This window comes from Triturus cristatus, chromosome 4_1 (genome assembly GCF_964204655.1).
Source record: "Triturus cristatus chromosome 4_1, aTriCri1.1, whole genome shotgun sequence".
Lineage (NCBI taxonomy): Eukaryota > Metazoa > Chordata > Amphibia > Caudata > Salamandridae > Triturus > Triturus cristatus.
In genome coordinates this window covers 1201064746-1201136661 of record NC_140585.1, presented here as the reverse complement: position 1 = coordinate 1201136661, position 71916 = coordinate 1201064746, and the positions used below count along the sequence as shown (strand labels likewise).

Here is a 71916-nt window from a genome sequence, read left to right as displayed (position 1 = left end):
AACTTGCTCAGTCTCTATTTCCCTGGGACAAAAAGGAAATACTCAGCAGATTGGCATAATGAATGGCGGAGGATAGGATGTGGTTAAGGTCACAAGGCTGCATATACCTTTTCCCACCCATAGCTCCTGTGGTAAGTAAATTAGAGCTACAGGAGGAGACAAGATAAGGCTTAGTGAAGCTGTCTCTCTCTTCAGAAGCAAGTTCAATAACTTTTATGGAGAGGAAAGGAAGAAAAAAAAACTCTTTGTAAGGTGTTCTATAGAATCTTTATGACCTTGAAAAGAAAAGTAGCCTCACGCGTGTCAATCTTCACCAAATTTACGCATCAGAACAATGGAATATACAATCAAGGCACAGACCGCCACTTACAGCTACAGCAGATTCACAGGCCACAGAACTAGGATCAGATTTCATCATGTTTTACCTGCAATCGCAAAATTACCACCCACAGCAGTAATAGTCTACTTGTGATGTGCCGAATCGGTAAAAGCACGGTGCGTTGCCCACTTGCGGGCATTCCTAATGTTAACTAATGCATCTTGAAATGGAAGTGTTTGACCTAAAAATACCATCTGTAAGTTGTCTGCTACCCAGGCTTACAAATACCACGAACTATTTAGAAGAGATATCAGAGAGAAGCACCTACCTAAGGCTGTTTTGTGAGTGTTGAGCTACAAACTGGAATAGTGTGAACATGCTAAGACCCAATAGAAACTGGTCAATGCCCAACTATCTCACTACCTGGATCAAGCAGGTCTTTTGCATGCCTCACAATCGGGTTTTAGGCTGTTGCACAGCACCAAATCAGCCTTGCTGAAAGACTCGAATCACATCAAAATCACCCTTGATGAGGGGGAGGATGCAGCCCTAATCCTTTAGATTTGTTGACTGCTATCAACACTGTTTTCCATCCTCTACTTCTTCATCGCCTGTCTGAGTTAGGTATTTGTGGGCTAGCACACTGATGGTTTCAGTCTCTATTGTCAATCAGACAATAAGCAGTTTAGCCACTTTTTCTTCAAGTAATAAACATCTCACTTGTGGCATCCCCCAGGGGATCTTCATTGAGTCCCACCCTGTTCAAAGTTGATATGTCCCTCTAAGCTGCACTAATTGAGTTGCTTGATATTAACCCCTTCCACGAGCGCCAAATTCCGCCGAAATGTGAGGGGGGCGTGGCACTCAGGTACCCAGGACGGGTCCCGGCCGTCATAAAGCACGGTGGGCATGTGCTCATGACGGCCGGGAGCCGTCCGAACTCCGCTCACCAATGAATATGCCCACACAGGCAGGGAATTAGCCGCGCGTGGGCGGAGCAGCAACAGTTGGACGGCTCCCGGCCGTCATGAGCACACGACTACCGTGACTCATGACGGCCGGGAGCCGTCCTGAGCATCGATGAGGTTAAGGTAATTTTGTATGCTGATGATACCCATCTGATTTTCTCGCTGGACCACACTACTAATGACTTGCCAGCTTCTTTCAAAACATCCCTAACAATGGTAGTTGAGTGGATGCATAACATCATGCCTAAATGCAACTCTGATAACACAGGGATTCTACTCTTTGGCCACATATAGAATTGATCGAACTTTTCAGTCGCTGATGAGTGGCCTGGAGATCTGCCTACTCCACCTGCTACTGTATCCATTGCCAGAAACAAAGGTTTTAAGTTTGACAACGAGTTATCTATTCGTCCCCCGAGTGCTGGCAGTCCCTGGTCATGTTTTTCTATACTGAATGCCAAAAAAGATCTTGGATATTCATCCTTTCAAGTTCATAAATCAGTGGTACATGCTTTAATTGCCTCCAGACTCTATTTCGCTAATATCTTGTACATAGGTTTCCCCACATTCTTGTTAAATCACGCACATATCACCCAAAAGAACGGAAGCACATCTAGTTCTTGGATTACCCCGGCACTGATCGATGTAGCATCATATCTGATAGCTGCGCTGGCTACAAATAGTGAAACGCATCCAGTTCAAGGCTTTAGTTTTGGCTCAAAGAACCTTTTATGGCATCGGTGTAGGAAGTTAGCTCTGTATATAGGCCAGTGGATCCCCAAAGGCTTACAGAGGTAAAGTAGATTATACCTTACTCTCTATGTGTGGTAATGTGAGCGAGCAGTAAGGCTTTATCGGAGGGTAGTGTTAAGCATATATTATACACATTCAGGCAAGAAATTATGTTACACACTCAAAGACTGAACTCAGACCAATTGTTTGTATCAAAAATATTTCTTTGTTGTATTTTATTTTTAGAACCAAGCCAGACTTGGTGCAGGTAAGTAAAAATATTGTTCTGATAATTCAGTTTATATGCAGTTGAATATGGATAGAGGTAGGTCAAATGTTCAGAAACAGTTGAAATTAATTTTCAGTTACTTTGCAATTACTTTGTGATTAATTTTTAAATTACTTTTCAGATTACCCTTTTCTACTCAGTGTGATATGCCTAGATATCACTGTGGAATATTTCCTGGATAAAAGGTGAATAAAACAGTTTTTATCAAAACGTAGGTTCTTAGGTTTCTATACAAAACACCCTCAACACAGAAGTTTTTCAGAGGAAAACCGGCAATGCAATCCTATGGAGAAAAATGGGGTTATTGTTTTGCAAGTAAGTGAACGATCTTGAGGGTTGAGTTTCTGTGGTTAGAACAAGAGTTCCCCAAGGGTCAGGGATACACTCAAAAAGAACCCTCAGTGGCACTAGGACGGCCAGGTGCAGAATGTCGAGGACCAAGGTTATCCAATGGGGGATAGGGGGCCTTCGGTTTGTGGCTGCTCATGACCAGGCCACAAGGGTGAGGGAGCAAAGCTCCATGGGTTAAGCTAAGGGTAAAAGGGGGGGGGGGTCAAGTTAGCACACAAGGTTCACCCACAGCAGCACAGGGGTGGCCACGTGCAGGGTGCTGATTTGGCATCGGGTGTCTTGTTGTTTTCAATGGGGATTGCCGTTTTTAGTTTTTAGCTGCATGCTCGGTCCAGGAAGTCTTCCGGGAGGAACCAACATCTGGGCAGGTAAGTTGGAGGGCTCGGGGACATAGGTGCACCTCAGGTCCTCTTCTCCAGGGGGTTCAGGGCGGCCGAATGCTGAAGTGCCTTTTGAGGTCGGATTTCACCTTACCAGGCCACTCACGGTTGGGGGAGTCTCCGTGCAGAGGCTGCAGGCGACGTCGGGGAGTCTTGGAGGGGACTTCCCATGGTGGACTCGGACTCTGGAGTGCTGGGGGTCCTCACTGGGACTGCTGGACCACTCAGACTCGAGCCGTAGGCATCAGGTGTAGTGGTGTTTCAAGGCATTGGGTTTCTTTGTCCTCAGCTGGTGGCTCGGAGTCTTTCTTTGGTGATTCTTTTGAACAGAGCTGCTGTCCACAGGAGATCCGGTCTTTGTTGAAGGCAGCCAGTCCTCCCAGGGGTTCTGGAGGTCCCTGGCTGAGAGAAATGGTGACTTTTGGCGCAGGAGCCCTGGAAACTGAAGACGGGGCAGGAGGGCTGGGCACAAGTCAGCTCTTCTCTGTAGTCTCCTCTTCCGTGTGTCTTCTTTCATCCTTCTTTTCTTCTTCGTAGGTTGTGGGAATCTGCCTTCTTGGTTCAGGGCTGCCCCCTAAATAGTGTACTTAGGGGTTGTTTTAGGGATCTTGAGGCCAATGGGCTACTGACCTTAGGGTGACTACACACTTGGTGTGCTCACCCCACGTGGGGGAGTGGCCACAATCCCTAATACTGATTGGAGAATGCCTGCCATCTGCAAGATGGCATCCACTGAGGAGTGGGCTTCACCTTACCTCTCCCACCTAAGGGGTGGGGTTTGCAGAGGTGGGCACACCTACTGGGCTGCTCTATTTTTTCCCGCCTGTCTTCCCGCTGTAAAGGGTGTGAGACAGGAAGGGGGCCTGCTCCTGATAGCAGGAGAGGGTGGGGGTCATGTTGCAAAGACAGCAAGGCCTTTAAAGCTCCCCTACCACAGATGGCTCTTCCTGACTTGGGGAGGTGTGAACACCTCCGCCCAGGAAAGGATTTGTTTCTGGGCCAAGGGCGCAAAGGCTACCAACCCAGGGCTCCAGAAACATGTCTCGTGGTGGCAGGCTGATGTTTACCAGTCAGGGAACCCACCAGAGGCTGATTGTTTTTCAGGGGGCATCTCTAAGATGCCCTTTGCGTGCATTGTGTAATACATCCCACACTGGCATCGGTGTGGGTTTATTATACTGAGAAGTTTGCTTCCAAACTTCCAGAGTGCAGTAAGGCCATTATGGTGCTGTGGAGTTCCTAATGACAAACTCCCAGACATTATACTCTCTTATGGCTTTACTGCACTTACAATGTCTAATAATGAACTTAGACACTGTAGGGGTACAGTGCTCATGCAACTGTACCCTCACCACTGGTATAGTGCACCCAGCTAGAGGGATGTCTTACCTATACCATAGGCAGTGGGTAGCAGGCATGGAGCACAAGTATGTGTGCCATGTCAACTCTGCACTTTTCTCTGCACCAAAACATGCAGACGCAATGGCAGTGTGTGTGCGAAGGTACCGGACCTCTAAGGGTGGCACAATATGTGATGCAGCTCTTAGAGGCCTTCTCTGGTTACAGTTACCTTGGTACCCATGATACCTTTCGTAAGGGACTTATATTTGGCCAGAGACGTGCCAATCGTGAGTACCAATGTACAGTTTGGGGAAAGAACACAGGCCCTGGGAACATCATTGGCAGGGACCAACGGCAAATCAAGTCAAATTGCATCAGAAATATGGCAAAAAGTGGGGGGTTACTGCAACACAAACCCAGTTTTCTACAATCGGTCCTACCTATCTCAAGGAATGGATTTCTCTGTATACTCCATGCAGACTTCTGAGATCAAGTAAAGCTATATTATTTTAAGCCCCAATATTCAAACGGCAAAGAAGGGAAGGAAAGTCTTTCACCATCCTAGTGGCTAAAGCTTAGAATAAAACCCCTCTTGCCATTAGGTCCATCAAGTCGGAGAGCCAATTCGGGGCACACTTGAAGCCTGGTTGTTCACCATAGTTTAATTGTGTTGCTCTCAAAGTCCCAAAAGCTATCAGTTCCGTGCTGGGTCACCCTTGAGGGACACCTATTTGCTCTCTAAAAATCAGCCTGCTCATTCATTCATGCTAGCACAGTCAGTCTTGTTTGAGCACCCGCTCAAAGGGTGCTCAAGGTGGTTTGCAGCTGTGGTTAAACCAGGTGTGGCAGGCACCTCCTCCTCCTGAACTAGTTACATCTCATCTCATAGAACGGTCAACTTCCCACTACTGCTGTAGTGTAGTTCAAGTTTAAGTTCAAGTTTAATTTATTTGATTTAGTTCTCTGCTGAGAACAACAAATTTCACACAAAAAATTGCTATTACTATACACATAAAACAATCAATACAAATTTAAAAAAGATTTAAAAAATGTAAACAAGTTATAACATACGAATTCATCTGGGGGAAGAGTTAAAAAGCGTGATCAGATTTTGCACAGATGCGCTGTTATATCTAAATTGTATTGGTTTTAAATAGCGCCTTCTAGCCTCAACCACTATCAGGTTTTGGCAATATGTGCTTCATACCTTGCACACCACCATTGCAAAGATCACAATTGCTGGTAACCTGTTCTTTGTAAGTCCATTTAGAAGTCAGTGAATTAAAAGGGAGTAACCCAAACCGCAATAAAATTATACAGCGCCAAATTCCATGCCTTAAGGAAAAACTAATATATTGTTGAGCCTGTTTGTATGTAATGGCTTCTGCATAATGTTCATAATGGTGTAATTTGGAACACTGCAAGATGTCCAGATCGTAACTAATCCTTGGTGTAAAATGTTTCAAAAAGAGCTTCATTTGGGTATGAGTCCATGATTTCAAAAGTGCAATTGTGCAATTAGATAATTTAAAAGCAATAATCAAGTTCCGGCTTAGAGTATATTTTGTAGATTCAGTCTCGAATGTCTCTTTTTTTAGTGAGAATCTTAAAGTGCCTTGGTCTGCGTGTTGAGATTGTACGCCCATCTTAGTAAATTAGTGATCGTTCTGGCGAAAGAACTGACTAAGGAGAATTCTAAACGCAGAGCTTGTGCAGGGATAGCTTGTTGGACCTTAGCCAGTTTACGGAGAATTTTCCCTTCTTTCATTTGTATTTGATGCCACTGGGTAATTGGGATATATTCCAGAGCATACGATAAAATTGGGGGAATCTTAGAGCTGTAAACCTGTAGTAAGGAATGGAAGTGTCTTTGCTCGGAAGAAGAGTATAATCATTGGAGTGTTCCCACATGAATATCTGCTTTACGATTTAAATGCTGCAGGTGGGTAGAGTTTCCTAGTGATTGATTTAAGATCCCCCCTCCAAGTAGGTATATTCTTTTACCACTTCTAACGTTTCTCCTCCCAGTGTCCAGTTGTAATTTGTGTAATGCTTTCTCCCTCTAAATGGGACTATTCTTGTTTTAGTTGTATTTGGAACCAGGACATTTTTCTTTGTATATCTTGTTAGTACATCTAGGTTCCTTTGTAATCCGAAAGGGGTAAGATCAAAAATTACAACGTCGTCGGCGTACATCATGGTGTGTATGTTACATGATGCTATCTTCGGGGGGACATTTATAACCTGTAGAAAGCTGCCCGGGAGATCACTGACGTATAATGAAAAAAGGAGGGGAGCCAGAAGGCAGCCTTGCCCAAGACCGTTTGGTGTAGCGATTGGGCTGGTAAGTCCCTTTTCTTGTCCCAGTTGTACCTGGCACAACGTTTCAGAGTGTAGTGAAATAATAAAATAAAGAAGAGTTTCTGGGATTTCCAGGTTTCTGACTTTCTTCCAGAGTGTTGGTCTATCCACTCTATCAAATGCAGTTGAAAAATCAACAAAGACCGCATAGACGTCGTGCGATTTCAGGACTACATATTTGTCGATAATAGTCTGTAGAACCGCTATGTTGTCCATTACTGAATGTTTCTGTCTACACCCGGCCTGATTAAGAGGGATCACTCCAGAGGAAAAGGCCCAATCTTTAAGATGGTCCAGGACACTTGCCGCAAAGATCTTCCCTTTTGCGTCCAACAGTGCAATCTGTCGGTACTTGCCTGGATGCAGCCGGGATCCTTTCTTATAGATTGGTATAACTATACTCCCCTTCCATGATTTGGGTATTTTCCGGGTATTGTAGCAATGTAAAAATAATTGTACAAGGAATTTGCTTCATTCCACGGGATTACTTTGTAGTGCCTTCATCGGAATTTGATCCGGGCCCATTGCAGCTGGTGATCTTGCTTTCTTTATGTGATACTCTATTTGACGGGCCACAGGAGAAGAAATATTTTGTTTATTTTCCGTCTGCGTACATAGTGTATAATTCAGATTTTCATGATTCCCATTTGATTTATATAAATTATGTAGGAATTTATCCATTCCTTAGGGGGAACTGGTGATGCTTGCAAGGAATTCTTTGTTCCTGTTTGTTTGGCTATTAAGCTCCAATACACACAAGTATTGTTTTGTTTTGCTGCAGTTTGCATTTCAACCCAGTTTTTGTCCTGCTGAGATTTTCGCAATTTTTCTTTTTCCCTCCTCCCGCATTTTTTTAGATGTTTGATTTCCAATTCTCTTGTCTTAGAAGGGTTTTGAAATTGCATGCAAATTAATTTATTTAATGCGGTGGCTCTTATGTCTGGAATCTTTCTTATTTGAGATATGGCTCCGTTATCCCGATGTTTTAGATTTGCCTGTAGAGCTTGCATTATTTTATTGAGCACTATTTTGAAATTTACTATTGGGTCAGAGGAATGCGTGAATTATAATATTTTTGCCTTGTCAATTGCGTAGTTGATTTTGATAAAAGCAGTGGATGCCCATAATATTCTCCCTTGGGCCTAATTGACGAGTACTGAACTTTGTACATGCATAATAAGTCCCGGAGATGTGCGTTGCAATGTTATTTCAGTTTCGAGTCTTAATATGGCGTGATCACTTCCATGATAACATTTTGTACTTATGACTCTGTCGAGCAGAACTAGACTGCAGATCATATAGTCTAATATAGAAGAGGTGAAGTTGCCTTTTCTTGTGAAGGATGCCGTAATGTCTCCTTCTGTACGTCCATTTAGGATGAAACCATTTATTATGGGGAGGGAAGATAGTAGGATTATCCCTTGTTTGTCTGCATTGATCCCAGGTGGAAATAATGGAGTTGGGATTGATAGAGCTTCTGCTTGTTCTTCGTATTCCCATTTGTCTATGAGATCGTTGGATATTTTTCAGTTGAAGTCTACTATAAGGAAAACAGGAGGGAAACCTCTCTCTTCCACCACCCTTTCTATTTCTTCGAATATTTTGACCAAAAAAGCATCATTCAAAGGAACCTGGTGGAATGTAAGCATTAAAAATTATTAGGTCAGTTGGAGAGTCCTTGGCGGCAAGCCAGCATTTAACCTTTAGGCATTGGATATTGTTGTGGTCCATGGGAATTACTTGATCCCAAAAGAAGTCCTCGTGAACCAAAATTGCTAAACCTCCTTTAGCATGACCCCGAGCACCTGTTCTGCTGCTTTATCATCGACAAAGTAATCATTTTGATCGAATGGCTTTGTTGCCCAAGTTTCCTGGAGAATGACCAACGCCGCGGATTCTTCCCAAATTCACGCCACAATGCTATGGACAACCTGCTGTTAAAAGGGGAGTTTGATTTCCCTTACCTGCTTGTGGCTGTTTAGGGTCTCCGGTATCCAGGACCAATGATGTTCGATTGAGGGTCTCTCCTGCTTGACTTTGTTTTTATGCCTGATCACTCTCTCTCCGTTTTCTATTGAAATGGTCAAATTTTCGTTAGAGATACTAGTGGAATTTTTGATGCTGCGGATGTTATCGTCAGAGAGCTGTATTTTTATAGTGTTCTTTTCCTCTAGTTTCCCCTTTGGTTGGGTTCCCCTATTGTTTGCTGCTGCAAAGTTGTATCCATTTTTATGAAGGATCTCACATTTTCTTTTATGATTATTGATGGGATAACACACGACCTGAATTCCACAATAGCCACCGTGCTTTTAGACATTGACGGGAACACTACTAATTTTATTTCAGCACTTGTTAGTGACTGTAATTGTGGGATCTTGCGAATTAGATTCACTATTCTCCCTCGGTTTAGTGGATCATTTCCTGATGGAAATAAATCAGAAAATTCCAGAAACCATGATTGACTCGGCTGTGCTAAGGAACTTGTTACCTCCGAGGACTGTTCTTTGCTTTTGGCACAGGGTGACACTGGATGCTCTATGTCATATCCAGGCATAGAGAATTTCGCAGTGAAAGGATTTAGTTGTTTTTTAATTACTTTCTCCTTAAGATCTTGGTCACTGTGTCCGATCTCATGAAGTCTGTTGTCTGATCTTGGAGATTGTACCTTTTCTAAGGTTTTGCATTACTGAGTTAAATGTGCCGAAAATTTTAGTTTTTGTGCTTTCTTTTTGGTGATTCTTCTTCTAGGTCTTTTTTTTGTATCTTGTGGCAGATCTTTTTCTGTACTTTTTTCATTTTTAGGTAAGACTCAGTCCAGAGGATCAGTTATTAAGGATTCACTCTTTGTTGTGAGTTTTTTGTTTGTATCAGTTTTTGGAGACTGGAATGGGTCCTTTGGTCCGCATCGGTAAAAAATTGGATAGAAAGGAATTGCTTTGTTACAGACTTTTTCCTTATTTGGCTCTTTAAATAGCTTTCTAAGGGAAAAGATTGTTCCATTTTCCGTTTTTTTGGTCTTTTCTGTTTTTTGAATTCCAGTTGGTTTGGGTCGCTTTTTCTTTCTTTAGTTGGGTAGGAGTTTCTCTTAGAGGGTTATCTTTTGGAGTGTCCACTATTCCTTTCTCCTCTCCATAGGATTTCAAAGGTAAGACTTGCTGGACCGCTTCCTGGTGTTTCTTTTTCCTATTAACGAGGTATTGGAGCATTCCGATTTCGGTATCCAACATCTGATCGGAATTTTCCATCATATTCCCTAAGAGATGTAGCACTGACTTCAAGATCTTTTGAAGAGTCAATAATGAGTCAGAAACTGGGTTTTGGCCATTAGACGAGAACATATTATTAAGGAAAGGTAATTCCGAGAGATGGGAGTATTTCTCATCTGAGGCGAAAAATCTCTGTGGAGTACTGTTTAACGGTTCCGGGGACTCTGCTATTGTTGTAAGTTTATCAAACCTTTGGAATAATGATTAGTTGATTTTTATATCTGGTAAGGTAAAGTCTGTCTCGGCAATTTGACGAGACTTTTGATCGTTGAGACAAAAAAAAGGTCAGCGCATCCTTGACAATCCTCATCTTTTACAGTTGTTAGAGTTAAAGATGTTAAAGTAGTGGTGTCCTTGGTCGGCTTTCCATCACAGGCTTTGACGTTTTGTAGTGAAAAGTTAATTTTCTCTATATTATCTTTTCCTTTGTCCTGGGCTTCGCTCTGGTCGATTTTGAGAAGACCCTTGGTCTGACTTAGCAGGTTTGGCTGGTTTTATAAAGAATTTTGAGATATCTGCCTTCCCAGAGAGGAATCCGATATGTGCGGCTTTGCCCGGACGATTTCATGAGGTCTGCTGAGTGCCCAATCTTTTCATATGAATTGTCCGTGAATGCAATTTTTTATATGCCATAATGAGGGAGAGAACAAAAGACTGGTAGTAGAAGCTACTCATTAGTCTGCTCGGGCAGGTTACGCTTTCTACCAACTGATGGTAATAGCACTCAGTCTGGGTGCCTCCTCTGGCTAGTATTTATCTTACTCTCTTTTTCTTTCTTTTTCTTCTGATCGTGAGATCTTGCAGAAGTAACAAAGGGAGGCGAGATTGCGGGGGCCGGCGCGGGTTGAATGGCCGGTTGTGATCTCATGGTCCCAAGTTCCATCTCTGATCACTGGCTCTCAGATCTCCACTCCCTTCTGCTTCTGCCGTAGTACGCACTGTTGGCACAGTGCAGGATGACACTGGAGCTATTGGACTGCTGGCACAGCTCCGGCACGGCTCCGAAGGCTCAGGGGTGCTCGGTGGGGGGCTCAGGACGGGCCTTGGTAGTCTTTGGCTCCCCCCCCCATCCCTCTGCTCACCTCTCTCAACCTGCTCCGGCTCCGGCTTCACTCTACGCCAATGCTAGATGCTGACAGAGCATCCCTGATGACGGCTCTCAGTTGGAATCCTTTTTCACTAAGCTCAGTACCTCAGAGCCTCAGAACTTTCAACACCTTTCCAGCTGCCTCCGGCCGCCTCTGGTCGTTCCTCTGCGGCAGCCTCACACACGCCGAGCTCGGAACGAGACCAACCGTGGAGCCGACACCTCCGCCCGGGGGTCCACACCGGGACTGGCACGACAACACGCAAGGCTGCGGGCAGTGGGCAGCGGGTATGTTGCCCTGTCATTTTTCTTCCGCTTTACTCTGCAACGGCTGCACGCGGGTCTCGACGAACGCGGCACTCCACACTCGGTGCACAGCAGCCTTGCAGCCTCGGACTTCTGGCCTCAAACTCTATCAATCGACTCCACACTCTGCCTCCTCTTCTGTTTTCCTCTGAGTATCCTGGGGTGTGCCCATCTCCGGTCCCGGAACCTTGCTCCAGATAGAAATCTCCCCTTGAGTTTGTTCTTTTTCTTAATTCCTATTTTAGCCACTGAATTAGACTTTCAGGTGTACTGATGCACGACCGGAACAGACAACACCCGCTCCCTTACACGGAACTGGACTACACTGTAGTGTAGTTCCTATTGTACCCTTCATGCAGGACCTACGCATTTGTGGATAACATAAACTATGGGTCTGGTGGTAGACTGACTCTATACACCCCCACCAAATATGTTAGCCTGTTTTCGCATTAGCTAGCTTGCAGTGCCACTAGAATCTCCTTCTATCAGAGAAATTAGTTTTTGGCAACCTCAGAACACAACAAACCCTGATTCCTCAGACTTGTGTAAACAATTTACGACTTTTCACCCAGTCATTCGTGCTTTGTTGTTTTGCTCATTTTGCTCTCAGAGAGATACACAGAAGAAACAGTTGGGCGTGTTTACAATAAGAATTTATTGTACCGTTCTTCTCATGTAAAACAAATGTGCTGCTACAACTGTAACACAGTAGCAGAGATTTAGAACCAGCAGTACAGTGAATAAAAATGAATAGTATTGTTCTACCATTTTTTTCAATAGTCATGAACATATACATGAATATAAAATGCAGTTATACAATAAAGTGCGCACTCCTAAGATGCCTGTCTAGATGTACCTTAGTATATCTAGCATGTGAGTAGGCGCGAAGGAGCTAATGAGCCTAATAGCCTAGAATCTAAGAGCCAAGAATCCAGCTAGGATTTAGTTGAACCCCCATTCCTGAATAGTGAGGGTGTGGGACTTTGTCCTGGACTTGAGTTGGACACCCTGTCAGGGATAGTTAGACCACTGTCAGCTAGAGCGATGGCATGCCGGAGCCTCAGCGTCTTTGGTCAGTGTGTCGACCTTGAAGTCTCGATTCCCTCCTGACTACTGATAGCAAGAGGTGCTGTATTTATACAGTCTATGAGCGTATGTTACCCATTGTTCAGATTGAGGATGACGTTGGGGATTAAACCTTTGTGCGTAGATAGGAGAGGTGAAGTATGCCCCCCTGGAGAGTGTACTTATTCATATGTGCTAAGGAAGACATCTTAGCAATATCGATCGGGCAGAACCCACCCTCGTCATAGAACTAGGTGAAAGGTTTTGTCCTTAAAAGGCGTCAGTCCTTATAAGGCATTCAGTCCCTATAAGGCATTCTGCCTTTATTTGGAGTTATGTCCTTATAAGGCTCATTCATATGAAATGAAGGAGAGATGATGTAGGGAAAGAGTACGATGTTCTCTACACCTATATTAGGGTACCGATAAGAAATATAACACTGCTTTGATGGCTATTTCAGAGAAAGACACAAGTGACAAATAGGTCTTGCATTAGTGCCTTTGAGCCATTTGCGTTGCAGATGCTAAGATTTGCTTAATGGACTATTTTGATCCGTGGTGCATTAGTTGGCTTAGTGTGCCTTTGGGAATCACTTCTGTCTGGGCAATGTTTGGTGCTTAGTTTTGCTTGATGGAGAGTATGAGGGTTTGCACTGCATTTAGCATTTTACGTCTGTCTTTGGGGATTAATTTTTCTTTCTGAAATGTTTGATGCTCATTGTTGCTTGATTTATTGTATTAGAGTTTGTACTGCTTTTAGCACGTTTGGTCTATCTTTGCCGACCACTTTTGCTTTGGTCAGTATTTAGGTGTCGCTATTGTTTTAGAAAGAATGTATGAGGCCTCTGCTGGTTTAGTCATGTTTTGGGAGCAGCAGTGCAACTCAGCCATGGTTATGGCAGTCAGTTCTTGGATTTAAAGGTGAGACGGGCACTGCTGTTTGGTTAAGACAGGGGTTTTCTTGTGAGAATTTGGATTCTCTTTAGATTAAGGGCTATTTTAAGTTTTGAATCAACCTTTCCCTTGGTCCAAGGAAAGACGCTTCATATATGGTGGTCAGCTGGCTAGTAATGCAAAAAGGGCTGCCTTGATCCCAGACAAGCATGACCAAGAACAAACTCTACTAACGTCACACAGGAACCATACACGTTAGAACCTAGTTCTGGCTGGCCCGTGAAGAGCCTGGAGTGCTGCGCTTGGCTTTAGTGTTGCCAGGCCTTCACACCAATGCCCTGCAAGGATGTACAGAGAGGGCAGCCATTGCCTAAGAGCACCCATAACTGTGCGCTGGTGAATGATTGACTGCACAAGGTGAGCCGGCCAGGCACAAATATTTGCTTGGCACTTCCTCCACGGGCAGGGTTTGCGTGTTGCAATTTTGTGCACACCTCTGCTGTCAGAACTGCAAGGTTACTGGCCTGGGCACAGATGCCCAAGATTAAAGAAACAGGACTAGGACCTGCATCATGCAGCTGTGCTGTTAGTCCTGATCGCTACAGCTTTACTGGTAATCACCCCGCAGCATCCATGCTGTGCTGTCGGTCTGTGCTACAGCACGCCTGCTGGCGGTGAGCTTTGTGGCCCACAACACTGCGGTGCTGTTTACTGTCCATGCGATGCCTCCTCTACTGCATACCCAGGGCCTCAGCGACATGCATGCTGTCGCCGCTCTACTGCAGCATGCCTACTGTGCCGCTGATTGGCTCTGCAGACTGCTGCTGTGCTGTTTGTTAGCACTGCAAAACGCCCCCCATAAGAAATAGTGAAAACAAATATAGCTTCATTGCTGAGTGCGCCGCCCTTCAAAATGTGAACACCTTCCAACTCACAAATTGCTCTTGGGCAGCATCCTCACCCCACCCTTTAATTCCCTGAACACGACCATAGTCCTATTAAAGCTATCAATTATGTCTTTACACTGTGCTGTCACTGCCACCCTCAAGTAACTCTATAAATTCAATGATTCTGGCCAAAACCTTGGAGGGACGGAAACGTTCTTCTTTGTAGTTTTTTACGAGGCATTACATTTTGTTTTAAAATAAAAACCACCTAAGCAGCTACATTGCATGTTTCTAGGAGCTACACATGCTAAGATGGCAGGGCGTATGGACGAGTATTCAGCCGCTGCCATGCTGCGTCCTTTTGCCTAATTTCAATGAAAAGCTGCCTGGCGCCGCTTCAGCCAGAGCCCAGTCTGGCACCATGCTCAAGGAGTTGAACACCGAGACCAAACATTGACATTTTCAGTTCATCCATCGAGGTATTGTGTTTACAGCACTCCCACAGAATCTGAGCAATGCGGCTGCCCACGGCCCACGCAGTGGGCAACCTAAAAGGGCAGCCCCTTAGTGCCACTTAGGCACACCATCACCCCTCTAGTCTGGGGACCCGGGGGAGGAGAGACTCATCCTGGCATCAGGGCTGTGTCATTTCTGGTGCACAGAGGGTTGGAGAAGGTACTTATACCTCCCCCTGCCTTTCTGGTACCCTCTTTGCGCCGGACACGCCGTCTTGTTGGTTGTGCTGCTGAGCTGCTGCAGGACTCGTTGTCCTGAAGTCATGTGGTTGGTCGGGTTGGAAAGCGAGGTGAGTGCTGTCACCCAAACCCCCCTTACCCCCTGGGTCCCACCATGTAGGCCATGGCTCGTGTGGGACCCCGCCCCAGTTGCAAGTTCTTTGGTCTGGCTCTCGCAGGAGGTCCGCTGTTGCCGGTACCTGCAGGTGGGGTTGTGGTGAGGGATTGGAACGGGGGCAGGGTAAAGGGGGTTCTGACTTCCCGACCTCATGCCGCGCAGGCCTGCCTGGTCAGCCGCAGGCAGAGGAACGTTGTTGGCTTGTCTCACTATCCTCCATGCATGGCCCTTTCCGCATCTGCGCCCTGAGGGCTCCAGAGGTGATGCTGTGGGGTGGTGTGGCTCCCTGCTCTCCGTGATGTGCGTGAGTGGGCCAGAGATTGGCGCGCTGGATTCCTTGCCGGAGTCCCTGGGTTCTTGCTCCCACCACCTCCGGGTGATTCTTCGTGCGGGGTGGGAGAGGGGATTTGTAATTTTTGGGCGCAGGGGCCGAGGTTGCAGGGTTGTGGTCCCCGAGTGTTTGCATATGACTGGTCGGTTGGCTCAGTTGGCTGGATCGTGATCCCAGTGGCGCCCGGGTCGCGGGTCCTCCTCCCACACAGGACACATTTTGGCAGATCAGCTGTTCGCCAGGGGTCTAGTGGCATGGTCCTGGAGGGGGGTCCTAGTCAGGGGGCCAGTTGGGGAGGGGCGGGGGCCTGCTGCCTGAGAGCTCCAAAGCTCAGGGAAGGCCGGTTACTTGGCCCTCCCTGGATGGCCTGCTGTGCTTCTCGTTCGGGCGGGTACCAGGTGGGGTGCTGTGCACCACAGCTCAGAATTCGACGGTGAGTTGCCATGGGTGGCTCCATGTGCATCTCCCCTCCCCACCCCGGCCTTCTCCATCCCGGGAGGCACCATCGATCAACCAGGGGGCGTTGCGGCCTGGTCTTTTTGTGGGGATGGAGTGGCACCGCACGCGGCATGGTGTGTGGTGCGCGAGTGTCCGGAACCATCGGATGAGTCATTGGGACATGGCAGGTAGTTATTGGTTGGCTGTTTGCAGTCTTGGGTAGTCTGCATGGGGGGCTCGGTGAGTTGTGAGCATTGGGACATGGCGGGGAGGGGACTGCTGCCTAGCCGGGCCGCATTGTTGGGATTAGTGCTGCCTCCCTGCCGGAGCTGTGGCCGCAACATAGAGGAGGGGGGCCAGGCCCAGCACCTTCGGCGTGCTCTAATACTGGGGGGACTCCCTACCCACCCCCGCCCCCCACCCCCGCAGGACATCGTGAGCCCCTGTCACCCCCCTGCTCCTCCCTCGCAGTGAGTTACAACTTTGTGCTGGCTGAGCACGTGGCGGAGAAAGGCCGGCTTCTGTGGGCACAGCTAGAACGAGGCCCCGGTTCCGGCCTCCGGTGTCCACAGACTGATGGGTATCTTCGTGTTGCTTTGGGGGGGGGGGGGGGGGGACATGCCCTACCGCTCACCTGGCGTGTGGCTGGGTAGCATGGGTAGGTAGAACCTTGTAATGTTCTCTTTCTGTGTTGCAGGAGGAGTTACAGGGTGATCCGGAGGCAGAAGGGTACATCTTCAGGAGCACAATAGGGGTGCCAGTGCCAAATCCCAGGAGTCCTCATGGCAGGTCCCTGCAAGAAAATAGTCGGCGCCCCGCTAGTCCTTAGGGCGGTTGCAAGCCTGAACAACCAGGGGCTTGCATTGCAACGCTCTGCCCTGAAAGGGACGTGAGTAAGATGGTGGTCTAGTGTCCACGTGATACTAGGGAGGGGGATCACACCATAATTCGTAGAACTGATTGGGTTGGCCACAGTGCAATTTGGCTCATCAGGCGGGTAGGGCAGCATAGGTTAATCACCGCTGCCTGCCCTTGGATCGCCCATAAGATAACCCACCATGTTTCATACTTTTGCATAGAATAAACCTGCAGCAATATTTTCCTAACCAAAAAATTGTGTTGTGTATTTAGTTATTCCATCATGTATGCTGTTGGCATTGGGTGGGGAGTGTTGTCTATATAGGCACTATTACCCTCTGTGACGGGCGGGTGCTCGCAGAAACAACGGACCCCAAAGCCTAACAGAGAAAGAACCCCCTGTAGCCCGGGCCTTTATTGTTAGTAAATACCATAAATGCCTATCTTTAGAGGCAATCAACCCTGAGCTGTGACCCCGGTGGATCATAATGAAAGATATAGTGTCCCAGGCAAACCATGCTGGAAGTGGTGTGTCTCATTGAGTGGGTCCTGCCTGCAACAGGGTTTGGCAAAGTCAGTGCTTTAAATGGGAAAAAAATAGTGCAGGTACGCATTTAAATGGGGCAGTGGGTGGGGCTAGGGGCAGGCCTAAGAGCAAGACATACTGCTACTTATTGACTTCAATACTAGTTGCAGCACATACCAAACCACATGAGAAATGCGTTTCTATAAACAAAACAGGTTAACTGGATTACAAAAAACGAAAGCCAAACACGGTGTTGTTCTAACATTTACTTGTTTTATAATATTTGCAACTTCCATACTGTTATTTGCTGTTGCTTGGCACAATACTATATATTCTCGAGCGTGCACACACACAGAGAATGAAACAAGCAGACGTGCACACACAACGCATTCCACACATTTCCTTTAATATACCTCCCAAGAGTGTCTCGATTCTCTCCCTCTTTCTTTTTTCCTCACACAAAAACATGCACAGGCAAACAGACAAACATAAGTAGACACTCACACAGAAGAATCAGGTAGGATTAAAGCCATTTTAACCTTGTTACCTTCCTTGGCTTTCTTAATTGCGCTGTCACCGGGCTGCCTCGATTCCTGTGTTTGCAACACAGCATGATGGTGAACAACGGGACATTATGCAAATGAGTCCACACTGAATAGTTCAGCGGAGAATCAACTCACCAGTCACAGCTACAGAATTTCCTTGGCTGCCAGAGACAGGTCACCAGCATTAGCAGCCAATGTGCCTACCGTTTCATGAGTACCGGCACTCTCCTTGGCAGTAGAAAAGTGCCTATACTCAGAGTAATAAAAAAGGGAAGTGCCGGTACTCAGTGCCTGTGAGTACCGGCCCATTTAAAGTACTGAAGTGAAAGTCACCCTGAGAGCTGTGCGGCCCCCATAATGAACGAAAAAGGGCCTCGGGCATGCCCTGCTCTGTGTGCCACTGAGCCTATCCTACCTGCTTAAAACCATTTAAGAAAATAGTTCTCAGAGGTTGTAATTAAAACCAGCATTAGCAGCCAATGTGCCTACCGTTTCATGAGTACCGGTACTCTCCTTGGCAGTAGAAAAGTGCCTATACTCAGAGTAATAAAAAAGGGAAGTGCCGGTACTCAGTGCCTGTGAGTACCGGCCCATTTAAAGTACTGAAGTGAAAGTCACCCTGAGAGCTGTGCAGCCCCCATAATGAACGAAAAAGGGCCTCGGGCATGCCCTGCTCTGTGTGCCACTGAGCCTATCCTGCCTGCTTAAAACCATTTAAGAAAATAGTTCTCAGAGGTTGTAATTAAAACCTACTGAGTAACAACAAATGTAACAGGGTGTGTTCTCATGGGAGGTTACAAAATAGAGAAAGGCAGTACTAAGGAGGGACTACTAAGCCTATTGGCCAATAAAGAGCCATCATTTACAATGGACAATGACAAGAGCCAATTAAAAAGATGGGTGCAAAATAGGCGGAGCTTCATGCCCATATCCTGAATAGTGCATGTCTTGATAAGACAGCGGAGGCGCTACCTAGGTGAGACCTAAAAATGGACGCTTTTCAAGCAATTCTGGTGTCAGGAAAAGGTCAATGATACAACGCGAGGGAAAGAAAAATGGCACTAATGCAAAGCTATATTTTTGGAGCTGATCCACCTTCAAAGACTGTTGCTTCCACATCATAAACTCATCTCAGGCGGACCAGGCACAAAGTGGGTTGATGTAAAAGTGTAATCAATCAGCACCACAACGCAGGTGATTGAGGACAAAGCAGAAAACCACAAAAAAAACATGAACTGTTCACAACTGTGTAATCTGCATTTGAATGGTTTTTTAACCAATTGATTTTGTTTTGTTTACCTTGGACATATTCCTGGGTTACCTTTAAACAACTGACCTACGCATTTTTTTTTATCATTAATCCATTCCAGCCACTCAGTCGCCTTGGTCTGGAACCCAGCTCATAACCAAACGTTTTTGTCCATTTATCCCACCTGCAGGGAGATTGTAAGGGTCCTTAATATTATATATATAATATTTGGAGGCCACAATGTTACTGTATGTGGCAGCACTGCTGTGCCTGTGCTACCTCTTCCGCTGGTACCGGGAGAAGAAAACTCTCCCGAACCTCCAGGAGAAGTATGTCCTGATCACCGGCTGCGACACAGGCTTTGGGAATCTCCTGGCGCAGCAGCTGGACCGTCGTGGGATGCGCGTGCTGGCGGCATGTCTGACGCAGAAAGGGGCAGAGCAGCTGAAAAGTTCGTCCTCTGAGAGGCTGCAGACAGTTATCCTTGACGTCGCCAATGGCCAGAGCGTGGCTGCTGCGGCTGACTGGGTGAAACGTGTGGTGGGAAACAGAGGTGAGAGGGAGAACTCTATACACGTTTGAGTGTTTCTAACAACTTATATTTTTTCATTCCCACTCAAGCCTTGTATTTTTCCTCAGTCTCCTCCTCCAGCGACAGATCAAGACTTTATTAATTGTCCTGAATTCTATTTGTTCTTCTTTACCACATCTACACCATTTGCTCCCATCTCTCTGTCTCACTCACACAGAGGTACCTTTTACCCTCAAACTCCTCTCTTGTTTCCATCACACATCAAGTCTTTCTCGTCCTCCTTTACGCAGTACTGCCAAGTTCCACGCATCAGGCTCCAGACTAAATCATTTCAGTGTGGTGCTTCGCATCACTGCACTGAAACGCATTGCCACGCTTAATGCATAACGCCTCAGCCGTCAAGACAAGTTCTCTATAGCTCTGCCTAAATAAAACTGTGGAGTGGCAGCTGGCAGCGTGCGCAGTGACGTGCGCATACTGCTCCTCAGGCTTGGGGCTAGCTCTGCTGGCATACTGCTATGCTTAACGCTACAATGTTACATACCATGATGCGCCCTGGGCGTCACGTCCTGCTTCCAGAGTTAACTTGTGAGAGGCTGGCAGGCACTGGACTACTACGCGCAAAATTATCATAGCATCTGCCGCAGCCTCTGTTGGCGAGAGGGGTACTGGTTAGACTGTCACTAACTGGAGTGACCGGCGTTGAAGCGCAGCCAGAGTCGCGCTTCAAGTGAAGTTGGTGAGAGAGTGCACTGCAGCCTAAATAACTAATTTTCTTCAGGCTCGGAAATGTGGGGCTTTGACTGTTCTCCATGAGCCACTTACTCTCACCATTAAGAAGAACCAAGCAGTGAGGCGGAAGGTAGGTGAACAGTAAGTGAACAGTAAGTGCGCCAACGGTATCACCTTTCACTGCGATAGCCGCTTCAAAAGCCAGTCCTGTGAGGAAGACAGGTCCATCATCGTCGTTTCCCCATCACATACACGCTTGAGGCTTTCCTCGGTCTACCTTCTATCTCGCCACACAAGCACGAACTTGTGGCAACGGGAAGAGGTCCCACTGTAGGCCGCAGTGACTACATGCCAGCCATTGGCAACCCTGTGCCTGCCCAGGTCTCTAGTCAGTCGTTGCTGCTGGTACTGTTTAGCTGTAGGTTTGTTGGATGGGTACCCTGTACCCAGCAGAAGCCAGCAGGTCTCAAGAAGGTGTGAAGGGTGGGTGGGGCATAGGGGAGGATCACCCTCCTTTCTGATTTGAACCCTATTGTTGAGTGCATCTGGCATTAGCTGGTCTCTCTGGCCCTGTAATATGTACTGTAGTGGTTCAACTTTATGGAGACCATCCGAGAGATCTATCCTCAGTGGGAGGACGTTGGTTTTGAACTGCCATTAGCGTGTGGGTGCTTGAGAACCAGGACTGCCAAACACAGAGCTGGGGTTCAAGGAGGGGGGCCTTTTTGAAAATGCACCATCCATCTATACGCTCTTGTGGCTGGGTGATGTCACTTGCAGGCATCAGTTTTGTTCCCAACATCCTAACAAGGTGATTCACCACATTCTGCTATTAAACCAGGCTGTCATCAGTGGTACTGGTGTGAGATTTGGAGCAGGTACAGCAAGGAGGACTTCATGTCAAAGGGTACAGCGAGAAGCCAAGTCAATAATGGTTAACCTATTAAACCAAATCTCCAGAGATAACAACGTTTAACCTCCAAGTAATCAAGCCTAAAGCATTAACCCACATCATAAGAAATGATGAAACACATAACCTAGACCCTCTGCAGAAAGACATATTCAAATTAACAATTTTCTCTTTTTTACAGATAAACTCGTACCGATTCTATTTTTATAGAACCCTTCAGTTTGTCATTATTTTGTGAGTTGTTTAAGGACTTTGAATCCTTTGAAACAAAACTTAATTGAAGCTTTGTTCCTAGCACCTTAGAGAATGATTGTGGACGACCTGTCTCTAAAGGGCTCCTACTTGAGACAGCACCTTTGTTTACATCCCCCCAGTATGCGTCTGCCTGCCTCGAACTATAAACCGCTCTGCGGTACCTGGCTTGCAGAGAAGGCAGTTTGTGACAGATCTTTTTTCTCTCTGCAGCTCAATCTATGTGCCATGCATTTATCTCCTCTCCTCTACCGTGGGGGCGATGCACATCAGAAAAAAATTCTTCTCTGTGCTTCCAGGGCTCTGGGGCTTAGTGAACAATGCAGGGATTCTTATCCCTGTTGCCCCCAACGAATGGCTGACCAAGGAGGACTTCCTGCGCGTGCTGAATGTGAACCTGGTTGGGATGATTGATGTGACACTGAGCCTGCTGCCCCAAATAAGGGAGGCCCAAGGCAGAATCGTCAATGTGGCCAGCATCGCAGGGAGGCTGGGCCTCTGCGGAGGGGGATACTGCATTTCCAAATTTGGTGTGGAGGCGTTCTCAGACTCCCTGAGGTAATAATTGCTGATAGGATTCCTTCTTAACGTGAAGTAGAAAAAAGATGCATCTTTACCCAATCAGAAGGCAGCTTCTCAAGTAGAACATTGACCACAAAGGTTTAAAATGTCCATTACCTCCTCGTTAGTCTTCCTCGCCACATGACTAACAAAGTGAGCTTCAGCTTCACACCAGAACACTCCGGAGCAAAAAGAGCCCGTCTCCCATGCCTCCCATCCCTTCCCAATATGGCCGACCCATTACACCCATGACCTCTATAAGAGGCGGGCCGGCCCAACCCATCAGCCTATTTTATTCGTGCTGCGCTGCAGATTCTCCAGAGCGTGTTTCAACAGGTAAGTTGGGGCCAGGGCCTGCTCTAGCAGGTCTTAAACGGCCCGGGGGACGAGGCCCTGCTCTAGCGGGCTCCTGCTCTGGGTCCCCCCCCACCTTGTACCCTCACCTTGCCCCCTTGGTTTCTCCTGCTGTGCTCAAGCGAGCTCTGAAGTTGGGGGCTCTGGGTGTTTGTCCAGCCCTGCTCTAGCGGGCTCTCCTTGCTGGGTCTCCCCGGGCCTGACGGCTTCTGGGTGTCGCTGGCCTCAACATCCGTCCCCACCCCCCACCTTTGTTACTTTCTAGTGCACCGGACTCTGATTGGGTTGTATGTGTGTTTGCCTTTCAGCCTGCTCTGTTGGTTACAGCGTCCACTCGAAGTGCGGAGTAGTTTTGTTTCCCCCGGGATACCCCACGGTTGGCGATCCTGCTGCAATGCGCTGTGTGTTGAAGGTCTACGGTGCTATGGCTCATGGGTTCGTCTTGTGTCTGGTGGCTCTGACTCACTCAGGTCAGGGTTTCGGTTTCTGCCTTGCTCTGCGCCGTTCTGGTTTGGTTTTCTGTGTCCCTCCCACCGTTTCGGTGGTCTCGCTCGTGGTAGCGCATTGGGGTGTTGCAGTGTGACCATCTGGCTAGAGCATTCGCTCGTCATCCTGGCAGCTTTGGCCCTTCATGGGTTTCTGTGAGGGGTCCCTTGGGGTATTGTTCCGACCTAGGAGCTCTTGCTCTCTGGTTCGTCTTGTGCCTCTGGTGGATCAAGCTCACACAGGACGATGGTTTGTTTTCCTGCCAAGGTTTTCAATATTGCCCCATGGTGGGTTTTGTTCTTAACCCCTTCAATGCTGCGCAGATTCCGCCGCTGTGCTGACGGAATCTTGCGCGGGCGTGGTCATGACGGAATGGTTCCGTCATGAGCACAGCTCAACCGTGGGTCATGACGGAACCATTCCATCATGAGCACCGAAGGGGTTAAGGGCCTTACACTGATTTGGCTGTGATGTCTGTTTGGCCATCTTGGTACGTACGTGCGATACTTGGTTTCGGCCATTTGCCCTGGGGGTTGTGTATCATGTCCCGGGGCCTTGGATTCATGTTGTTTCCTGTGCTGTCCCAGGCTTTTTCTTCCTTTCCATGCTTTGTGCCTGTGGGCTCCTGCTCTCGCCTGCTCGCCATTGTCTGTCGGTGTCTGTTCTGGTGGGTTCCTGGTTGGGCGGCATCCTGCGCCATGCTGTTGGGTGCTGCGTGTCTGAGGACGGGCGGCTGATGGCACCTGTCCGCTCTTCGCTAGGCTATTTCCATGGTCTCCATAACGGCTCTTGCCTCTACTCCTGCTCCTGGGGGGCTTGCCCTTTTTCTTCCTGTCTGGGGCCCAGTCCGTGGCATCCCCGTCGTTTCCTGCTCCCTGGCTCGTCAGGCAGCTGCACCGCCTCCTGTCCGGGTCGTACTTTTCCTCGGATCCAGGCGGCTGTCTCTGTTGGGGGCCGTCTGTTGCCTCTCCTTCCATCCTGGTTGGACTCACTCTAGGTTCCATGGGCCCGGCCCGCTCCCGGGCCGCTCCGGTCATTGCCGGTTGTTGGTTGTGCTATGGGCCTCTGGGGAGTGTCGGCTTGGTCGGGCCTGGGGTTGGTCACACGCCTCTGCAGGGGTGTGCGTTGTGTGATCTGGTTTTGTGTGGCCCCCCGGCTGTTCGTGTTGAGTTGGTCTGCCATGGTTGAGGCCTTCCTTGGGGAGTGTTTCAGGTGTCTTTTGGACCTTGTGGTCGGGGGAAGTTTGCCCAGTTCTGCCAGTTGGGGGTCTGCCCCATCCTGTTGGTCTCTGGGTTTTTGCGCCTTCCTTTGTCCCTGTGCGCTCCCGGCTTCGCCTGTGCCAGTGGGTGTTCCGTCTCTTGCCCCGGTGCCTCCCTTATCGTCCGGTCTCCCTGTGCGGCCAGTGGTCTTCTGTTCTGGTTTCCCCTTTCCGGGTGTTGGCGGCCTTTGTCGTCCTGTGCGGCGTACTTGGGTTTCCGGTCTTTACTGGATCGGTTGGTGCGCCTGATGGCGGTTTTTCTTGTCTGTCTTCCGTTCCCCATGCCATCTTCTTCCGTTCCCCGTGCCATCTCTTTCTGGGGTTTGCCCCTGCCTTGCGGGGGCCTCTTGTAGCTCTTCTGGGCAGTTTGTCCCCTGCCTCGTTCTCCGCGGGGGGAGGGTTGCAGGGTTTTACCCCCTTGTCTTGTTGGCTCAGTTGTGCTGTCCTTGACTGGGTCACTCTTTTCTCCCCGGCATTGGATTCTCAGCTTTCTTGTCCCTGCTTTGCGCTTTCCTCTGGTCCCTTTGCTTGCGGGTGTCGGGGCTTGTCTGGCCTGGTCTGGGCATTTGTCTTGGTGTGTGCCCCGGGTTGCTTTGCTCACATTGCCCTCAGCCGCCTTTGTGCGCACGCAGTTCCCCACCCAGTCTGGTGCTCTATAGGGGTGTTGGGTGAAGTACCAGCTCACTGCAAAGGTAATATGCTGGAAGTCCCTGCTGTGATACCTACATCTGCTTTGGTGTACTCTTCTCCCTTGCACTGTTATAAAATCTGGGGTCCGGTCTTGCTCGGGGCGGGGGTTGTCTCCTGCCGCTCCTTTCGTGTTCTCCCACGTTGGTGTGTGTTCGTCCGGTGCCTTCCTTGTCTGGGGTGGCTGGGTTCCCCGGTTCCCCTTCCCCAGGCGGGGCCCTTTGGTTCCTGTGCGGAGTTTGCATCTTTCTTCTTTGCCCCTGGTTTTGATTGAGGCACTGTGGCTTGGTGGTTGTGGTCTCGGCCTCTTTCCCTTGGGGTTCGGTGTTCTCCCCCTGGTGTTTCACTGGTGGTGGCTCCTGGGGCGTACTTTTCGGTACTGTGGCCTGCTGGCTCGGGGTTGCTCCCTGGTTTTGCTGAGGTTGCTCGGGCTCGTCTCGCCCATCTCTGTTGTCATTCTCGCCTTGCGGCCTGTGGCTTTCCCTCCCTGTCCGTTCCTGTGTCTTTCAGCTTTTCCTTGTTCGGCTAGGTCGGGCCTGGTTGTTGTCTAGCTGTCTCGCCTCCTGGGTGCTCGCTTCGGCAGCTTGCTTACTACTTGTGGTATGTTCCTGGGTCGTTTTGCTTGACCCCTATAAGGGGCGCTCTCGCTCCGTGCTCCTCCCTGCCGGGTTTTTTTTAGCTTTTTTAGACATGGTGGCCCCGGGTGGGCCTTTGTATCCTTTCGGGTGGCTGGGCCATGGGCCTGGTCCCTTCTACTCTTCGAGCTCCGTGGGCGGACTTCGGGGCTTTCCATTTTTTTTTGCTGTTGGTCAGTTGGGTTCCCTTGGGGACTGGGTCATTCCGGCAGCTTTCTGAGTTTCTTGCCTTGTGCCTGCCTGGGTTTTCCCCTTGGTGTCGCTCTCGGTTCCGGGGGATCCTTTGTGCGACTGGGGTCCGTGTCCCACCTGTTTCTCTGCTTGCTGGTGGGGTTTTGGGGACCTTATTTTTGTTGTTCGGTTGGCGTAATGGGTTCCCTTCTGCGCCTCGTTCCGTTCTTGTGGCTGCGGCCTGTCTGTTTTGTTTGCATCTGGTCGGCTCTCTCACTGTTGGTGGTCTTCAGTAGGGTGTTGCTGTGTTTCGGTCGGTCTGCGTCTCTTCCGGCTGTGGCTCTTTGCTGGGTCACCGTGGTAGGGTTGCCCTCTGTTCTGGGTTCCGACACCTGGGCTTTTGCTCCCCTCTCGCTTTTGGCTGTCCGTTGGGCGGTCTTGGGGTGTATGGGCCGGCTTGCAGCTTTCTGTAGTCCTCCGTCGAATGGAATTTTTTTTTCAGGCTTCCCTGCGGGTCTTGGGGACCGGGTCCTCGGCCCTTCCGGTGTCTTTCTGCACCAGGCTGATTCTTCTGCTCATGATTGCCTCTCTCTTGGGTGGTTCTTCCACTCGTCTGGTCGGTTGGGTTTGCCCTGCTTCGTGGGCGTCCCGTTCTGGTACGTTGGTTTCTTGTGAGTTTCCATGAAGCTGCTTGGCTTTTGTATGTGCTCACTTTGTTAGTCATGTGGCGAGGAAGACTAACGAGGAGGTAATGCCCCGGTTACTTACCGGTAATCTTCATTACTCCGAGTATAGTCTTCCTCGTCACATGAGTTCCCATTCTTCCCTCCCTGTCTAGCTATCGGCTTCATGTTTGTGCTTGGTAGTTTCAGGCTGATGGGTTGGGTCGGCCCGCCTCTTATAGAGGTCATGGGTGTAATGGATCAGCCATATTGGGAAGAGATGGGAGGCATGGGAGGCTGACTCTTTTTGCTTTGAAGGGTTCTGGTGTGGAGCTGAAGCTCACTTTGTTAGTCATGTGGCGAGGAAGACTATACTCTGAGTAATGAAGATTACCGTTAAGTAACCGGGGCATTACTTAGCATTTTTTCTTTTTGGCATGACACAAACCCGTAAAATCCTGCTGTGGTTATTTTTCAAATTTGAAAAGCTGTTTCTGTCAGTATTCATTTTGGAGCAGTTTGCCGTAATGCAAGCAGGATGTAACCTAGCAGCAGGCATTTTCTGAACAGATTTGAATTTGTGACAAGTTGTTGTGGTGCCTTAGTAAAAAGACAAGATTTCTGAAAAGTAGTTTGTATGTACTTTAGTTGCAGTAAAAGGGTGCCTCCCTCCACTTATTACATGAGGCGTTCCTTTGAAAAGCAGAGTAGAAGGTGATGGTCCCTCACACATTTTTAATCTCAGTGACAGGTTTTAAAAATTCAACTTGGTTAATTAGTCCCTGAATTCCCCAAAGCATCTTATAATAATGGTATCCAAAACGATAATATTTTGTCTCCGTTGATGATGGGCCGAGATAAAGTATATTTTCAGGAATCGCAGTCACAAAAGACTTTACACCTTAAGCCTTCTCTTTAGTACAGACAGAACCAGGTGGTTTGAAAAATATACTACTTAGTCTTTGAACAATGGAATGTTGAGAGCTCCATGGAAGTCAATGGAGTGCTCCGGGCTTCTAATGCCTGGTAGAAGCCCGGAGCATAAACATGCAAAGAGCTCACGAAGAGGGGATTCCAACTCCCTCAGGCTCCGTGAGACCATTGTTTTACACATTAAAACATTCTGCTCTCTAAGGGCGGAATGTTCTAATAGTCTTAGAGCTCTCCGTAGTGGGCTCTACCGGCCATTAAAGGCACTCTCCCTTGTTAAAGGACTGAGCAGAAGTGGGCCTTTAATGAACGGTAGAGACTACTACAGCGGGCTCTAAGGATATAATATAACAAAAAACACATTCACAAACTATTAAGAGCATAGTCAGAAGTTTATGTTTCCAAAAGATACAAATGGAAAATGCCTGCATTCACTACCAAGTACAAGTCCACTTTTTCAAATGTGTATGACTTTCCAAGCTCTATAGTCCAATAAACAGCCAGTCAATTTTAAGGGTCATCCATGGACGTCAATTCACCAAAATGCCAGGGGTAGCGGAAGTAACATTGCACGCAGTTTGACCTTTACTTTGACTCACACACACATGCTTACACATACTAACACATTCACACTCTCGTGCACATAAACACACTCTCACCCACAAGCATGCACACAACATACATTTAACACCATTTTTACTTACCTTCGCCTACAGATAGAGTCATATTCCAGCTAATGTACTCCATTTTTATTCACTATTTGTATAATAAAACAAGCATTTGCAATGCAATAGGTCTCGCATTATTAAAGTTTGAGCTATTGGTGTTCCATTATTTAGCAATGCCAATAGCTCAAACTCTAATAATGCGAGATCTATTGCATTGCAAATGCCTGTTTAACTGGAGTGTGGGTTTCTCTTTCAAGAAGCCTTTTTATTGGTAATTGTACATTTTATCACTCACTGGACAGGACGAGATGCGGTTTAAAGCAAATATATATATTTTTTATTGGCATGTGGGGTTCTCTTTCAAGAAGCTTTTTTTGGTAATTGTACATTTTATCACTCACTGGGCTGCACGAGATGCGGTTTAAAGACAACTTTACAGAAAGGAAGACAGGTGGAATTTCTATCCCATAGAAATGTGGAGGCCCGTCTTTTCGCATCTCTTTCACGGACTTCTGGTGCTTCGCTGCCTGAGCACTATAGAGGTCAAAGGTTGAAGTTATGTCAGGCCTGCTTGAGACTTGCACCATTCAACACCCCCCCTGCTCCTCACAACCAACCGTGGCCACAGCTATGAACATCAGCGGGAATCGTGCAAAGACTTAAGCTGTGGGTGTGAGTACCTGTCTGTGTATTGACAACCTACAGGCACCTCGACCCTGATTATACAAGCACCGGGTCGGGAGCGCAATAAACAGCCCTCTCTGGCGAATTACTTTAGGGAAGCATGACTGACAGATGAGGACAGAGAAACCGTGGAGGAAAGAAAAATGGCGATGAAGTTTGCAAAGTCGAATGAAAAAGATGGCAAAAGGAATGTGAAAGATCAACGAGGAAGGAAATAGGAGAAGAGTAACTGACAAGTGAATGTGTCACGGCTGCAATATACAGTACGTTTTCTCTTGGAGAATTATCAAAAATTAGTCTTTCTAGCAAGTTATTCCACCCATATCGTCTTTTAAAAATAAACTGTCACAAGTATTTCAAAGATAGTTACACAGACCTTTTCCAACTTATACAGCTCTGCGACGATCTACCAGGGAAAGTTCTCCTCCTCCTACAAACAGGCCCGCAAGTGGTGCGCGCGCCACAGCGAGCGATCTGCTTTCAATTATCGCGCCCGTGTCTGGGCACGATAATTGAAAACAGATGTCGGCCGTGCGGGCAACAGACACCAATAGGCCATGGGCGGAGCAAAGCGACCGCCTTTGGCCTATTACGTGCTGTCTTTCTGAAAAAGATGACCGCAATCGCCAATAACATGGACCAAAAGGAATCGCACACGCACGAGCGTGTGTGATTCCAGGCTCCGTTTTGGAACCCTCCACAAAAGGACTCTCGCTGCGCAAGCAGTGCTGCACAGTGCATCGCTAGGCGCGAGACCTAAAAATGGACAGAAACCAAGCAAGTTGAGCTCCAACCAGCCTCCATTAGGAAGAGCTGCCTCTGTGTTCCAGGCACTGATTTTGCCACCACTGAGGCCAGGGGGTCGCAAAAGCAGTGCCAGGGGTAGCAAGGGCCAAGCCAGCTGCGACCCCTAAATGACGTCCATGCGGGTGATCCTAAAAATCTAACACTTAATAAAAAAACAAGGATATCGTGCAACGTTATTTGTGTAGTTCGAATTCCATTTTCTAAATTCAATAGTAACAGTAGAAAGACCCAGCTTAAAGTATGGCAACAGGGAGTCCATCTATGATTTCTCCCGTCAGCGGGAGAGACATCAAGGAATAGGTCAGGACAGTAAAAGTGTCAATGTAATTATAGCGGGGATCGAAGAAGTAGTACAGGATGGGGGTTTACCGGAAAGGAAGTGCACAGCAAGGTAAACTGCAAAGATGACGAGATCGGGATGAACAGGAAGAAGGGAGTTGCAAAGTGTGGCTTGCGGTATGGAACGTCGAAAGTGACATGTTAGGAACTCGAGTTAGAACTCGGCATAGCAGCAGCAGCAGGGGACAGAGGTCGTCCTGGAAAAGAAGTAGCTGGAGGAATGAGAGATGAGAGGGGGAGTGCAGCAGACAGGGATGCACAGAGACAAGCAAAGCGTAGTAGACAAGGGGTGCAGGGCCTGACTGGGGGAACAAAAACAGCCCTGGCAAAAATGCTCCAACAAGGCCCACTCTCTTCTTTTCTTCCCTTTATCTCTTTCTCTCCATCAATTAACTCTTTCCCCACTCCTTCTCTGATCTCTTGCTCTCATCCATTTGTCCATCTTTTCATCCCTTTCTCTGTCTTTCGCTGTGCCAGCTGCAGATATTCTCCGGAAGCTGGGTGGCAGAGGCACCAACAGCGGCCCTTGGCCTTCAAAACCAGCCTCCACCAGCTCCAGCCCACTGGGGAAATGATCAATGGAATAAAAGGCCAGTCCAGCATGGGGGAGACCAGGAGCAGAGAGGACAGGTAGTGGATTGAGCAAATAAGTATTACCTCTGAGTCCTTCTCACTTATCTCCATTAAGCAATGAGTTCCCTGTGCCTCTTAGTCACACCCCCTACCAATATACAAGGCCTGCCCCGTCACAACTCCTGCTCTTTTGTGTCTGTAGACACTAACAGGTGGGTGTGGTACGCTCACTCCAGCGTATATTGCATTTCTTCTTTTGGAAATGTGGCCGGTTCGGGTTTGTTTCTTTGGGCTGCTGCAAGAGTTTAAGTTCCACCAGTTGAGCCACAGTGTTGTATGGTTGATCCTTTTGTGTCAGAAGGTTCCTGTTATGTCCTGCTGTGGCCTGCCCCTGCATTACCGCATGGGCATGTTGGCCTTCATCTTGGTGTGCTGTCGGCACTTCTTGTGTCGGTCCGTTTTTTTGGGCCTGTGGGATGTCTGCACCGGGTCTGGCAGATGTTTCATTTTTTTACAGGGATGCTTTCTTTTTCTCCTGGCCAGAAGTCTGCGGTGCATTCCTCTGGCCGGTGTGGGTGGGGCCAGTGGCTGGAGCTGAGTTTGCCCGGCAGGAGGTTTGCTGTGCCTTACTCTGGTCAGGTTGTGTGTGGAACTGTGTTGCGGTTATGGCAGGGCAGACTCTGCAGTGTACTTCTGGAGTCCCCTGGGCTACTATGCCCCTGTGGCTCATGGTTCCATGTCTGCTTTGCTGGGCATGAGGGCCAAGTGCTGCTTCCTTAGTGCCAATATCGACAACACTCCCCATCCCACATACAGCAATATTATTCTGAAATAAACCACACGACACCTTGTTTGTGGAGAAAATTGCTGCAGGTTTATTTGCATAACAAATATGCCAACATGGTGAGTTATCTTACGGCGATCCAAGGGCAGGCAACCCCTCCGCCGCCTGCCCACCTGATGAGCCAAATTACACCGTGGCCGTGGCCAATCGGTGCTTACCAATTTTGGGGGACGAACTAAGCCCTCCTACTGGTGGACCGCCAGTCCACCCCCTTACTCACACCCCCAAAGGGATGGAGCGTTTCAGGCAATCCCCGGTTGCTCAGGTCCACAACCGCCCGTAGGACTAGCGGGGCGCCGTCGCTCTTCCAGGGGACAACGCAAGTACATCCCTGGGGATATTTGGCCTTAGCACCCTTGTTGTGCTCCTGCAGAGGGTACCCCTCTGTACCTTAGAGCCTCTGGATCGCCCTGTAACTCCTCCACAGCTCTGGGTGTGGCCACCGTCACAACCAAGGCCCCCACCAAGGTAGGCATCTTTACCTACATCCTGCTGATTCCCGGGCCTCTCCCTGGTCCAGCCGAAACAAGTCCAAGCCCATACTGGACCGAAGGCCAGCATGCCCCTTCTGGACAGGTGCCCCCATCCTTTTTAAACTCCCTGTGGACTTTAGCGTGCAGCCGGCCATGCCTGATAAAACCAAAATCCCTCTGTTCAGGGCCTCTACACCTGACACTCTTAACTCTCCTGCGTGAGGTTTCCACAGCAACCCCTGGCCGGGCCCCTCCCATACTACATTGGGGTATCTCTGACCATCAAACTCACATGCCCACCAATGGAAGCATAACTTACACCAGGAGGAATTCAATTCTGGCATCAGGAACCTCCTACCCTGTAAAGTCAAATCATTGCCTCCCAGGTGTCAGACCACAGTGATGAGAGGGGAGACACACCCCACTCCTGTGCCGCTGCTTCTACAGAAGCTGTTCCAGTGCCTGCACAATAACACTACCCCTCCCCAGGATGGCTTACGGCCAGCTGTACCCTTTAACGCCTTGGGATTCCCATCGCCCCACCTGCAAGCATGTCCTGCCGAGTCTGAAACGCGAAGGAGGACCCAGTATCCGGGGCACTCGCCTCACCCAGCCCTTCAGTGCTGCCCTGAAAAGGAGAGACATAGTAGGGTCGGCCTAGCCCCCCCCATTGAGTATAATGGCAACTGCCACCCGGTGCTGTGTTGCCACACTGGTGTCTCTACCCCAGGGAGTGTATATGCGCCCAGGAGGACCTTAAACAATTAGTTTGGTGTTGGCTAGATGTTAACATTGCCTGGCTGAAGAACAATACCTTTGACAAGCAACTCCTGATAAGATGTGCCAATGCGGGTAGAAGTAAGAGTTATCAAGCCCGCCTTACTTCCTCTCACCCAGTTATCTGTGTATAGCGCTTGTTGGAGCATGTCCATCGAATTAAGCAAGCCACCATCCTAGGTGACGCCTTGCCCTCCCAAACTTCTGCTAGTATACCAGGGAGCAGACAAGACAGTGTGACCAGTAGGGGAACCATATGTATAAATACCTGCCCTTTTTTGAATACTGTGAATGCCAAATGTTCTTTAATACTTTGTAGCCCATTTGTGCTTTAATCCAGAGTTTCCCCAATCCTTGCATCGTAGCACACTTGTTGGATGATAACTTCCACAACCTGCATGGCTGCCAGCCGGGAGAATTTACACGTTTATTCTTACTCAGCTCAATGGTACTCGTTTTATCGACCTCTGAAGGATGAAATGCTAAGTAGACCTACCAGGTTCTGAACCTGTGACCAAGAGGTCGTACACAAGCCCCTATCAGTTCTGCCGCTCCACAGGCCGGTGACCTTGTATTTCAGGGCCGACTTCTGGCCTCTTAACCCTTACTTGGACATGCCTGAGCTATAAACCCACATCTAAAAGGCCTGCTAACCGGCTGACAACCAAAATGCAGTCCCAATGTTAGCTGACAACTCCCAAGGAAAATTTGCTTAACTGAAGCAACTAGTAACATGCAATCCATTTTAATCAGGGGACATGGAGTAAACCTATGAGTAATGTACCTGCACCCTCTTAACTATGACGGCAAAAATGTGCTCTGGTAGTTGTCCATTTTAGTACTCCATCCCCTCCATTTCAGCACTATCGAGGCAAACCGCACCCTCTTGGGAATGGCACCCTCACGCCGCAGCTGGCAGAAAGTGCCTATTCGTGTGTAGCCCATAACCTTCAGTTTTTCACTGACGGTATACCATGATTCTGCTGAAACGTAGCTTGCTTTACTGCTGAGTGCGCGTTGCACAATCACAGATTTGTCTTTGCCTATTCCGTTTCTGGCCGCAAAGTTCCATGACATTGCCAGCCCCAATCCCGGGCGAAATAAAAGAAAGCTTTACTGCTACCCATGTGACAGCTGCTGGTGCTAATGATGGTCCAATATAGCACCGGTAAACAAGATGCTGTGCTATAGTATTAATGGGCCATTGCAGCACTTTATTAAAGTTCATGGCTAACCTACTCACAGTATGGCAAAAACAAGAGAGGCTGTAAATTTAAAGCCAATTGGGATGATCATTAGATAGACCCAACAGAGAGTGATCTTGTGAAATGAGGTAGGGACCACCACCACCACACACCGCATTCGAATCAGCCCAGGTTTACTTTGCCATGACCCCTCCTAAGCCCTTAGAGATCACCATAAACAACCTGCAGTGGCCAAGTGGCAGGCACCCAGCGGTGCCAGTCCTATTTACTCACCAACTCCTTGCTGCCTGGCGGCAGTCCCTGCTGCAGGTGTCTTGTTGGAACCACTACTCGCCCCTCCTGCCCCATAATGATTGACATCGCTGAAGATGCGTGGTTACCTCTCATCGGGGTCGGTGGAACGTATAACATGTGTCCTGAATGCACAATATATGGGATGTTGTGCAGGAGTAAAGGAATCAGAACCTCATAGTAACTGTGCATAGGACATGTGCTAGTATTCAAAACTGTGACATATTGATTATGCACGACATGTGCTAGTATTCAAAACTGTGACCTATAGATTATGCACGGTGCTTTGCCGCACAACTTGGCCCATCTCATCAACTTTACAAACCCAGGAAGCAAACCTTTGCTGGTTACCCACAGATCCTTGCCGGGCACACCTTAACACACGGAGCTCTCTTACTACCGGGAGCATTTGTCCAAACACAACTGACACATCTGCATCCCCCTTCTGGATGACGCTCTATGTGCTTCATGTTTGCCGGCTTTACTACTAAGTGTCCCAGATCATGCACTGCTATATCCAACTAGATTATCTACTTTGTCTGACCGCAAGTGAAAGGATAATGTAATCACCAAACCCAATGTAAACCAAAATTGCAAGCCGAACTTGTCAGGAGACATTCAACCTCTGTCCTTGAAGCGCAGCAAACGTGGCAATCGAAATTACAGAGCTGACAAGCCTCTATTTAACTTGAACTCGAAGTGTGACAAATGAGGCAATCCAGGCCCCCCAAGGCTAAAAGGATGGCTTGGGCAGAAGGCAATAGTCAACAATGATCTTGACTTACTCAGTGCCTGTTGTAATGGTCCTCTCTAAAAGCCAGACAGCGCCAACTAGTGGCAGACTGTCAGAGGCGCCAGTGGTGACAATCAAGTGACGGTGCCGCGCACCAGAAAAAAACACCCAGTCAGATTTAGCACAGGTGAACTAGCTGCTAAAAATAGCAGTGGTGGGCCATTGCCGCACTTTCGGAAGTCCAGACTTGACTTTCTCACCTTGTGGGTTTAAACAAGGTACAAATTTGACAAGTGCGTACCCCGTGACTAACTAGACGGGGAGAAACTGTTAGGGCCCCTCTCCCTGCCGTGTGCAAAACCAATCGTGTGTCACATATACTGATCTGCCGATAACTTCATGAAAAAGTCCTCCATGCACCCCACAATGAGGGCCAGACAAGTCTTCTACCATTCTACCCATGTGGTTACTCATCCTGTCACCTAGGAGCTGTGGCCAGCCAGGACTATTGACTTTTTTGCTGTTTGGTAGTTGCATCAGGTAATTAAGCAACAACTGTGACTATCTTGTAAGAATATCAAAATTCCACCATTCTGAACTGATCAGACTGAGCCAAGGAAGTAATACCTTCATGGGATTTTCAAATACGCTACACTTATCTGTGCATCTACCCTTCCCTCAGTGGATGGGGCCTCAATTGTTCATAAATGTAATTGAAATTTAGAGAGGACAAACAGCACGGTCCAAACAGTACATATTCCACACTGATCCTGCCCCTGTCCAAGAGTCATGAATGCATTGTGCCGAATATTGTGTAAGTTAGGCCTTCTTTAATGTGAATGACATTGATATAAGTGGTGTCTTGCAGTCTCTGACAATATGTGCCCCCAGTCGGGCCGAAAAGTAGGCAGTATGAGAAAATTGTTCCCAAACCATGGCAATGCATCCCCTGCGCATGCCCGAGGCTCAGAGCAGCACGGTTGCGCATGTAAATCCAGTTGCACCCCCACTTCTATTTGCCTCAAGCTGCATGGACAGCAAGGACTACTGCCGCAGCCAATGGGAATGATCCCCTATCCTACGCCTTGTATCTACACTCGTGACCACCAGTTGCATGACCCAGGGACACACCCCTTACCTGTCACTCTGCTCGTAAGCTCATCTTTACTAGTGATAACCATATGCATTCGAGCTGTGTCCCAAAGCATTTAATCGCATGTTCTGCTACCCAGAGCAGAGTTGCGAACCCCAGTTGGCAACAGCGTTTAAGTCTCCTCAGGTGAACTCCTGTTCCCTTTTCTGGCTGTAGTTTGGTGGGTAGTAGTGCCCACACCTTGTATGAGTTACTAGAGGCATGACTAGTTTGGAGAAATGTTCCCTGGGATACGCTGAGTTCTTCTCGGTCGGTCCCCGGGCACAGGGCCAACTGCACATCCCGAGCGCGGCTCTTCTCCTGCAGAACTGCTTGTCCAGCGCATAATATAACTTGAGACCAAGGCATGGCCCACAACAAACCCCACGGGACCCATTGTATAGCCCCGATACATGCACAGGGACAACAGTGCATGCTGGGCGTGGCCCACCCCAATCGGAAAGTGCTTGCCCTCGTTATGAGTAGGAGGGAGTCCGCACATATGTCAGAGACTTAATTTATGTTCTGTCTGCCCGCACGGTGTGCCATACAGTAACGTGACATGAGGAGCGCACGTGACCCATAGGCAACTTGGTGCGAAATAACAGGTGGTTCTTGTAACTAAGCTCAATGGTACTCAAATGCCGACCTCAGAAGGAAGAGCTGAGTGTGTCCACCGTGATAGGACCTGTGCCCAGGGTGTCAAACTGATCCCTGCATCCCCATCCCCTTAGAGTGAGAACTAAGAGCCAGACCACTGGCCATGAGGGACCCTCACCGGGCACCATGGAACACATTAAAACTACCCGCCGAAACGATAGGGAAGGAAGACTCCTCGCCAACATCCCAGAGGCATGACCAGAATAACAAAGAAAAGCAGGCACTGATGAAGTGCACTTGTTTAATTACCAGTTGAGCACCATGCCACCTGTGCATTTAAAAGCAGGAACATTAAAGCTTGATCACGTACCCTCAACCTGTAATACCAAACCATCTGCCGAAACGATAGGGAAGGAAGACTCCTCGCCAACATCCCAGCGGTATGACCACAATAACAAAGAAAAGCAGGCACTGATGAAGTGCACATGTTTAATTACCAGTTGAGAACCATGCCACCTGTGCATTTAAAAGCAGGAACAAATGCTTAATCACATACCCTCAACCTGTGTTTCCACGAGGAAAACAACACATTCCCAACCTACCAAAAGAAGTTACCTCCATATTGCTGAGAAAACTGAACCAATATTGGCCACTTAACAGCCCTACGAGGCCCTGAATGAGGAGACGAATGTTGTTCATCCAGGAAAACTTCTGTTTCTCGAGTTCTACAAACCGATGTACCACTCAGGAGCCTAGTGATTAGATGCCATCAAGCGCATTACACCGTGACGGCCCATACAGAGTACTGCCACGCAGAACAGGGGCACATAGGTTTGATACCCGTAGAGGAAAACCGCCCTAGGCCGTATGTCACGCAGTCTAAAATGAGGTGTAACTGTGAAGGTGTGATGCGGTCAATCACTGCATACGATCCGGTCAAGAGCACGATTGTGCGAAGCTCGATCACTGGATATTTTCATGCTTCAGGGCTGTAACCCAGGATAAGAGTTTACACTGCATGCATTAAAACCTTTCCATCTGCGCGGTTGCCAGCGAAGAAGCTCCCCGTCCCGCATCTACCAACCTAGACTCCCGACCTAATGGACCAATTAACAAGATTGGCCAAGCATTCGTCATGGGAAAGTGGAGCAAAACAATCAATTCTCAGCCCTGTGCCCCAACAGTGAGGGTGTCACTGTTCCATATGCAGGGGAACGCAAAGATTTACCTCTTGGTAAACTTGGACAAACAGTCTGAATCACAACTCTGTGAACCAAACAGCATGTGTATCACTGTCCCTTGAACAGGGAAAACAAGGGGCCACCCCGAGGAACAACGCGCACATCCCCTCAAGCCCTGAGCCGCGCGGACAACCCGAGGTGCAGGGCAGGGGCGGCTCACACCCTGGCCCTGATCCCTGCGGTCACCACAAAACCATGGACACGCGATTCGGCCTCTGCACACCCCATGTCCACCGGCCTACGCGCCTCCGAGCACGCAACCACATGATTGTGCAAATCAATGCTGCCCGAATCCCCATGACCGGCTAGCAGAGCAGACAACTGCGGGGTGCCCCAGCCGCCAGTTGAAACGTGTAGTCAAGAGGAGAGAGAAACGGGCCAGGCCAAACCACATATCGAAACACAGCGCTCAAAATGTAGAAACTCGGAGATGCTGCTCGTCTGGCCGGGACCAAGGAATAAAGTTTAGTTCCTCATGGGGGCGCAGTAAGCACACAGCTGGCTGCCCGCTCACCACCTATGCCTCACACCTGATGCCCCCGTTCCCGCCCGTGCCCAGCACTGCTCAGACGCCACAGACAGGACACAGCAGAGACATGTTGCGCTAACAGTGAAGTGTTTCGTAGCAGCGGTTGGTTACCACGCAATGAAACTGCTGGTGAAAGCACTCCCTGACCCGGTCCCGGCTCCCTGTACCCTCCATTGCACACGGGATCACAGTTTGTTTGCTTACTACTGCTAGTTCTACCACTGGAACGCAGTGGTAGAGTGTAAGGGAGGCAGGGGTGGGGCATGCAACGCGAACTCCCTTCTCCGGAGGAAGGTAGCACTGTTCTTATCAGCGCTAGCCTCTAGACACCTGAACCCAGCACGGCGGAGCATGCTACAGGGAAAGAAAGGCAGGGGTATACAGGAGTGAAAAGTGCTCCCTCCCAGAGACGCATTTTACCGAGACATGCTGCTTATATGTTACCCCTGCTCCCAAAACCGCACTGAGCCCCGCGCGACCGCAAGATCCCAGAAAAACAGCCCGGGGTGAAACAACTTGTGACTGGAGAATTCATAGCTGACTACACGTGCTGCCCATATGGAAGCTGTCCCGCTAGTCACCACGCCAGCAGTAGCTCAAAAGGCAAACGGGCGGATTGGGTTGTTTGGCTCTTCAATTCTAAAGTTCAGGAGCTCTGATCCTCAGGCCACATCTTCCTTTTTTTGTTAAGAAGCGTGGGACCCGTGTGGTGCACCCACCCGACGCAGACTCTGCTCTTCCTCTGCTGCTGACCACCCAGGCGGAGTGGGCAGGAGGAAACACCGGCACGTAAAGACGTCAATGTCATGCAAGGCCTAGCATGACCGCCGAGGCTGACCCCTGTGGGGGTTCCACCTGTAGCGGGAGGGCCAGTAAACAACGTTTATCCCGAACCTTTTTCAACGCAGGGAATCACAACGCGGTCGTTACAATGACCGCGTTGTGATTCCGCATACCATTACTCCACAAGTCGGAACAACGACTTGCGGAGAGGGGGGGTAGGTGTTGGATTTAAAATCCAACACCTTCCCTAGTGTCCGCACAGACTGGAGTTGGAATAGTAAATTATACTATTCCATCATCCAGCACCCCCCCTCCGCAAGTCGTTCCGACTTGCGGAGTAATGGTATGCGGAATCACAAGGCGGTAATTGTAACGACCGTGTTGTGATTCCATGCGGGGAAAAAGGCTGCGGAATAACGTCATAGATTCGGTCGGGCCACTGCGGGACCCGAATGTCACACCCTCTTCCTCCAGGGAGCAGTTGGGGAGAGAATACCGCGGTGTTCAGCAGACCCCGACAGGTCAGCAATGAAGGAGGGGGGAGGCCCTGGCTGCCCACCATGCAACAAAGGCCCACGTGGGCCGAGGCCCCGGGATAGGCCGCAGCTGCAGCCCTCCCTAGCACACAACAGGAAGAGGGAGGAGCATGGCAGGGTGGAAGAGCTGCCATGTGACTCCCGGGAGCTGCTACCCCCCCCCCTGGCGAATCACAGCATCGGCACTGGCCGGGCAACGGAGTCTTGCCTCCGCCGCCAAAGGACCTGAAATGGAGGGAAGGGGGGTCGATGACTCTAAGGCACATCTAAACGGCGTCAAGGGCAGCGGCGAAGAGGCCACCAGGTGAGCGGGGAGAGGCCCTTATACCTCATCCCCGCCCACCTACTACCGGAAGTGACTCTGCGCAGACCTCTCAAGTGGGGTGGGTCCTACCACTAGACTGTCTTGTGTGCCCTCATGTGGCACTAAGGCGGAAGCCCTCTTATGAGGGTGCCTTTCATGGACCACGGGCAGCCAGCATTTGGCCCTGGTTAATGCTTGTTGTTCTGCTTCACCTCTGTGCCTGCTTGCAGTGTGGCTGCAGAGGCAGCGTGGTTTCAGCATCTCCAAGGCTACTGGGTGCCTGTCATGGAAGCAAAGGGGGGATGTCGATTTCTGCCTGCTCAGACCGTGTTTATCTGACTTTGCATGTGGGCCAGGAGCGGCTTTTTCAGGCTCCATTTGGCACTGTTCTACATGTTTCTTTGCCTGGTCGCTGTCTGGGTCCAGTCCTCTCCCCCGCCACGTTTCAGTGGTTGGTATTGCCTCTTTGTGTTTGGGGATCCTGTTTTTGCTCTGCCACACTTTGTGGTTAGTGTCTGTACCTTGACTCCTGGATTGGTCATTACCCTTCAGCTCGCGGGCAGTTGATTGTTTTCCTGATGCATGCTGCAGGGTCTGGGGTTGTTCCTGCTTGCGGAACTGCAGGATCCGCTGCATGATTTTGGTTTCTCTCGGGCTGCTCTGCCCCTGTGAGGGTTGCAATGGTGGAACTTGGTGTTGTTGCCGCACTTCAGCGTTTTCTTGCTGGCTTCTGCTGTGATGTAAATGGCTAGTGGTAGGTGTGCCTGTGGGTTCTTTGAGCCTTCTGCAGGCACTTTTGTATGCGCCATTCCCAGGTGGTGCGGGACTGTCGGCTCTCTTATGGTGCTCCTGGTGTTTTAGTGTATTCACCCAGCCTTGGACTTGAGATGAATAGTGAGGGCGCTTGCCTGTGGTTCGGCGTCTGCTTTCAGCCTGGTTGCTTTCCTGTGTTTGAACCTTGTTTTTCCTGCTTCGCTCAGCCAGTGGTCTGCTGTGCCTTTCTCTGGCCATGGGGCGTGTGTCCAGTTGCCGTGGATTTCTGCTGTTCTCCTGGCTCGGGGTAGTTGTCTTGGGTCTCTGGTGTTGCAGACAGTTCCCACTCTGGCATGATTCGTTCCGGTCTGACTCATACGTCTTGTCCAGGAATGTGGCCTGATGGTAAGGTGCTGACTTTGGGAGGGGGGGCTGATCTGCTGGTCTTACTCTGCCGGTTTTATGTGTGCTGCTTGTGTCGGGCTGGTGGTCTGCGGTGCCTTCCTCTAGCTACGGTGGGTGGATCTGGGTGCCTGGGTGGTGGTGTCTCCTCAGCTGCCAGTTGTTCGGCCGGCGGTGCTCTGTGTTGTGCCTCTTCAGATGGTCTGTTGCCGGTAGCCTGTCTAAGCTCTGCGCGGTTTTGGTCTGTCTTCAGCGGGCCTGACTCCAGGGGACTCATTGGACTGTGGAAATCCCTGGGCTTATTGGGGCACTTCAGGGTGGTCCTCGGACAGTTGATCAAGCAGGATGGGCGTACCGTGGCAGCCTGAAGCTGCACGCTTTCAGCCATTAATTTACGCATGCTTTATGTGCATTCTGGGTCTCTCACACAATGCGGTGAGTAACAGCCTGTAGGGGATGCGGTGCTCCTTGCTGGTGGCAAAACGGTCGCAGATGGCTATTCTATTAGGGGGCTTCTTTGCACCTGGATGGTATCCGGTGCATTCGGTGCTATACATCTCACCATCCCATGTCTGGTCATGGTCTGTCTTGTGTGTGGGCCTCCATTTATGCCCTTCTATTATGTTGTTCTCTGTTTGGTCCCATTGTACAGTGTTTCGTGGCTTTCTCTGGTGCAGTTGGACGTTACCCTCTTTCTACTCCATGGTAAGGCAGTGATCTCTGTCTCCTGATTCTCCTGTACATTGGTGGCAGGGGTGACGCTATTGCCACATTCATTCTGCTTGGTTCTTTCTTGGTCCCTTTTGTTGACAAAGTTTCCTTCATTCATTGAGGTTTGGACTTTTGGTTCCTGTGATTCGCAGGGTGGATGCGGGCCTGGCAGAGTCCTTTGTGGGCTCTAGTTTTGTGCTACGGACTGCATGATACGTGGCTTTGACTGTAATGTCCTTGGTGAGGGATTTTGTGCCTCTGGCCCAAGCTATTCCAGAGTTTAAGAGTGTGTTAGTTGTAAGGGTTCGTATGGTTCAACATATTGCCTTCCTGACTGTTGGGTCGAAAGTTCTTGTTAATGGCGTATGTGGTGTCCTCCTTTGCAGTCATGGAATTACAGTTACTCTGGTTGCAGGCCTGGTATGCAACTATGACTGTCCCTTCTTCCTTTCTCAGGTTGCTGTTGGGGGTGCCTGGCTGTTTGGTGTACAGTTGTTTGGTTTATCCGGATGTCTGGCGTGGATTGGTTGCAGGGTATGCTCAGACGTTGAGTCCCTTGCTCACTTTGCCACTGGATTCAAGCAAGCCTGGCTGAAGACGGCTGAAATGCCAGAAACCGGTCCTAGGAAGCTTGTTTCCGGTCCAGGGAAGGCATGGCTTGGCAGTTCGGGCTGGACTGTTCCCATGAGGCACAGGGTCAGACTGATTTGCATATGGCCATGTCTGAACTGGGGTGGAAGAGTGGGCTAAAGAACGGTGATGGATTAAACCCAAATCTCTTGACTGGGTGTGAGTGTTTGATTGGTTCTGATGCTCCGTCCATCACCACCCCCTTTTGTAGTGGATTGCTTGCATGCCTGGTCCTGATGGTCCTCTCATAGCGCTTTTTTTACTCGCTTGGCTGCCTGGGTATCCAGGGCTTTCTCACATGCGGTTCCCCATTCCTATTCCTATTCCTATTCCTTCTGATGGGGCAGTTTCTGCCCAGGTGGGGTTGGCGGCAGGTTATCCTCCCCGATGCAAGTCCCTCGAGCTGGGCTCCTAGCTTGTGTTATCTGGTAGGTGAATGACCCGTGGATGGTAAATTGGGGTGTTCCTTCCTGTATGGGGTCTTGCCTTTCCATCTGGTGGGTGTGATGGTTCGTTGAGAGCTGACTTCTAATCAACTTCACCTTCCTTCCTCATGTTACAGGGTGCCTCCCAGTTCGGATCACAAAGCAGGTTATCCCAGTTCCGCTGGTTTTGGGTGGGGAGAAGGTTTACTGTATACTAACAGTGTTGGGGTGTTTCCACCGGTGTTGGCGCTGAGGCGCTTTATGTCTTGGGTGGCGTTCATTCCATCCAACTGGTATCCTTCCAACTACTACTTCCCCTGGGGTCTTCGTGGCTCTGATCTTTTTGCAGATTGCGTTGCCACACGTCCCAATTAATCCATGTTTTCAGTGGTTTTGGGGGTTCACTGTGGGGTCACAGCCTTTCTAGTTCCTGCTGTTAGGGCTGTGAGCAATCTACACTGGTTGCCTGGGTATTGGTTACACTGATGGCTGTTCTGGTGCCGCCATTGTGCTATTTCCTGATTTTGTTTCCGGTTGGAAAGGGAGTTTCAGTTTGGGGGTAGAAGCCCTGCCGATTTTTTTGGCCTGTGGGCCTATTGTTTATTTTCCTCCATTTCCCTTGCTCCAGGGGTGTTTGGTTTGGATTCAGTGGGGGGAGGGTTGTACTAGTGACTCCGACATGGCCTGTTCCATTGGTTTCCTCTGTTTTTGGAGATGGTGGTGAGTCTGGAGTGACATGTTGCATTGGTTACATCTGCTCTGTGGTTTCATACTCTCCTCATGCCCTCTCTGGCAGTTCCCGAGTTGGTGTCTTGCCGATTGGGTATGGTATCTTCATGCTGCATAGTCTCTTGGCTTCTGTCACCTTTTCTGTGCTGGTGCCCTTTGGGGGTCTGCCTCGTCTTCTTATGCTTGGCATTGGATGTCATTTGGGGCTTGGTGTGATCATACGCATGTGGTTCTGTTTTCTGTTTCTCTGCCTCAGGTGCTGCTGGTCCACCAGAATGTCCTTTTGAGGCTTTGTTGTCTCCTTGATGGGGTCTGATGGTCAGTCTGAGCCTGATCTCCAGGTTTTTTGAGGGGTGGTCCATTATTCATCCCTTTCCTCTGGTGTTGTGTCCCTCTCGGACTTTCCATCTGGTTCTGCGGGTTCTCCCATGTCCTCCATTTGTCTCTCTGTCATCTGTGGGGGTTATGCCTTCTGGCTTTGAAGGGATTTTTTTTTCTGGTGGTGGTAATGTCAGCTCGTGGGCTGGGGGACCTCGACTCGTCTGGTCTGTCTCCTTTCTTTCCTGTGTTTAGGAAATAGGAATAGGAATATTTTTATTTGAATGCCAGTCACAAAGGGGATGGGGTCCCCTGGGGACCCCTTCCCGTTTGCGAGTGGGTTACCAACCATTTGAAATGGGTGGTAAACTGCAAGTGTTTTGTGGCCAGAATTGCGGCCGCAAAACAATCTTACATTGAAGTGCGAGTCGCTATTAGGAAGGGACGCCCCTTGGCACACCCCTTCCTAATAGCGAGCCGTAAACCCTATTTTGCGAGTTGGTAATAGGTTACTGACTCACAAATTAGGGTTTGTAAATAGGGTAGACCTATTTTGCGGTCACAAACGGGGCAATTTCCAATTTACAAGTGCAAAAAATGGTTGTACATCTGGCACATAGTCCACTAAATAGAGCTTGTTGTAGGTATTTCCCCTTTTGAGAGATAGGGAGCTGAAATTCTACCTGAAGCATTTCAAAGGTTTTAAGCTCACCTTCTAAAGTGATTAAGTGATCCAACATTAGAATATCTGCTCTCTTCCATGTATCCAAGGAAATAGTCTGTTTACCTATTCTAATATCAGATTATGCCATATGTGAACCAGTTTATGTCGTCTCTGGTCACTCTTAAGGAGTTTGTCCGCATGTATCCAAATCTTAAGCCAGTCAGTCAGTCAAAGCTTTTATTTCGGTAAAATACCATAAAAAGACATAAATACATATATACATTTAAACATGATTAAATAGACATTGTGTAGAGTGTAATCCATTAAAACATTAAAAAATTTTCATAAAAGATACACAGTGAAAGAACGTGGTTTTTCCACAAAGACAAATTATTAAAAATTGATCCAGGGGCAAAGATGTACTCGCTACACCTCAAAGTACTGTAGTGGCAATATAGGTAATACTAAAATCAGGAGAAATGAGTTGCGGAAATCATAAATTTAGACCTTGTAAACCACATTGAGAGAAGAAATTTGGCCATTGCAAACACTATCAATGGAGTAGTATCATATTTCAAAATTCTAAACACCTCCTTGTGGTCCCTGAGACCCCTAGACTTGCATAACTGGACGATCCACTTTTTTCTTGCAATGATATATAAAGGGCAGAAAAGGACAACATGCAACTCTGTTTCACAGGTAACAGTACATAAAGGACACGTGCTTACGGGATCCGAAACGTTGGACCATCTATGTGTGAGATCCCTCAGCGGTAGCGAGCCGTGTCTAAACTGGATATAGAGTTTCTTTGCCAAAGGTGGTTGGATAACGTCCAGGAAAACTTCAAACTGGGGACTAAACTTAGTATCCAGAAAAGTGTCAGTAAGCCTACCCAGAGAGGAGTGGAATAGAATTCCCTTCCGATATGATTTCAAGACCTCCCGCAGTGAATTCTTCGAAAGTGCACGGCAGGTCTCTTCCGGGGCGGACCATAGGTTCCCCATCCCAATTAAGTTGCAGAGGTTCTTTATATAGGCAAGCCAAGGGATCTTATCCGATTTTTCCCTTGCCAATATATCACCAAGATCATACCTATAGCTTACCAACTCAGGCGTTGACCAAAGACGCCTCCAGAACTGGAGAGGGCGGTTCAGGGCAATCTCTTCTATGGGAACCAGACCCAGATCCCATCTCAAAGGAGTTAATGGGGTGCTGACAGGTAGTTTCAGCAATCTCCTAATAAAGGAATTCTCAGTAGATGAGAGGGAAGCGAGAATGGAATATCCCCATAGTTCAGTGCCGTAGAGCGCTCCTCCTCTAGCTTGAGATTTATAAATTTCCATGGGGGGGCCCAAAGGTTTAAAAGAGGTGTTGTTAAACACCTTCAGGATACCCCCCACTGATTGAGCTAGTCTCAAATTGGCCTTCGCCAAATGGGACCCCCAATTCATTTTATCATTAAGGGTCACCCCCAAATACTCGAAAGTGGCAACCCTATCCAGCTCAACATCTCCCAGCTTAGGGTGGGGGCAGTTAAATGAATTGGAACCGAAAACCATAAATTTAGTTTTGGAAAGATTCAGTTCCAGATCCCTGATTTTACAGAAGGAGCAGAAGGCCTCTAATGTACGCTGGATGCCCATGTGAGATTTAGATAACAAAAGCGTGTCATCAGCGAACATTAGGGCCGGGACCTTACGCCCCGCCAGTACAGGGGAGTCCAAGTTAGCGGTGCACAAGAGATACTCAATCAGCCCATTGATAAAAAGGGAGAAAAGAGTGGGGGCCAGGACACAGCCCTGCCTCACACCCTTTTCAACCGGGAATGGCCCAGAGATTTCCCCACATCTCCCATATCTCACCCTTGCATAGGTGCCAGAGTGGAGGCGTTTAAATAAGTGGCAAAGGTAGGGGGGAGCACCCATCTCTAACAAAAGGGCCCATAGTTTTTCCCTTTGGACCATATCAAAAGCGGACCGGAGGTCCACAAAAATCAAATAAAGATTACCAGAACCCATGCTGACTGACTTCCAGTAGATCAATAGTAATCTAAATAATTGATCGATGGTGGAAACCTTAGCACGGAACCCCGCCTGAAGGGAGGTTAGAATTTGTTGATCCTCCATCCAGGACTGCAATCTGGATAAAAGGACTCGGGCAAACAGCTTCTGTAAAACATCAATCAAGCTTATGGGGCGGTAATTGGCTGGATCCAACGGGGAAGATTTTTTGTAAATGGGTATAATTTCTGCACCCAACCAGGTGTCCGGGATTCTAAGGCCCTGCAAAATGGCATTAAAATACACACAAATATAAGGGGCCCAGATTTTTACATCACTTCTGTACAAGTCGCCAGGGATCCTGTCAAGCCCCGGAGCTTTCCCTACTGATAGGGAGTTGAGGGCCAATTCTATTTCTGAAAGAGAAAAGGATCGACTCTCAAGTTCTTCCTGGCCCAACTGGTCCATTGCAATATCAATCCGCGAGGTGCCCGGATCGGGGCCACCCGTGGAATTACTGACCGAAAAGAGGGGTTGGAAATGGGCAAGCCAGACCTCCTCGCTGAGATTAGGAATAATTGCAGGGCTGCTGGCTACCGTGCCCATTCGAACAATGTTCCAAAACGCCCTCGAGTCACGGTCTACTAAAGCTTGCAATAAATTTTGCCACCTTTGATCCTCCCACTCGGATTTTGCCTCCTTGATCAGGTTTTTGTAAGTGGCCCTCGCCGCCCGGATACTAGACAGGGTGCCCTCTTTTACTTCTTTTATCAGGGCAGTCTTAGCCCGCCTACAGGAACCATTAAACCAGTGCTCGGGCCTAAGGGGCCTTGGTTTTGAGGCAATAGGACTATAAAAGAAGCCAGCCAAGCTGCCAAGGAGATCCTCATGAATGTTCTGGAAATCGAGGAGGCGGGACTGCGGGATGTCCCCGGTGGGGCTCAGAAGGTGGGAGACTGCTTCCAAAGAGCAGGTCACACTGCTATATATAGCTGCAAGCTTTAGGTCGTCGGACGCTACCCTTGCCCACCTAATCCGTCTACCACCTGCCGCTAACACCAGATTCTCACTATATGATGGTGATTGGAGCTTATGAATTCCACTGCCACCGATCTTGTTAACCAATTCCAGTGACAGTAGGTTGTGATCACTATCGACCCGTGGAATAACAGAAAAGGCAGCCAAATGGCCCCAAAATTCCACGTTCACCAGAAGATAGTCGATAGTCGAACAGCTCCCGGGTCTATTAAAAGTAAAAGACCCCGGCACGTCCGGGCAAAGTCTACCATTGCAAGCCCGCAGGGAGTGTGCAATGGTAAGCTTATTGATCTCGAGGGCTAGAGGGGAAAGACGTTTGGCAGGATAGGTAGTGGGGTCTGGGATTAGATAACTTTCATCCTCGTCACAGGTGGGGGAGGGGATCCCAAGAAGGGGTTCGAAGTGACAATTAAGATCTGCACCAATTAGTTTATGGGACGCAGGTGGAAGAGAATGTAATACATCTTCCAGGGCGCCCAAAATCGACAGACCCAGCTGTACCGGGTGGGGACGCAGGTAGACATTTATTACTACCAGCAAATAACTAGCAGGGAAAGTGAGTAGCAAACACAAAATGTCGGGGGACTTTGAGTCTAATAATTTTACTGAGCACCCCAGGTGTGTTGCAACCCATACTACTAACCCCCCCGAAGGTCTGCCTCTCGCCCCTTGAACTGCTGGGGCCGAAAACGATGCATAGCCCACCCTCCATGGTATGGACCGTAGCCATGTTTCTTGGAATATGCAGATGTCGTAATTGTCCATTAGCTCTCCCCACTCGGGGTCAGAGAGTTTGGACTCCAATCCAGCCACATTCCAAGACCCAACTAGAGGTCTTCGAGTGAGTGTGCGGGGAGGGCTGTCAGCCAGAGGGAGGGAAGAGGGGGGGCGGTGGGAAGCTGAATGCTCAAGGGGGCCCAACACGGGGCATCCCTCCATGGCGCTGGAGATCAGAGATGAAGGAGGAGTGGGCCCAGGGCCACTCTCCGTGTCAAGTGCAGCCGAGGGGAGAGCCGTCACCACACCAGTAACGTCCCTAGCCTGATTCCCCCCCGAAGGCATATACCCTCCCTTGCTGAGCCTCAGGGGTGATGGTCAGTCCACAGAGTTGAGCACGTCGAAACGGTTTTCAACCGGGATATTAAAGTAAGTGTTGTGAGAGGCCTGATGAAAGTACGGTAGTTCCACCGGATTCAGAGTATTGGGGATGGAGTAAAAGTACCCCAAATGCGATGTGTCAATGGCTCCTAATTTGTGGTGCCCACCCTGCTCCAGTATGTGTCCTACCACTCTAGGGTCCCTAAATTTAATCAGGACACAATCCCCACCAATGTCCTTTGGGCGGGTCCCCAGCCAGTTAACCCTCCGAACAAAGAGGATCTCCCCTCTCCCTGCTCCCTCCAATGGTCTATTTTTGGACAACCAATGGATGACTTTATTTTTTAATTCAAAGTAAGATTCCCCCCTACCATTCATTAGTGGAGGAACTCCAGTGAGCACGGTCACATAGGGTGCTGCCTCTGGGGGAAGCTGTACAAGAGGAAGGGAACCTTCCGGGCTCCGTAGGGCTCGGTTCCCCCCCCCCGGAGGAAGGATCCTATCCCCGTCCGAACTCCGAAGAGCTGAGTCCCTACAACTAAGGGACTGTTCTCGTGATGAAACAACAATAGGGGCTCGGGGCAAAATCGGGGGCATACGGGGACCAGCAGGGAGGGAAGGGGCAGTTGGCTGCACCAATGGAGGCTGGACTGAGACCGTAGCTGTATGGTTCGAGGGTGAGAATATCTGGCTTAGGGGGGTAGGGTTGTTAGGCGTTACTTGAATACCGGCACCCTCCGTACTACCCATGTTATGCTGTAGATCATGGTTTATCTGCTTCTTCCCGATACCTTTGGTATTAACTAGAGATACCAACCTGTCGATTTTAGATGACAGGGTTTTTAAAAGGAGGTTTAGGGACTGATCAATATGTGACTGTAGGTCAGTTAATAAAGTAGTCACCCAGGTCGGAGGGATAGAAGTAGGAGGGTGATGGGTCGAGGCCGAAAGAGCAGGGCTGTCTGCAGGGGGGGCTGGTAAAAAACTCCTTTTTCTGAGTTTCTGTGTTTTTTTTTTTCTTGGCTTTACCTGCTTTGTGGGGGCCACTATAGAAACGAAAGAGGATGATGAAGGGCCAGCTTCCTCTTGTTCAGGCTCATCTATTTGTGCCTGAGCGCACGGTAATTGTGTAAACGAGGGCAACATAGATGACATAGCATCAGGATCCACCTGGTATGAAGATAAGTCAGCCAATCCATCAGAAGGGGGGGCCATATTAAATGCCGGGGTAATCGACAACCGTCTTTCGGTATTTTCAATGGCTGTAGCCACCACCCCAATTGTCTTCTGCAGCATTTTATCTATCGCTGTGAGACTGGGGATCTGCGGATTGGAATTGGCTAGCTGTCTGGTCATAGGGCGACTTGCTGTAGGTTTAGAATGCTTCCCCATGATTCCAATAGCGAATGTAATGCAATAAGGAACCCCTAACACAAATACCTAAAATCCAAACAGTGTAAGATAAAAGAAACACACTCTATGCACAGCATAAGACTGACAAATACAAAATAAAAATGACATTAGCCAATGGAGGTTAGTTCAGACTGACCCAAAATCCAGAACTAAGAGGAGCGGCCCAGCCCGGCCTCCTTTGGCCCCTGACGGCCACAGACGGCCCGCCCTTTGCCCGGGCTTAGCCCGGCGCCGCCCGCGCGCGTCCCGCGACGCGGAGGGAGCCGATTGAATTTAGCGCCTCCGGGCGCGGAAGTGCTGCCGGGTGGGGGCGGAGCCACAGAGAGTCTTGGGAGTCGTGGTCCTGTACTCCCTACGTGTGGCGGCAAGTCTGCAGCAGCAGCGGTGGTAAAAACGAAAGGCAGCAAGCACCCCAGCACAGGAAAAAGGGCGTCTGTCCCCTCGCGCTCCGTCGCGGTATTCAGGTAGGAAGCCTGCCCCTCGTGTATGAATCACCAAACACTCCCGCTCCACCGAGGGAGCCGATTGAATTTAGCGCCTCCGGGCGCGGAAGTGCTGCCGGGTGGGGGCGGAGCCACAGAGAGTCTTGGGAGTCGTGGTCCTGTACTCCCTACGTGTGGCGGTAAGTCTGCAGCAGCAGCGGTGGTAAAAACGAAAGGCAGCAAGCACCCCAGCACAGGAAAAAGGGCGTCTGTCCCCTCGCGCTCCGTCGCGGTATTCAGGTAGGAAGCCTGCCCCTCGTGTATGAATCACCAAACAAATCTTAAGCATAGATTCAATAATAGGGTTGGAAGTTTGTAAAGCAGGCACTTTATGATTATAAAACATTCATAAACTTCAAGTTGCCTGTACAGATTGTCTTTCAAAAAGAATTTATAGTGGGGGACCATCCTGTCTGGTCCAAAGATAAACCTATTGAGATAAATGGAGGGCTCTATAGTGATGCTCAATGCATGGTAAACTAAGACCACCATATTGCCTGTGAGCATTCAATTTGGAGATTTTGAGTCTAGGTCTCAGAGATCCCCAAATAAAGGTTTTAATACCTCTGTCATTGTCTCGTAATATTGATATTTCAACTGTCAAAGGCAACATACCTAACACATAAGTGAAACAAAGCACTATAATAATTTTCACTGCCTGTACTCTAACCCAAACGATGGGACCAATTTCCATACTCTGACTTTGATTTTGACAATAAGCAGTTCTAAGTTTTCTAAACCTGTGTTGAGATAAATACCTGGACACTTCAGACGATCCACCTTCCCTTGAAAATGCTAGCCTAAGATAGCTGCTTTCACTGTACCCTGGGACAACTGAAGAGCTTCACTCTTATTCCAATTGACTTTGTAGCTAGAAATAGGCGAGAAATGAGAAATGATAGACAAGAGGGCTGGGAGTGAAGTAGGTAGAACTGTAAGTGTGCGTAATATACCATCTGCATATAAAAGTATTATGAGATGCCTTCTAGTGTAGGAATGCCTGCTATTTGCTGCAGCCAGCGGTTTAAGTGCAAGAAGGAAAAAAAGGGGTGATAAAGGACAAATCTGTCAGGTTGCTCTTTTCACCACAAAAGATTTTGAAAGCAAACCCCCACAATTCACTTGTGCAGACAGTGTCTCATATAAGCTTTTGACCATAGAGATATATTCATTACCTAATCCCAACCTACGCAATGCAAGGAAATTATAGCTCCATTCAATACAATCAAAGGACTTCTCGGCCTCTAAGGATAACACTACTCTATCTTCTCCAGTATCATTGGAAAGCCAGAGTATGTGAGCCAAAGTGTGGAGATGTTTATAAGAGATTCTGCCTGGCATGAATTTAACTTGCAAATTATGTATGAGTTTAGAGATAACTTGTTGGAGTCTTTTGGCGAGAATGGTGGCTAAAATCTTTGAATCTGTTTTCAGAAGGAAAACCAGATGATAGTTACTGCAGTATAATGGATCTTTCTCAGGTTTAGGAAGGACCGTTATAATAGCTTCATATGAGAGGGAGGAGAGACTACCAGTTACCTCTGCTTCTGTATAGGCCTCATAAAGGGCATCTATTGTTTCTGGTTTTTCTTAACAGTAGAATTTCCCAGGAACACCACCTTCCCTCTGTGCCTTATTGTATGAAAGATTGGAGATTGCTTTCGCTATTTCATCCTTTGTTATTTCACCTGTCAGTATGAGCCACTCCTGTTCATTGAGGCAGGGGGGTGTTATTTTATAAATTAATCTCTTTTCTTTGAGGTGGTCATCATCTATCTTTGAACTATATAACTTCTCATAATAATCTGCAATGAATTTGCTATTGCCTGAGTCTCAGTTTAGGCTATCTTCAGAGGTATAGATAGCTGGAATAGTTATCATAGCTTCTCTTTATTTAATTGTGCCATTAGTAAACAGACATCTTTTTCTTCCTATTTATAATTGCGAGCCAGTAAGTCTATACAACATATATTCTGCTTTTGAAATATATAGTGTATCAAGCTTCGTCTTAGCAATTTCCAATCTACATCTGGAAGTTTCAGTTGAATTGGTAAAATGAGCATGTGTCAGTGTTTTGATATATTTTCTAAAATGGTCTGTTGGCCTGTCCTATGTTTATTGGCTATGGCAGAATCCACGAATTGCCCACTAATGTTGGCTTTTGCAGGCGGCCCTTAAAATGTGTGGGAAAGAAACTGAGCCTTTGTTGGCTTTCATATAAGTTGTCAAATGTGATTGTAATTGTGTCTTTTCTGCCAGTAGTTTATATCAAGATATGTTTAAATGTCACGGTTTCCTACAAGGGCATTTCAGACCCTGCTCAAGCCGGAGACTGATAGGAGTATGATTTGAGAGTGCAACTTTTTAAATGTCACAATCTAGGTCTTGTGGTATAATAGAACGTGAAATAAGAAATAGTTTATTCTATAACGGATTTCATGTACCTCCGAGTGATATGCAAACCCCTTTTCTGATGGATGTAGTAAATGCCAGATGTCAATCAAACAATAATCTTTTCGGATGTCTCCCTGTATTGCTCTATCTCTGATGTGTGTCATATCAAGGGGGCCATTCGGTCTAATATCACATCTGGTGCGAGAGTCCAATCGCCGTCCAGACTATTTGGGAACTTCCTGTTAGAATTCTGTTTAGATGACGGAAAAAATGGGTTTTGGTCCCAACAGGGGCATAAATGGAACCTACTCCTAATATGTTATCACCGAGTTTAAGCTTGGCTAAAACAAACATCCTCATACGACTATGACTGTAGTATTTGACATTACAGTGTTCCATATTAAAATATTGTTAATACTGAGTAAGAAATAGCAGATAACGACACTGAGCTGGGGGCAGAGGGGAAGACCGACCCGAAACTGAGATATAGGCTGAGTCTCAAGAAAAGAGAGCTTAAAGACCTAGAAGAAGACGCGGCTCTCACACATCCGGTATCCATGCAGAGACAAGTTTACGACATAGGTGACAAAGCTAACAAATTGATAGCCTGGCTAGAGAAGAGAGATAAGAGCTGTAACTGGGTCGTGGAGCTGTGGACTCCCAATGGCCCCCAAGGAGGTCAAGCGCTGACATAGCGGATGCCTTTGCAGCCTACTATGAGGGGTTATCCCAATCGGTCTCCGGGAGTTCAGGTAATGACAGTATCGAACTGCTCAGTGACACTCCAATGTCGGTGCACACAACGGAGGAAATGGAGGCAGTTGACAACGATCTGACGAAAGAAGAAATAGTTGGGGCTATTGGGGACCTGCAGTCTGTGAAGGAAGCAGGCCCAAATGGGCTCCCTGCAGATCTTTACAAGTGCGTAGCAGAGAGCGTAGCCCAACACATGCTAAATACATTCCTTACTGAGAAGGCAGAGGGGCAGCTGCCAGAGGATCTGAGGCTTGCGAACATCGTAGTCATCCCAAAAAGGGGAAGCCTCCGAGCTATGTAGCTCCTACAGACCCATTTCCCTACTCAACTTTGAGGTCAAGGTACTGGCAAAGGTGCTAGCCAACCACCTAGGCCCGGTGATGCACACAGTAATCTACCCTGATCAGTCAGGATTTACGCAACTCAGAAGCACCAGGCTGAATCTTCACCGCCTGTATGGAGTCATGCACATGGTAACGAATCAACAAACAGAGGCCACCGCGCTCCTGTCACTAGACACGCAAATGGCGTTCAACAGTATTGAGTGGCAGTATCTCTTTGTGGTTCTCTCCAGAATGGGTTTTCGGACGAAATTCTGCGTCTGGGTCTAACTCCTATATTGCGCACTGCTGGCTAGGGTCCAGGTGAATGGGGAGATCTCCGGGCCCTTCGTGCTGCACAGGGGCACGCGGCAGGGATGCCCACTCTCCCCTCTGCTCGCTCTTCATGCTGGCACTCAAGGCACTAGCGGTATGGGTACAGGGGGACCCGCTTGTACAAGGCATTGACGTAGGGGGTGGCTGGGAGGAGAGCATATTCCTCTAGGCCCAATAAACCTTGTCAAACATTTCAAAGACTTATTCACATTTTTCAACTGTTTGGCATTTACTCGGGCTACCAGCGAAATTTGGACACATCCCTGGTATTCTCCCTGGCTGGCGAGATTCCTGCCCTGACTTCAGCATGAGCGGCCCTAGGCCACAAAGAGGAGTTCAAGTATCTAGGTATCTTGGTCACTAAATCAGAGGAGGAATTTATGAAACTCAACTCAACTGGAGACGTTGCAAGAGGACGTGGCCCATTGGCAGCGTCTGCCGGTGTCCCTCATGGGCAGAGCGGTGCTGTTTAAAATGATGTCTCTTTCCTGCCTGCTGTATGCTTGCAGAACACCCAGTACCAGAGGCCTTCTTCTAGACAATTGAGGCAGAACAATGCACCCTGCAGTGCAGTGGGCGGCAGCCCACGCATCGCACCATGTAAGTTGCAGCGGGGTCTACGAGGGTGGCTTGGTGGTATTGGACATCAGAAATTACTATTTGGCATCCCTTCTTATTAACATCAATGATTGGGTTTTCACTCCAACCTCTGAACCTGCCTTTTGAGTAGACCACCTGGCTGTGGGAAAAGGTGGCTATCGAACCACGTTATATAGTAAGACATGTGACAAGTCGCTCCTGACCACACACAGATGGTAGTATGTGCGTGCAAGAAAGCCACAAAATCATTAGGGTGGGACGCAATGTTAACGGAGCAGACTACACACTGGGACTGTTATATGCTGGGCGAGGTTCGGTGTCTGCGAGGTTACCATAAGTGGGGGCTCATCGGGATAGAACATTTGAAATATGTCTGGCACAACAGGACAATGGTCGACTTTGGGAACTTACAGACGGAATATCAGATGGGGGGAATACTTCATATATTTACAACTGAGGCACGCCCTCAGATGCCATGAATCGGAAGGGGAAACTACTTCCGGAATACTCCCCTCTAGAAGACACCTCCTAGTTGACCCAATGATCGATAAAGCTGTCTCCCTAACATACCAATAAATTATGAATAACTCCCCCGACTATATGGGTCCCTTAAGGATGGCATGGGAATTAGACATAAGGCTTCTGGAGGTTGATAATTGTGCGGAAGCCATACAAAACCTCAGGGAAATTGCTATAAGGGCGCAGTTCAGACTGACCCATCTTCGGATCCTACACAATTTATATGCCCCTAGGACATTGCAGCATCGTATGGGTCGTTGCGGCTCGGACGGGTGCGCTAGAGGGGGTAGCGAGACAGCCACCTTCTTCCACACTCTATGGTCCTGTCACAAAATTCAACAGTATTGGGCAGGTATTGCCTGAGTGATGACAACGTTAGTGGGCCTACAGGTCCCGGTTGATGCACAATGGCATATACTGGGAGTGACGGGAGAGATAGTCTGGTCGAAATACGCTTAAATATGGCTTAGACTAGCAGACAGAGTGGCAAAGAGGAATATTGCGCAAGCATGGGGAGCAGGTCAGGCTCCAAAAATTGGGGACTGGAAAAAAGATCTAGACTGGTGCCAAAGGGCGGAGAATACCATCTATCAGAGTAGAGGTTGCCCTCACAAATGGGAAAAGTCCTGGGAAGCTTGGAAACAATACAGAAGTTAACTCAGGGAAGGACAACTTGGGAGGGGATGGGAGGTAGGTTGTATTGCTGAGATATAGAAGGTTGAAATAGGTAGCCCTATGTAATGACTGTATATTGCATTGTAAATGTTCGCAGTATGAGCTCTTGAAACCTTTACTTGCCATTTTTCATTCTATCTATGTATTATATGGCAGTGTCCGAAGCATTTACTAAAAAGGAAGTTTAAAAAAAATCATTGTTAATACTAAGCTCTAAATGGTGTAAGTACAACGTTCTAACTGCTAGAATAGAAAAGGACACTACAGAACAAAGAATATGTACCTTTCATCGGTGGGTCTAAACCTCAAGTCGTAAGAGTCATGTTTGTGAGCAGCAGTATTTGGCAAACCTGTTCACGGCATAGGTGGTATGCAAAAATCGGTCTAGGTCAAGATTCAAAGGTTGAGGTTGACGTTCTTGACCAAATCCTGTGATCTCTCAGCAACTCAAGGGGATTCTCGAAAGATATGTTCAGTAGCCATGGTATTAATGTTAGTAGCAAGCTCTTCACATCATTATTCACTTCCCTTTTTTCGGGAATTCCATAAAAACAAGCTTTATTTCTTCAGGGCCTGTCTTCCAAATCTATTACTTCTTGTTATATATGGCAGACATCCGTACCACTTCAGTTATAGGTGGTATCTGGACAGGTGTACCCTCTCTGCAATAGGGGATGTGTAAACAGGTGCACCAGACCATCTAGTGGAAGGCAATCTTACTCCTTTCCTTTCTTCTTTTGAGGGTAGGCGGGAGCTTTCAACATTTGGGGTGAAGGTGTCCATCATGGAGCCAGATTTCTTCAGGACAAATATTCTGAATCCAGAGAACCTTCGCAGAAGCCTAGAGCACATTTGGAATGCTGTTCCAGTGGAGGTGAAGCAAAGCTACGGGCTGTCGTACTTTGAATCCTGTAAGTTTTTTTAATCTGGTGTGGGGCGTCGATGGGAAAGAAGCTTCTCATAGTCTTTTTACCGGTGTCTTGAACTTCATTTAGCAGATGAAAGGGGGGAGGGGAGTAAAGTGGCTTACTTTTCTATGAGATGACAATTACTAAAAACTGAACGGAGACCATTAAGAGATGGACTTCCAAACTGGGGCACAGTTTCAGCTACAAAGACAGTCTAAACAATTGGGATACTCTAAGGTAAAAAGTATCGGAGAGTGATGGAGAGCCATATTCCTAAAACCTTTTCACAGTAAATAAAACTATTAGTTTCACTGAATTCACATCAGAAATATTAGAAAAAATTTGCTCATATAACAAATGTCCAAATCTGGCCAAGGTTAGTCAAAAATTTCCAATATTGCTTATATCTCTGACAGATCTATGGGGAAAAAAACTCATCATTGAGCATAATTCCCCCCTCCCCCCAGCACCGAAAGATTTCTTAATCTTTTGGTGCACATTGGCTCATCACAGTTAGCCATCTTCTTGTTTATTCTATGTACTCGTTATCAGATATTGGAATTGGTTTAACATGTTCTTTTTAATCTCCACAGACTGTAAATACATGTATAAAATGACACAGTTGACCACACCCAAGCTGTATCTGGTCACGGACAGTATGGAACACGCCCTGACGGCAGTGCATCCGCGGACCCGCTACTCTGCTGGCTGGTATGCTAAGTTGTACTACCTTCCATTGTCCTACATGCCAACATCGTGGGCTGACCAACTGCTTACCTTCTTCCCAATGAAGGACTGAATTATGCCCAATTATGGCCTATGTTGGTTTTCTGTTGAAACATCTATGAAGATACCAATGTATGTCACTGTAGCCTCTGATGTTTCTTCAATAGGTCTGCACTTGTTTGATACAAGAAAATCATAGATTTGAATACATGCCCTGTAAAATTCGATTTTCAAAGTAACTGTTAAATGCACGCTCACTTGAAATTTCCTGTTTCTCTATTGTTTAACACACTTTTGTCTCTCGTCTTTTGTTTTCACTGTACCTTCAGTGGCTTGGCGGCAAGCCATGATAACGTCGGAGATGTATGTCTATTATGAGCTCTGGTTTATGCAATGTATCTTGTACCTAAGAAAATGCAAATAAAAACGAGCTAAACAAAAATAACAATACAGCTGAGTAATGTCTGATGACTTTGTATACATCTTAAACATAGGAGGACAAGGAGATTTGGACAGTCCAGTATACAGTCTATTAAGTGAGTTCAGCAATTACAATGGTGAACACCATTCCAATCTAGAAATTCTGCGTCATATATTAAGGGCCTAGAACGTCACTGGTCACTAGGAGCATTACAAGCAAGTGCCTTCACCCACCTGAAGGTGGCATGCTGCATCATCGGGCCTGCTACTCGTTGGGCTGGCGTTGCAATGCCCAACAGGTCCCATGAGGCGGCACCTTGCTGGAGATCTTTTTTATTTCCTTGAGGAACACTGGGGATATTAGTGTATCCACGTGTATGAGTGGGCAGATTGGGAATGGATCTGGGTTAAAACTCAAAATTGAAACCTAGTAGTTGTGTTTTAATAGAGGGAAAGAATCTATGTCAAAGCTAAATACAATTCGGGTCACTAAGGGACAAAAGGGTCCTAGCTTGCCCTCAATAAAGAAAGTGCTATCAAATAAACTTAATTTGATACAGGTTCATGGAAGACATGTTTCACGCCTTTACTGTCGAAAATGATCAAGAGGCATTTCTTCAGGACCAATATATCTTCACTTAGGGAGAATGGGGATTTTACTGTGTAAAGCTTGGCATAAGAATTGGGTAGATACTACACCTACAATGCTAGGTGTAGGTTCTTAGTACTAGTGACCTGGTTTCAGAATAAAAGAGACAAAGGACCAACATTACAAATGAAACATGTAGAGGTACTACTCCGGTACATACTTTAGCTCTACTTAAAGAAATATGCACACAGCTGTGGCCGGTGTAGTAAGTTCTAAAAAATAGAACATACCACACTCATTCATAGGTAATGTTCCTACGTGATGTAGGAGAAAAAGTGTGAAGAGAGCACACTCATGCTGAAATCTGAAAAGAAGAGAGTTTTTTACCCTCCTATAGTAAGATATGGGCCCCTTACAGATCGTGAACATCACAGTCTCAGAGATTCTGGTTGTAAAACATGGCAACATATTAACATGTCGATAAAAATTCTCCCACTGGCTAAGCGGTCTCTAGTCTTGTATAAAGATGTAAAGAAGAAATGCAAGGTCTCCTAGTGGCAAAGAACTGAGGGCTGCCCTGCGTCACAGGGAAAGTGTAGGAATGCGCCGCATTTATCGAATACGGCGCATTCCTGTCCTTTTCCCTCGCTTGGTGTCGTTTTGGCAACCTAGCGCCAATGCAAGCACCTTTGCACCATAATGTATGGGTGCATGTGTCGTTGGTAGGATTGTTTTAGTGAAAAGGGCACCTTCCTACACAAAAACAATCCAGGGAGGCTTTTTTCTCTTTCTATGTGTACTGCAAAATGAAGCACACGTAGAAAGAGGAAAAAACAAGGAGAATTACAGATATTTCTCCTTGTTACACCTCCCCTAGGGGAGCATGTCTTTTTGGCGCATTCACAGGTTTACAAGGTCTTGTAAATCTGCGAATGCGTACAAAACCATGGGGGTTGCGTGGGAACACCCATACTACTCCCATGAAACACCTACATGGGTCAGAGTAATGCAACACAGTGATTTGTGCTGCCTTGCGTTACTCCATATTTTTGGAGCCATGCAAAGTAGCTTTGCATGACTTCAAAAATATGACTTAAGGTTTGCGTCATTCTTGCACCACGTTGTGTGGTACAAGAGCGACGCAAACAGGGTCCTAAATATGGCCCTTACTTGCTGAGAGCGAGGTGGTTGTTGATTAGCCTACCCTCTATCCGTGATCCTGGAAGTAAAGGCTAGGCTAATGCTCAGCTTTTATCTGTTAGTGGATGTGGTCAGAAAGAGGCCGTGAAGCGCCGGACAGGTGCCACGTCACTTCGGCACCCAGAGAAGAAACGCCCCTCATTTACGGTGTATGTAGTGTAACCCACAGGGGCAACAGATGTGGTAGATACAGTTTTTCATCTTCCAGTTGGTGTGTTTTAATAGTTTCCATTTCCCTTCGGGACCCATGTCACACCTTTGGTGATCCCCATTAAAGGGCACATACTGCATTGGCTGCAGGGATAGTGTCCGGCAACTGGGGGGAGACCTCAACTGGTAGTGATGCTGTCTGGTGTGACGGTATGTCATAGTCTTGTATGGACTAATAGATCCCGTATGTTACTGGTTCTTTTGAACGCAAACAAGGGTATTCGATTCCCGATCTGCCCCGGTTCACTATGGACCACCGTTTATTAATTATTCTCTAAATGATGATGGAGCATAAGCGATTACACATGCGAGTCCAGGTTGGTCATCTCTCGTATGGGTTGCTAGAATCTCATCTATGTGGTTATTCCGAGCCCTCTTTTGTGTTGTATTTAGGTCCTTAATGCAAGGACATCATTAGGATTTTGGGTGCCTTGGGCCAAACGAATTTTGGAGCCCCTTTTCAGAACAGCATTCAATTAGTTTCAGCTCTTTCATGCACTCTGTGGCCAGGTCACTTACAGTGCACAGTCACACTGGTCCAAATTCTAAATGTGTTTACATCTAATATTCAGGGACCACGTGTGTTTTCAATATTGTAAAACAGCAGCGGCTCACTAATATTACTGCAAATAATCTCTGTGACACCCTTCCATTTCTCAAATGGGAGGTCTTGTTTTCATCTAAAATAATTTTTTTATGGATGTTGTATTAATCAAAAACAAATGCAAAAAGAACAATTGATGGACATAATGCAGAACAATGTCATACATTCACCCCAGTACAGGGATCTGGGCCTAAATCCATCGTTTTTTTGCTCACCATGCCATTCCTGTTTGAATCCAGCCATATGCAAATCAGTCTTGACCCTGCGCCCAATGGGAACAGTCCAGCCCGAACTGCCAGGCCAGGTCCTCCCTGGACTGGAATCAAGCATCCTAGGACCGGTTTCAGGGTTTCACCCCTCATCAGCCAGGATAGCTTGACTCCAGTGGCATGGCGAGCATGGGATCCATGTCTGGGCATACCCGTCCCACTCAGGGTGACAAATGCAAAAAGAACAATTGATGGACAGAATGCAGAACAATGTCAAACATTCACCCCAGTGCAGAGATCTGGGCCTAAATCTATCGTTTTTTTGCTCACCATGCACTTCCAATTTGAACCCAGCCATATGCAAATCAGTGTTGACCCTGGGCCCAATGGGAACAGTCCATCCCGAACCACCAGGCCAGGTCCTCCCTAGAGTTGAACTAAGCATCCTAGGACCAGTTTAGGGGTTTCACCCCTCATCAGCCAGGATAGCTTGACTCCAGTGGAATGGCGAGCACAGGACCCACGTCTGGGCATACCCGTCCCACTGCAAAATGTCTGTAATAGACTCTCACACTCCCTCCAGTCATCATTATCAATGGGTCCTATGTCTGTTTGCCAGGTCTCCCGGAGGGATTCAAGTGTTGACGCGCTGTGGGTGATCAGTGTTTGCTATATCTTAGAGATTTTATGTTCCTTCAGATCCCCCATGAGGACCCGCCCCTCTAGTCGCCTGATTTGGGGAAGGGCTGTAAGTTCCCTTAGAAATGGGGCAAGTGCATGGTGAAACTGTAAATATTTGTAAAACTGAGCACGCTGCATGGAGTACTCTTCCTGTAAGTCTGAAAAGGATTTAAGAGTGAGAGCCCGGAGAACATCACCCAATGTTGAGATCCCAAACCAGTCCCATCCCTGGAAACCCTGTAGATGCTGCAATTGTGAGAGCAAACGATTACACCACAGCGGGGACTCACCCGTAAGCCGCCTGTGCCAGCCAATGCGGCAAAGAGACTGGTGCCACATAGCCAACACTACATTGGTAGCTGGAGGGAGGGTGCAGGTATTGACACAGCCATATAAGTATTTATAAAGGGACGGATTCCCCAGTAGCCATCTCTCTAAGTTATATGACGGTTAATTCCTCGGTCAATACCACCAATTGTTATGTTTTATATAGGTACTCCAATATAGGCTCAGGTAGTCACCTAACATTTCACCTATATTATCCCCTACCATTACACTACATAACGGTTCTTGGGACTGACCTTTTACCTAGTTACGGTACTGTTTACAGGATGTAGGGTTTTCTCTGGAAACTAGCCTCATCCATTATGCATAAGGATTCTTAGAAACTCAGCAGTACTATCATCTCCTGCATAATAACTATGTATACGGGTCATTCCTTCCATCATCCTAAGTCCGACATGACACTGCAAGGTAGAACCCCTGAGGGTACCCCTTATTGTATATAAACACCATATCTTGCTGGGGTAAGCAGGGGAGAAAAGGACTTCCATGCTGACACACTGACACGAGATGCTGAGGCTCCTGCACGCAGACACTCCAGCTCGCAGTGGTCTGACATCCCCTGTCGTGTGTCCATCTTGAGACCAAGATGGGGTCCCACAGTCTCTCACTGCAGGTAATGGGGTTGACTTTATCCTAGAGGGATTCTTGGCTTTACACCTACATACATGCTAGGTACGCTTAGGTACATCTAGTTAGGGTCACATCGTAAGAGTATGTATTTTACTGTCATGTATGTTTATACTTGACTGTATTCATGGTTTTAGCACTATGGTAGAAATGTAACATCCTTTTACGCTGTTGGTGCTTACGATCATTTATATCTGCTTCTGTCTTATGGTTGTTTCAGCCCACCTATTTTACATTAGAATGACGCTGGTTCAATAAATGCTTACTGAAAATCTTACAAACCTTTTATTCTGTGTGTCTCTCTGAGACAAAGTGAGCACAAATGACTGAGCGAAAAGTATCGCACTGTTTCCACGATCCTGAGGGATCAAGGTTGTCATGTTCGATAGCTGCCAAGAACTATTCTCTCCTTAGTAAGAGGAGTTTCTAGTGTCACTGTGAGCTAGCTGGTATACATGCTAACATACCCGGTGGGAGTGTCTAGAAATAGTCTGGACACCAATCCGACAGTGTATGTTGTATAAACACGCAGATCCTGTATAGGTTTATGGGAACTACACGAAATGGCACCGCCAACATTGGTTTGGTACTTATTTAATGGTCAAATTTGAGTAGTTCAGCCGTGCTGTTCTCAGAGACCCCTACTCACATTTCCCCAGAAACGTCTGGAGTGGGAAGGGAACTACTCCGCCACAGCTGAGTAGGCATATCCTATGTATTGGCTGTAGATTTATCAAGCTTGAAGGACAAATTGTTCCTATTGTGCATAAAAACCTTATCTCAGTTTCCTTGAAACTTTTTCCTTCTTCAAAATAATGGATGGTGAAGACGCCGCTCCACCAGTACATCATGCTGCAGCAAGGGAGGAAGAACAAGAAGGAGAAATCAACATTTCAGAAAATACCAGAACTGCCCTACTTTAAAACTAGCAGACTATAGAGTAACAGCTAGGAGAGGGACAGTAACATTCGTGATTGAGGCACACGAATCATATAGAACAGAGGTATTCTATTCATTGGTTAAATTCACACAAGCAGACGCACAATCAAATACATTTCATTCTTACTTTGAAGATGAAACACCAAATGAATACTGTCCATATGGGGACACTGAAGTTCCGCTCACCTACCAGGAGCACATAAACTGGTTTAAAGGTACCCTCCCACACACAAAAGAAAAAGTGAGACTCTGTCCACTCGGAAGAGATGGAGCCACTTGGCCAGTCCTTGCGACTTACACACTGCATTCAGACATTGACACAATGCCAGTAGCAGACTTATGCCCACTTCATAAAGAAATAATATAACTTTACAGAAACCTGATACAGTTCGTAATAAGAACACTCACACGTCAGCCAACGAGGGCTACACAAACAGGACAAATTCAGGGATCTGCAACTAAAATTACACCACAAATGCTACACGCCATTATTGGTAAAATGCCCACTAGACGTGAGCAAATGCTATTCGGGATAGCTCAGAAAATAACACAGCTAGAGGCAGTATTTTCACACACAAGCCCTCAAGAAAAACACAGAATGGTAACAATCTTCTTGCCAATGGGGATAGCTTCCAAGATAGAGGATTGTACCACTTGGGGTACAGTTTTCACTGATATATATATCAGACCTCATGGTATCCCTTCATTAGCAGTAATACCAGATGTATTAAGACAAATACAGAATGAGTATGGAGCAGAACCTGCTCTGAACTTAGGGAAGAAATTACTAGGAAATTTCGGCCAGGTATCAGCTATCATATTAACTAACATTAAAGGGAATACAGCAGCAGTGGCAATACGCCAACATCTGAGGAATTTCACTCCTTTACAACAGGAACGTGAATTACCTAAGATTATCGTAGACTCCTTTGCTGAATAGGTAGAGATAGTCTGGGAGCTAGAGCAACAACACCTCAACTCACAGGTGGTCCTGAAAAGGATAACACAAAGCAAGCACCCGATTCTTCCAAGAAGAAATGGGATAATAACAATTAAAAAAAAGAATAGAGAGAATAGATCTCAATCCAGGGGTGGGTCTCCTCAACAGGAGAACTCGAAAGGAGGTACAACCTTAAGAATAGAGATAACATTAAAAAACCTGACAGGTATCAGGATACTGAAACACGTTCCTCTCGTTCCTTTCAGGGTTCGTCAAAAAACTGAGAGAGGGAAGGACGGTCAGAACACAGGCTAGAAGAACGTACAAAGTCCAGAGATACGCAACGCGCTTCAGACTACAGCTTCAAAAAAGAAGAAAAACAAAAATCAAAACCTCAATCTAAAAAGAAGAAAGTAGCGGGTCATAAAGTTAGCTATGCCCAGAATTCTAAAGACTCAACTTCTGAATGGGGAATGGGCTCTGACAATGCTAGACAGCGCAGCAGAAGTAACAACAGCTCGCCATAACATGATGGGATTTCTGGTGACAGTGGAGTTGAATGAGCATATCACGGTGGAAACAGCTGACACAAGGGTAAGTGTCCCATATAGATTACATGAAATAACACTAAAGATTGAGAGGGACAAACCCAGAAAAATTTAAAGTTTCTTTTGGGAAAACCTGACTTACAGCTTTGACATCCTTTTAACTGTCCGTCTGAAATTGTTATGGATTGCCTGAAGGGACAAATGGTGATTTTGCCGGCTATCTCAGACCCTGTTCCAATATACTTAAAACATACATATCCGCAGGAGTGGGCAGTAGCACTTGCTCCAGTTTTATATAGCAACAATTTTGGGTGGGATGCTGAGTCCCCTCACCATACTATCCCAGTAAAAACTACTCCAACTCCACAAAGACAGTACCCAATAAAACAAGAAGTGAAAAAACAGGTCAGGGAGATCTTAGATCAACTTGAATACCAGGGTGTAATTGAAAGTTGCACCTTTTCAATGAATAAACCTTTGGTTCCCAGTAATGAAAAACGATAATTCATACTATCTAGTTTTAGTCGATGGACATCTGAACACATGCACAAAAACATTTGCAGTACAGAATACACACAGTGCCGCATTAATGAATAACATTGTGCAGAAAAAATACAAAACAACACTAGATATCTCAAATGGATATTTCTGCCAAAACATAGTGTCCGAAAGCAGATATTTGATAGCATTCTCAGCGCTACGTTCCTAGCTCCATTTTTTTTTACTTCCCCAAGGGTATATGAATACCCCTGGGTTGTTCTCCGCTAGGATAACAGAATTACTTCAGAATTTGGATGAAGAGGCATTGTCCTATGTAGACGATATTTATCTGATGGATGATATTAGGGATCACTTGACCAGGGTGACAAACATAATTTTGTGGTTCGCCTCTGAGGGCTACAAATTTGACTTTAAAAAATCAAAAATAGCCCACCTCAATGTTCTGTTTTTGGGATATGAGTTATCAAGTGAAGGTAAAAGCCTGGCAGCTAACTTTTTAGAAAAGTGTGCGCTGCTCCAACCTCCTAAATCTTCGGAGAATTTACAATCCATATTGGGATTTTTCAGTTTTGGCAGAGCATACATTTTAGATTACGCAGAAAGAGTAAATCCTTTCTATGATTTAAGACCTGATTTTTCAGTTAGGCATTGGACACAGGAACACACAGATATCCTTTGTTCCCTACATACTGACATGATAGCTTCAAAACACTTGCAGACATGTGTGAATGTCCGCAACCTGGTGATCCGTGTTATAGCGGGTCAATCTGGGTACACTTACCTAACCTTCAAGGAAGGAGAAATGGTACCATAGCATACAAATCACACTTGTACACAAATGCTGAAATGCGCTTTTCGTCTATAGAAAAAATACTGACAGCAGTAGAAACCGCTGTAGTGAGAAACAGAGCACTGGCTCAGGGGAAACAAATAATTGTTGTAACTCTAGTACCAGCCTTAGAGCCTGCTACAAAGGCAAGCATTCCTAATGCTAAAGCCTTACATCCAAGATAGATACAATGTGCTATTTCTCTCACCACGATGGATGTAAAATACCTATATGACCCTAGTAAAAAATAAAAAAACACAAGCATTCCTGCAATATGAACAAGAATATCCTCTCCAAAATGAAATAATGCCTCTGGATCAGTATGAATACATTATTTACATTGACAGATCTGCTCAGCTGGCTGTAGGAAATAAACAGCAATAAAGCGCCGCATGTGAGATTCTGAAGGGTGGTATGCAGGACGGCAAGTTCTATCCTAGCAGTACAAAGACACAGTCTCTAGGAGACTGCACGGCTCAGCTCGCAGAACTAAAATCCCTGTTACTGGCACTAAAAAATACAGATCAAGAATTCCCCACAATGATTGTGTGCAATTCTTTTAACTGTGTCCAGTCATACAATGAATATCTACACTATTGGAGTCAAAATGGGTTTAGCGGTCACCATAATAATAAAGGCTTTCAATTAATGAACCATAGATACAAGTTTAACAAGCATTGGCATAGCCAATAGGTCTCGCTTTTGGGACCTTATAAGTATTTAGTTATGCAGCACAATATCTTTGGTGCAACAACAACTGTTGCATGGCTAAACACTTATAAGGTCCCAAAGGTGAGACCTATTGGCTATGCCAATGCTTGTTGGACATTGTCTGTTATTTCCCCATGCAACTGTCTGTGGGAGTGTTATCATTAGGTCTTGGGATCCCTGACAGAGACACACACACTTTCACGGGACACACCTAGTGCAACACACACACACATACATCCACTATTGCATACACACCATTGCACGCACACACACCATTTTACGCACATACATGTTGCACGCCCTTAAATCCAACTTTTTACATTAATGTGGTTGTGTGTTTGTGTGTGTGTGGTTGTGTGTGTGTGTGCGTGGTTGTGTGTAAAATACCACTTCCTGCTTGCAGTTGGATTATTGTGATTGACAGCTACAGTAGCCAATCAGACATTTCATTGTAAAGACGTAGCCTATGAATGCCCGTGTGAGTTTCGGAAATCCCCCGTTCGCAATGTAGCGGTTTCGGAAGGAGTAAGACGCTGCAAGACGTCGGCCGGCAGCGCGTAAGTTGTCCTTAGAGGCAGGCACAGGCACGGTGGTTTTACCCTGGAGGGGACGCAGACCTTTCCAAAGTGTCACCATGTGGAAGGAGCAGAGGTCCGACCTACATCCAGTAGGTATTGCATGCGCGTGGCGGCATCGATTGACTGGTAAGTCTATTTTTCTCTTTTTTCCGACTTAAGCCCCCTATTTTTTTGTGTTCCTGTTGTAGTTTATGAAGTGTGGGCGGGTTTAAAAGAACATCCTTGAAGCATTGACAGCAGTCTTGTCGTTAAGCCTTAAGCATTTTTCACTGATGGTTTAATTTCCTTCACCCAGTATTATTTTGTGTAGCGATGTTTAAGATTGTGCTTTTGTGTTTGAACAAATGAGCATATCATTTGGTAAAGCTAATCTTTTTCACCGTGGCTAATTTTCGTTGTCAGCAAATAGTGGTTGTCAATGTCACCTTTTCATTGTTTATATATGCAATATTTCCGCTCGTGCGATATAGTAGAAGTGTTAGGTAGGGTAACAGAGTGTGATAGTTAATGTTTACGACAATGTTTCTGAATTACTGGAAATGTTTGTGAGACATACTTTATTTTTGAGAGTGACTTATTTTCTTTTTGTGCGTTTGTTAGTGATATTGCGTGTCTTTTTTATGTTGCGATACAGAGTTGTAGATTAATATTTTGTGACAGTTGCTGAGTGTTACTTAAGTGATATAGTTTGTTGGAGTAATTTCTTTGGAGTGAGTGGGTGATTTAGTCAGCTCTCTAAATAGTTTGAGGTTGTTTCGAGTTAGTGAGTGAGACTGAGTGGCAGAGTGATTGTGGGAGACATAACGTGCGAGAAATTTGTTGTGTGATAGAGAGTTGGTGATGTCAGAGGTTAGTTTCTTCCTTCCAAAATCCTTTTCCTCTTTTTTGGAGTTATTTAGCATTTGAACATTTCGCCTGCCTGCGCTCCCTAAAATATATTGTTGTTATTGTGGCCAAACCACTCCATCCTTCTTGTACTGCGTAAACTAACGTGTCACTTGCATGTGTTTCTGCCAAGTTATGTTTTTTAATCTTAATTGCTGTGAAACGTAAGTCCAATTCTTTAATAAATGACTATTGGGCGTCCGTTAAGATTTGTTTTTTGGGGCAAAACCACTTGTTATTAAATGCACCCAAAACCAGTTGTTTTGTACCACGGTTAATTAACAGTAAGTCTGTGGTTGTGTGTGTGTGTGGTTGTGTTTGTGTGTGTGTTTGTGTGTGTGTGTGTGTGTGTGTGGTTGTGGTTGTGTGTGATTGTGTTTGTCTCCTAGTGCGTAAACTAACGTGTCACTACCGTGTGTTTCACTCAAGTTATGTTTCCGAATATTAATTGCTGTGAATCGTAAGTCAAATACTTTCATGAATGTTTTTTTGGGTGTCTGTTCGGATGTTGTTTTTGGGGGCAAGACCACATGTTATTAAATGCACCCAAAATCATTTGAGTTGCACCACGGTTAATTCGCAGTAAGTGTGTGGTTGTGTGCGTGGTTGTGTGTGTGTGTGTCCTGTCCCGGAAGTACCACCACACAATGTATCACTCTCTGGCCAGGCATGGCCAGAGTCTAAATAAAGGAACCGGGGTCGCTCTTGACCCTCCGGCTCATACCACCGACCACGAGTGTTGTGTTATCTCATTACTAGTAATATTGCGTGCATTGGCATAGCGCGACATTAGGCGGTGCCTACCTGCCCCACAACAGGAAACAAAAGCAAACTGAAGCCTTAACAGTCTTAATCCTGTGAATAATGCAGTTGGGGGTTTTGGGCCGGGGGGCAGCTGGAGCTCAGTGGGCTGGTTGGGCTTCTTTGGGCTAGCGTTGGGCTGGGGTTGGGCTGGTTTTGCGCTGGGGATTTTTATAACCGTCAATTTTGTGTCGCGAGCCACCATTTTGGTGGTCGTGACACAACAGTCGGTTGCAGGGACTCTCTGGGCTTGTTGCGTTGTGGACTCTCTGGGCTTGTGGTGTTGTCTGGTCGCTTGTTTGTTTTTGCTTCGTGTGGCTTGGTCTGGTGGTTGTGGTTGGTGTGGCTCCATGGCTAGTATCTTCGTTGCCTGTCTGCGGGGATTGCATTGCGCCTTGCGGGATCGCGGGCGAGTCATTGGTAGCAGGGGGAGTTTCTTACCGGACGCGGTTGTTCCAGAGATGGCGCGCTTAGAGGATCCGCGGGTGAAGGAGGCCATCCGCCTCCTGGAAGACGTGGGCCGCACCGACTTGCTTCGGCCCGAAGCAAAGGTGAGGCCACAGAGACGTGCAGCGAACGGCGTCGCAGCAGCGGTACTCGCCTGCGAGCCACAGCGCACGGGGAAGAGGGTAGCGGCGGGGGGGCGCGGCCGCATGGTGCCAGCGGCAGCGCCTTTGAAGCGTTGGTGCAGGGGGAGGCGGGGCGGGGTCCCGAGGCCCGTTTTGAAATTCAAGGAAGGCGCGGGGGCCACGGGGGACAAGCAAGAGGCACAACAGGCGTGGGCATAGGCGCACAGAAGGTGAAGCAGGGCTGTGGGCAGGGCACAGCCACGCGGCAGGGGCGGGGCGATGTGGGGGACGCGCCGGCAAAAGGCAGCGATGGGGGGTCCTCGCTGCTGCTCATGGACAGCTCTGAGGAAGGGGAAGGGGGGGAGGGAGCAGGGGGGGCGTGTGGGGATGTGGAGGGTCCACACAGAGGTTTGGAGAGCACGGGGGTTCAGGCCAGGCCACGTAGCCCGGGGGTGGGGGAGGGGCCGGGTGGGTGGGAGGTGTGCACGGGGGGTAGCAGGGGGAGGGAGGTGTCAGGGGGCGGGGGCGGCGGGTTTGGTGTTATTGCGCTGGGGGTCCGTGATGGCCCTGGATGAGGTGGTGGGGCCCGTACAGGCGGGGGTCGGTCGGGGAGGCCTGGGGGGAGTCGGCGTGAATGTCGGGTGTCGGGAGAGGTGCGGAGGGCCAGGGGAGGCCGGGTGTTGGTGCGGTCCACCGGGAACTGGAATCCCTGGTGTGGAGTGACGGGTAGGAGGGGGCAGGTGGCTGGGGGGCGGGGGGATGGGGCTCTCGGGGCAGTGGTTGGGATGCCGGGGCATGGCGGTCTACACCTTCACGGCGTGGGACTCATTCATCCGGGACCAGGAGAGGGATCCCGGGGGGGGGGCTCTGGGGGCTGGGGCGTAGCGAGGACAATTTTAACCCCGGCATGTTGGACTCCACCTATTTCTTTCGGCAGGACAGAGTGGCGAGTTGCTCGGGAGAGCAGCATGCGGCTCCAATCCACCAAGGGGATGGGCCGGCTCTGCCTTATGTGGGCGGTCGCGCTCCCACGAGGAACCTGGCAGTGGCGGCGTACGGGAGGCAGGCGGTAAGTCCCTGCCAGCCCCACCCCGACAGGTCGATGCGGCCACCGGGGGACGGGGGCAGAGGTCCGTCAGTTCAGATCAGGACCCAGAAGAGCGGCACACCAAGCGGAGGAGGGAGAGTGTGGATTTATGAGAGCTGTTACGCACTTGTAGGGAACGGGCTGGGTTGAGCAGGCTGGAGCTTGCGGCGGGCGGCCTATGGCAGGACCACATGGGTTTAGACACTGAGGAGGGTGGCGTGCAACTCGACTATGATGAGGAGAGCGTAGAGGAGGGGGAAATATGGGAGCACAGGCGGGGGAGGGTCAAGTTGGGGGGGGATCGGAGTAATGCTTTTCCTAGTATCTTGCAGGATGCGCAACAGCGGCACAAGGCGGAGAGAGTGGCGGCCCCCCTGTTCCACTGGTTAGGCGGTGGGATCCGGTGCGGACGCCGACCTTGATGCCAGGTAAGGCACGGAACGGAGCAGGGAGTGGGTCAGGCGGGGACCCGCGGGATAAGGTCTCGGTCGGCACGGATGCGGGGGGGGGATGGGAGGGTGCGTTTGAATAAAGGAACGTATGTGTGGGACACAGGGGTGGGGCCGGACGAGGAGTGGTCAGGAAGGGTCGGGTCCTCGGACACAGACATAGCTGGGGGGAATCACGAGGGCGGCAAAGAGGGGAAGGGGAGTCATGATATTCCGGTGCGCAAACTGCCGTATATGGGCATTACGAAACCCTTAGGGGCGCACTTGTCGTTGGCCACCAAGGAGAAGATATGGAAGGGGGAGTACATGGATATCCTGAAGCTCCTGCACCGCAAACTGATGGCGAAGGAAGGGTCTAAGGAGGAGGAGCAGGAGTTAGCCAAGCGACCGAGAGTGCCATTGAATATAGAGAATTGGTCGGCGGGTTTCTTAATTTTCGCCAGTGTATACTACAAAAAGTACCCAGATAGGTCAGTCGCCATTTTTAAAAACATGGACGTAGTCCGGAGGGTGCAGGGCACGTATGGGGGTTACGCGTGGTCGCACTACGACGAGGAGTATAGA

At 48.0% G+C, this 71916-nt stretch overlaps 1 protein-coding gene across 1 annotated transcript; it reads left to right on the top strand.

The window, feature by feature from the left end:
• The first annotated feature begins 19166 nt into the window (after window positions 1–19166).
• Window positions 19167–58080, top strand: LOC146856382 (retinol dehydrogenase 7-like). The gene is made up of 4 exons (XM_085654500.1): window positions 19167–19597; window positions 21770–22028; window positions 56744–56907; window positions 57498–58080. Exons 1-4 carry the CDS (start codon window positions 19285–19287, stop codon window positions 57701–57703), a joined length of 942 nt encoding a protein of 313 aa, XP_085510626.1. The 5' UTR covers window positions 19167–19284; the 3' UTR covers window positions 57704–58080.
• The last annotated feature ends 13836 nt before the right edge of the window (window positions 58081–71916 follow it).

Bases quoted from the DNA above. Each gene is read 5' to 3' on its own strand.
- LOC146856382 (XM_085654500.1), top strand. From the start codon at position 19,285: ATGTTACTGTATGTGGCAGCACTGCTGTGCCTGTGCTACCTCTTCCGC. The intron at 22,029-56,743 runs GTAATAATTGCT...TTTTGAGGGTAG, and splicing joins GCGTTCTCAGACTCCCTGAG to GCGGGAGCTTTCAACATTTG. The intron at 56,908-57,497 runs GTAAGTTTTTTT...TAATCTCCACAG, and splicing joins GCTGTCGTACTTTGAATCCT to ACTGTAAATACATGTATAAA.